Here is a 69,302-nt window from a genome sequence, read left to right on the forward strand (position 1 = left end):
CTCCAATCTCCGATCGATCGCACATGTATACACGAGTTCACGCCAGGCTGACCTCAAGTGCACACCTCGCCATGAAATCCATGCACATAGTAACCATAATGCTCGTTTTCTTCTCCTTTTTTCCTTTGAATCCATGGCATGCCTACTAGAAAAACAAGTTGAAGTCACTTAAATAACACAGCAACAACTCCTTCCAATATCACCTACCAATTTACAGGCTTCAAATCAATGGAATAGACCCGATCTACCAATATCACCTACCATAAAAATATTCATTCATACTAGAAGGTAACATTAATAGCAACATTAAAGCATTCACATGTACTAATGGATTGTTTCAACTATAGCAACAAGTGAAATGTATATAAAATCTCTTTTTCCAGCCAGTGGTTTTATGAGATAAGACATAAAATCTCTCATAAGTCAAATTAATGCATGAGACTGTAACTACAGCATACAGGCAGAGCACCAATATAAGTTTTCACAAGTTGACTAACTCCTATGATTCATTGAGCATTATAGATTTAGCCTATGACAGACTGGTGGCATAGCTTGAGCATTGTGTTATCTACAAATGCTAATGGACATAGGCAGGAAAGTTGACTAACTCCCAGGCTTCATTGAGCATTATAAATGTTAGGCCATGGAAGACTGGTGGCATAGCTTCAACACAGTCATCTACAAATGTAAACTGGCCATTGGCAGGAACTAATCTTTTTGAAGTTGTCGAAATCACATTGACGCCTTTATGAAAATACAGCATACGCGTATAATGAAGATAACTATTTCATCACCACTCTGGAAATGCTAAGGAGCTGACATGGGTAATTATGCCCTTATGTTCAGTTGATAAAATGATTTTCCCATACAGGGCAGTAAACCACTAACAATGCTTAATCAGTCCCTGCAACATCTCAAAAATTGGAGGGGGTGGGGATTTGAAACTAAAAAGGTACATTTAAAACTTCGAGAAGCAACACGAATGTATGCATTGTGGCTGGAAGAGGAGTGATCGATGTGATTTTGTCACTTGGCCTTCATGGCTAGAAAAACATTGTTGACATTAGAGGGTTCAATTTAGAAGCTGGAAGTACAAACCTTAATTTTAAAAGGTTCATGGAAAAATTCACAAGATTCAGCAGGCCCAAGACTTATCAAGCTTCCGACTTCAGTAGGTGATGACGGAGCAAAGAGATGTACAACAATGTTCTATGTCAGTTAAGCCCAATGTAGTATAGAGTTTTAGACTACATAGTATAGAGTTTTAGACTACATACTCCTATGTTGGTGTAAAAAACAAGTGCATGAAAAGGAACTTAAAGCAAAAAAAAAAAAAGCAACTGAAAATCAGATACATTTGGTCTTCACTGCAAGCTATGAGCCTATAACCAGAACTAGGAAAAAGGGAGCAAAAATGACCCTTCAATGATTAAACTGACAAAAGGACAAACCCTCCCTCCATGTTGAGGCCTATAATGAGAACTAGGCAAGACTTCTTAAGGAAAATAAGAGGGCACGATGGCAATAAAACTAGATCGTCCTCTGACTTTCTACCCTCAAAACATATTCAGTCCCTCCGAGAAAGGAACCAGGTAGTCAAACACAGTGGCAAAGGACATATGAGGAATACAACGTATATTACAAAGTATAAAACAGGGGGGAAGCTCTTGCCCTGTGGTCTCGGAAAAATAGTGTACACATATACTATTCTTAGTCTGACCATTTATAACTTATCTTCGTTGCAACTTTGACTTCCTTACATATGAAATCAAGATTGCAATCCATGCCAGAAACTAGCAGCCACATAATTTCTTTTAGAATTCTGTGGAAACAAAAACTTCAACATCTAAAAGAATAGACACTAGCATCCTGCATTCTGGCAAAGCAAATTCTAAAAGCAACCAAGAAAAGGAGGTGAATATTTATTTCTCTCTTTTGCGTATGCGAGGACCTAAATACACTTCATCGGTATATTTTTCAATATTTCAAGTTTCATATTTTGGTACTGGTGTGCTTTTTCTATTGTGTTCATACTGCCATTTATATTGATATAATATTATAGCAGAAAGTAATGTCGTAATGTTGCTACATAGGCTTCAAACAGCTAACAACCATTAACAATATCATAAATGGTTCCCAAAAAGAGTTAACGAAAAAAAAAAACAGTAGATTCTCAAGAAGAGTAGAAGACATCTCCTCTCTAGAAACTGCAAACCATTTCTTAAGCATAGAAAGAAAACAAGAGAAGAGCTATCAAGTGCAGCAAGCAATAAAGGAGACGAAGATACCAGGACTGCACCGACGAATTAAACATCTACTATAGTGGTATTTCCTAAAGGAATGATTAAAAAAATCATCAGGTCAATCAGGAAGACAAATGTTGTCTAGCGAGAAATGACCTAACTGAGAAGCCATCTTAATACTCTCTGCTGTTTCGAGGAACACACGTGCATTAATTTTACATAAAAGAAAGTTTGGTGGAAACTAAAAGGACAGAACAATATTCTCTAGAATACTGCACGTCAGCAGTACCATGTATATATATCCTCCAATTAGTAATTAAACACATAGGCAGTACATGTACATAATAGTTTATCGTGTCCCATGTCATCGCTTTTTGAAACATCAGTTTCACATTGCCTGTTGTGCCAGAGAAACATAAGGAAACTTGTGAATAACATCACGAGACTAAACTGACAAACAGCAAAATATCCACCATTAAATTTATTATTAGGAAACACAAACATTGGGAGGTGACGCCGCCCCAAAATGCATCTACCAAGAGCTATACAAGATACAATATGGCCGCAGTTTAAAAGATTAGGAAGAGGTGACCGCAGCAATATTTGAAGGCGAATTCAGTCCCACCCACCAAAACACACGTGCGGAGAAAGTAGAAAAAGATTGTGTGCACAGGGAGTTACGAATTGAAAGCATATCAACAACAGGAAAGGTGTAACAAAGAGAGATGCCTGCCCACAGTTTACATATCATTACGTACCAAGTAGATCCCATTTCTTTGGTCAACAATTGGAAGAAAGCACTCATACTTCAGTGAAGTGAAGGAGCAGCTACAATCTTGGAGTTGCACTCAACCCTTTCATCCAAATCAAGAACTGTTTCTAGAAACATCTTCATGGATGTGCTGCATAATCATGCATAAATTTTTTGGTTCCAGATTCTTCTTGACTGCATGAAGATTCGGCAATTCCTAAAATAGCTACATCGCATAAAAAGTTAATTTAGAATCCGCAAACCAACTGTAAGAAACCCAGGAGTGCGAAAAGGATTGGTGAAAGTAAACATAAACTGGTATAACTTAAAATGATAACAAAGAATAAGATGTGAGCAGGAAGTTTTTGGTTTTAGGTCTAAGATTCAACTGTTAGAATGATTAAACAATGAAAAAGCTAGTTGCATAAAAGACAGTTGGGTGGAAACTAAAAAGACAGAACAATATTCTCTAGAGCAACAGATGGTGTCAAAACAAACTGTGACGCAAATTCTTAATACTTGGGAAAGTACAAAATAAAAAAAAAACGATTTTTCTTCCATTAATCAGGGGAAGTGTGTCATATTGATCGGCTGAGCTTGCTTTATCAACAGCAGTTCATTTGCGGTGATAGCATCGCACAAATTTGAACTTTTGAATGAGTTAAAACAGCGCGTTTCTAGTTTACATAGCTTAATACTAATACAAAGAGGAAAAAAAAACAAATGGGGAATCTCTACAACCTGGAACCAATGTTGCAAGTGACTAACTATTATTTTGTAGGCATGCAGGGGACCAAATCTGCTTGCAAACTGAAGCAAACACGATGGTGAACTTATGCTATCTTACTTTAATTTTTGACAGGAGATACAAAAAATAAAATGGCTTCCATTAGGAGAGGTATATGAACAAACTGGCTTCCAGGTCCAGTGGATGGAGCTCTTTTCCATCATGAGAGGTATATGACCAAACTGGCTTCCAGGTCCAGCGGCAAACTATGAAAGCATTTATTTAAGACTCAAACAATCAAAGCATTTTTTGCCACGTACTCTTCAATTCGTTCCCTTGTCTATAACACGTCAACACAGCTGAAAGAAACGTGCATAGCAAAATTTCCGACAGGATCCTTAACCTATTTACTCGCATTTAGCAAGAAGACAATGCACAGAGAAATGGGCATGTGCAGCAAGAATATCATACCAAAGCACCAGGGGTGGACATTACATCTACTCCGCCGTACTTGATGGTGATACCGGACTGCTGGAGGAAGTCCTAGTCATCCAGGGCTTAGAACTAGCGGGACGGGTGGTGTGAGCAGCCACAGAAGAGCTTCCTGCTGGGGTGCCAAATCGGATACCATTTCAATAAGTACAAAGACAAAATGATTAGTGTAGCAGGGTTGGGAGAGGAAAAAGACAATACCTTTGAACGCCGATGTTGACGAGGTTCTAAACATCTGCTACCGCAGCGAGTCTGACCTTTTGCATGACGCCACCCAAAACATATTTGGACCCTACAAGGAAGGAACCATGAAGTCAACTCAATGGCAAAGGACATAAGAGGCATACAAGTATAAAATACAAAATACAAAACAAGGGAAACTCTCTAGCCCTGTCGTTCTCGGATATTTTCAAGCATGAGATATGGTCAAATTAGAGAAGAATTTTTAATATAATTGAGAATCATATGCCAAAAACTGTTCAAGCATGATCAAACTTTATATGACATAATTTTAGGAGGCTACAAATGTGTTCAAAAAGTACTGAACCATGAAAAATCGCAAGATCTAGGTGGCAACATATCAACTTTTCAGACAGAAGTTTTGGTTCTAGTAGCTACATCATTACAAGCTAGAAGATTCTAGACAACAAAACCATTTTCGAATTTCGAATCTGGACAACAACACTGCAATCCTACAACACATGTCACCTCTTGAAAAAAAATTATACTCAGGGAAGCGCCCTGCAAGACCGGGTAGAGAGAGAAGACAAGAAGTTCTCACCGGCTTCGTGGCGGCCTTGTTCCCGGCAAGCAAGTCCAAGGAGACGTCCTGGACGGAGCCGAGGAGCTCACGTACGGCATGGAGAAGGAGGGCGCCCCCTCACCCTCGTCCTGCAGCAGGATCAGGCACCCTTGGTCGTGTGGTTCATGGTAGTTCTGCAAATCTCACCCTCCGCGCATTACTTACTCCATCAGATTCAATTATTCGCAAGAGGTTATTTATAAAGCACTCATCTAACATGCAACATCTTTTTCAAGTAAAAATGTTTGGGAATGCAATTAAAGATTATTAGGTTAGGCAGAACAACAAACCTCTTCTCAGAAGGATCATCATTCAAGATTGAATCCAAGGGAGACCTGGAAAGCTACATTCATGTACCAATTTTTCATTGTATCCTTCTGCACTATAGAAGGCCTTCACATTCCCTGTGGCACAAAATGATAAGGGCAAGGATTCTGGTGTCAATTCCACAAGATCGAGACAAATAAACTGCAACAAGATGCCTATCGACATAAATCAATCAACCAACCAACACATCAATATGGATCCTAGTACTGTCAGTAATGAACTGAGCCTGACAGAGTATCACAAGTATACATAGAAAGTGATGGACTCTGACTAAACATGGTACTGATGATCGCCAACTTATAATACAAATAAGCTGCAACTAGATACCGGTCTACGTAAATCAATCAACCAACCAACGGAACAATATGGATCCTAGTACTGTCAGTAACGAACTGAACCTGACAGAGAAATACACATAGAAAGTGCTAGCAATGAAGAAAGTGCTAGCCTCCTACTATACATGGTACTAATGATCACCAACTTATAATAGAAATGCATTACAAACAGAAAATAAATTCTCGAAACTGTTGGGGAAGTTACATAGTACGATTCAGATCCATCCTTCGCATAGACACGGGAATAAGACAGGAAAGCGACTGGAAATAGACACATGATGACATGATTAGCAAGAAACCAAAGCCATACATTAATGACTAGCAAGGCGTTCGGAAAAAAAAAACCATGATCCCTTCGACGTCGACGTACATGGAGCCTTACATAACACAATAGAACATGGTAATCGAAAACTCACCAGCGGAATATCTCTATACCTAAAGAAGCAATTAAATTGAACCACTCCTAATCCTAATAAAGAGACTTGGCATATGGTTAGATAGCCAACAGTTAAGAGGCACTGTTATACCAACTTTAGGCATCTAGATGTTCTAGTTAGGTCTGATACAATGGATCAGCAAAACACACAATAACGCAACATGATTTTTCAGAGCATGGGTACTCCTGATCCCACATGAACAGTAAAATCGAAATAAATACTAAATAAAATCGAAAAAATACGAAGTAAACTTTTGCATGTAGAGGATGTATGCACGTATGTACGTTCTAATTTACAAACTTAAATTCGGAAGCATCTAACTTGGGCAAAAAAGATAAAAGTGCAGGGTGAACAGGATTTTACTATGCAAGTTATGTAGTTCTCTTTTCTGTGGAGGCCACATACATACATATTTTTTCCTGAAATTTGGCACGCATAAGTATCAAGATTATATGTACATGCATATTTAATCTACTTTTTTTTGAAACGGAAATACCGAGGCTACTCTTCCTGGCAGGATCAGCAGTCCCCCTCACCAGGCACGTATTTTCGAAAGGATGATCAGTACATGGGTTACGAAATGTTCATGTTTTTTTCGAGAAAACGCAAAAAGCCTTTGCGTTTCATTTCATTGAAAAGAAGGTGAAGAATGTTTAGCGGTTACAGCCCTCAAAAGAGGTAGCACACAGAAAGCAAAAGAAGAACAAATCAGTGAACATCCTCACAAATTAGCACGGCTCCTTTGATTCATAGGAATGTTTAATATCATGCTTGTACCTTCGAAACCAAAAATACAGAAAGAGATATGAGTCTTGTGGATTCGAACTAATTCCAAGGACTAATCAAAACAAAGTGTAATTCATTTCCAACTAGACAAGCCATCTAAATTCGACAGCAAGTACAAACAGAGAAATTCTTTTGTGCAGTAAAGAGCATTCAGGAAAACTAAAAAAAAAAAATAGGAAGATTGTGTAATGCAAGACCATATTTTTGAAGCAACTCCAGGACACTAGGGAGCGTTGGACTCTGACTTAACAAAAGTGAAAGCGTAGCTGCGCGGAGAGGGTGCTCAGGGATCTCAGTGGCTTTGCTTCTCAAACCACATGGCAAGTTGTGGTTGATGTACCAGAGTCGGCATAGTCAATGACCACAATATATGTTAATGCAAGACTTGTCCTTAGTCCTTACCCATGGCTGAATTGTTTTGCTGCAGGAACAAAGTAAATAAAGGAGTTACAAACAGATGGCCAGAATCCAAGCATCTAGAGTGTGAGCATTAAAATTCTCACAAGCAGTTGATAACAAATGGTAAAGAAAAGTAACTAATGGCTCCATACTATCATCAGTCGTGTAAAGATCAAGGTTCAGAAATTAGAAAGGAGCCCTTGGTATAGCTTTCGGTGTCTGAGAACTATCAAAAGTTGCCCGCCACAAGGAATATGTGAAGTCGACCAAAATAAACCTCGCTATTTCTACTATTTCTTGATATACTCAAGTCGATTAGTTTTGAACATTCGACAAAAATCAAACATGGACAACAAAATATATGCTACTAAGCTAGATGAAACGATGGACTAAGCATGTAGTAAATACCATGCTGCGATCAAGAAATATAACAAATATAATGAGCATCCCACGTAGTAGAGAGCAACCGACATCACACATAATAAGCATTCCTTCTAGTAAGCTGCAATGTAGATCAAGAATCAGGCATCACAACATAATACTGTACTGAGTCCCTTTTTTCCGTCTCATGTTCAGACGCTGTTTGGGTTGAGTCGTTCACTTTCACAACAACACAGTAGAGCCAACACGCTCAGAAAAAACCAATCTTGCTGATTTGGGTTTGAACTTTGAAGTACTTGGAGAGGAATGGAGGTCGGTGGCGGCAACTTACAGAGCAGCCGGCGACGAGCGAAGCGGATCACACCAGAGAGGTTCGGCTGCGGCGGCGGTGAAGCTCTCCGGCCGGAAGGCCTGGTGGCGGCGATTGACCCTCGAGCACCTCCGCCGTCGCTGGCGCCAACTCGTCCAGCACCCAGACCACTAGTGGGCAAGGCCGCGGCAATGGTCAGCCCCTGCCGCAACGGTGACGGTCACGGAACGGCGAGATACGGTCGTCCTCGATGCGGAGGCATGAATGTATGCCGAGCGGCTGCCTCTTGGGCGCCCTGCCGTCGCGTACGGCTCCCCCATGGCCGCCAGCCTGCGGAGCCGCGCGAGGACGGGCCGCTAAGGTTCGCGGAGGCATGGTGATGCGGCGGAGGAGAGTGGGTGGCCAGCGATCTCGTTGAAAAAGGGTTGATTGGCGGCGGCAGGCAGTGAGGACGCGAGGGGAAGTAGGGAATTGGGGTCTGGCCGGGGAGGACGAAAGGGGATCCAGAAAGAGGGCTACCAGAGAGTTTGGTAGCCGACTTGGCTGAAAATCAGTCCTCCCACCCGAGGTGTTGGGTCCAACGACGGAAGAATAAGAGGATCTCCACTCGTCTCCTTGACGATTTCCGAGCTACGATTTTCCCATCCAGACGGCGTAATTTGGTTCAGTTGCGCCTTCGGTTTCTCGATTTCGTTCGGATTTGGGCCTTAATCCATCCGGCGAGCCCACGCCATCCCCGGTCCCCCGAGGCGCTCGGGGACTCCGGACGAAAGAAATTTGGCGCGAAAGAGTCGTGTGGACCCTCGTAGTCGGCGACTGGACCGCCAAATCCTGTCGATTTCCCTCCAATTTGCTTGCATATCCTCATTCTCTCCCGCCGGATTTGTGTAGCCGTCTCCATTCTCCTCCTCCTCTTTCTCGTCCACCACCATGCCGCCGAAGCGGAGGAAGTCGCGGGCGAAGAAGGAGCGGCCGCCGGGTGTGTCCAACGCAGAGTGGGCGGCGGACGAGCTCCGGCGACAGGTCGAAACAAGCGGCAGGGTGGAGAGGGAGAAGAAACTCAACGCGAAGAGGGCGGCGTTGGCGGCGGAGGACGAACAAGCGAGGAAGGTCTCCATGGCCATGAGCATGGGCCATGCTCGCGGCGGCGGCGGCGCCATGTTCCCCGGCTAGTGGCCCAACCAAGGTACGAGCAGTTCCCCGTCGGCTTTCTCCCCTTCGAGCTTCTCCCCGTCGTCGCCTGCCATGTTCCAAGAGGCGACCTACGACCAACCGTCCAGGTTCACACCGTCGCCGCCCGATCTCGCCGGTGGCAACCTGAACGAGGGCTCCTCGCCGGCCCTGCGACGAGGGCCACTCCCGTTCAAAAAGTGTGACGGCGGCGCCGAACGACGAGGTGATGAACGAGATGATCGACTCCGGCTCCGCGGCCACCGCTGCGAGCCCGGGATTCTTCACGCAAGAGGAGGCGAGAGCGACGGCAGCTGTCGCGGAGCGCAACCGGTGGGTGGAGGATGTGGCCGACGGAAGCCAAGCCGTCGAAGAAGAAGAACAGGAAGAACTAACCCAAGTCCTGGTCGACGACGGCAACCCGCCGAAGGGAAAGAAGAAGAGGAAGAAGGACGCGCCGGCGGCCGAACCGCGCATCAAATGGACGCCGAGGGAGGAGGAGTGCCTCGCCGAAGCTTGGATGACCGTGTCCATGGACGGCATAACCGGGGCGAATCAGTCCTCCGACACGTATTGGCTTCGAGTGAAGGCGGCGTTCGACGAGCGCAAACTCGTCGATCCCTACTTCAACAGGACGATCATGAACCGGGGAGACAAGGCCATGGCCACCCATTGGGGGATCATACAGACGACGTGCAGCAAATGGCACGGCATACAGGAGGAGCTCAGAAAAACGCCGGTGAGCGGCGAAGACTTTGAAGCCAAGGTATGCATACGTCGTCCCTCCTCCTTCGACCCTGCATGTACTGATCGCCGTGAGCTGATCGCCGCCCTATTTTTCCCAGATGCGCCATGCTTTCGACATGTACAACGACGACACCGGCCTGACGTTCAAGTTTCTGAACGTCTACTCCCGCATCGAGAAGTGCGAGAAGTGGACGGAAATCCGCACGAACCTCTCGAAGAGCAAAACCGAACAGTACAACCCCGACGCTCCGGCACCAGGTTCGTCGGATGGCCGCCCGGAACTCGGCTAGAAAAAGCTCAAAGATCTCAAAAAGATGGGCCATCCCGCCGAGAGGATGCAGGCGGCGTTCGACAAGTGCTGGGCCGACGCGAAGACGCACGCCGCCGGGAGGGACGACAAGTTCGACGACAGGTGGGGGGAGATGCTCGCCAACCAAGGCGCTCGGATCGCCCTGCTGAAGACGACGGCCGCGGCGAAGAAGAGGAACACAGACTTGGCGTTCCTGATGGGCGGTGGCAACACGGAACTGATGGATGAGGAGACGAGGAATTGGTACGAGGGACATCACAGCGACATCCTCCGACCCGCTCCGGCCAGTTCTTCGTCTTCTCGGGCGCCTACCTCGTCGTCCTCACCATCTACGACGTCGACTGCCGTTCCTTCAATGTCGACTGCGGCCGCGGCGTCGGCCGCCACTTCGACCATGGCATCTGACACCGCCGTGCCAGACGGGACTGCCGACGCCCCTGTTTCAGTGTAATTTCCCTCCAATCGCCGATCTGTGGCTGATCCTTTTGCCGATCGAATTTGTAGCGGGACGACGACTTGTTTGAATTTCGACTTTGTCCGCCGAACTCCGGGTGGACGACTGGAAATATGGTTCTCCCCACGAATTAATTTCGTCCAATCCGGCGGTAGTTTCGTCCGGATTTCGGCGTGGGGAGGCCAAACGAGTGGAGATGCTCTAAGAGCATGGCCACGCCCGAAATCCGGACGAAACAACCGCCGGATTGGACGAAATAAAGTCGTGGGGAGAACCGTATTTCCAGTCGTCCACCCGGTTCGGCGGACATAGTTGAAATTCAAACAAATCGTCGTCCCGCTACAAATACGGCCAGTTGATCGGCAAAAGGACCAGCAAAAGGATCAGCCACAGATCGGCGATCGGAGGGAAATTACACGGAAACAAGGGCGTCGGCAGTCCCGCCTGGCACGGCGGTGTCCGACGGACCAGTTTCCTCACACGCCGTGGTCGAAGCGGCGGCAGTCGACGGCGTAGCCGGTGAGGAAGACGAGGTAGGAGCCGGAGGAGACGACGAAGAACTGGCCGGAGTGGGTCGGAGGATGTCGCTGCAGTGGCCCTCGTACCAAATCCTCGTCTCCTCGTCCATCAGATTCGTGTTGCCGCCCATCAGAAACGCCAAGTCTGTGTTCCTCTTCTTCGCCGCCGCTGTCGTCTTCAGCAGAGCGATCCGGGCGCCTTGGTTGGCGAGCATCTCCCTCCACCTGCCGTCGAACTTGTCGTCCCTCCCGGCGGCGTGCGTCCTCGCGTCGGCCCAGCACTTGTCGAACGACGCCTGCAGCCTGTCGGCGGGATTGCCCATCTTTTTGAGGTCTTTGAGCTTCTTCTGGCCGAGTTCCGGGCGCCCATCCGACGAGCCAGGCGCCGGAGCGTCGGGGTTGTACTGCTCGTTCTTGCTCTTGGCGAGGTTCTTGCGGGTTTCCGCCCACTTCTCGCACTTCTCGATGCGGGAGTAGACGTTCAGGAACTTGAACTGCAAGCCGGTGTCGTCCTGGTACATGTCGAAAGCACGACACATATGGGGAAAAAGAGTACGGTGAGACGGGTCAGCTCACGGTGGACAGCTAACCTCGGTGATGTAGGGTCGACGGAGCATACCTTGGCTTCAAAGTCGTGGCCGCTCATCGGCCGTTCTTTGATCTCCTCCTGTATGCCGTGTCATTTGCTGCACGCCGTCTCTATGATCCCCCAATGGGTGCCCATGGCCTTGTCTCCCCGGTTCATGGTCGTCTTGTTGAAGTAGGGATCGACGAGCTTCCGTTCGTCGAACGCCTGCTTCACCCGTAGCCAATATGTGTCATACGACTAATTGGCCCCGGTTATGCCGTTCATGGACACGGTCATCCAAGCTTCGGCGAGACACTCCTCTTCCTTCCCCGTCCATTTGATACGCGGTTCGGCAGGCGGCGAGTCCTTCTTCATCTTCTTCTTTCCCTTCGACAGGTTGTCGTCGGCGACCTCGGCTTGAGTTGGCTGTTCTTCTTCTTCTTCTTCTTCTTCGACGGCTTGGCTTCCGTCGGCCACATCCTCCACCCACTCGTTGCGCGCCGCGACAGCTGTCGTCGCCCTCGCCTCCTCTTGCGTGAAGAACCCCGGGCTCGCAGCGGTGGGCCATGAAGAACCCTGGGCTCGCAGCGGCGGCCATGGAGCCGGAGGTGATTATCTCGTGGATCTCCTCGTCGTTCGGCGCCGCCATCGCACCGAACGCGAGTGGCCCTCATCGCAGGGCCGGCGAGGTGCCCTCGTACTGGTTCTCGTTGCCGACGGCGAGCTCGGGCGGCGACGGCGTGAACCTGGACGGTTGGCCGTAGGTGGCCTCTTGGAACATGGCAGGCGACGACGGCGAGAAGCTCGAAGGGGAGAAAGTCGACGGGAACTGCTTGTACCTTGCGTCGGCCATTAGCCGGGGAACATGGCGGCGCCGCCGCCGCGAGCATGGCCCATGCTCATGGGCATGGAGATCTTCCTCGCTTGCTCGTCCTGGGCGAGCGCCGCCGCCCTCTTGGCGGCGAGTTTTTTCTCCCTCTCCGCCCTGCTGTTTGTTTCGAGTCGGCACCGCTCGACGTCCGCCGCCCACTCTGCGTTGGACAGACCCGGCGGCCGCTCCTTCGACGCCCGCGGCTTCCTCGCCTTCGGCGGCATGGTGGCGGACGAGAAGACGAGGACGGGGAGGAGAACGGTGGTGGACGAGAAGACGAGGACGGGAACTGGAAGACGAGGAGGAGAATGGACAAATTCGGCGGGAGAGATTGGGGATATGCAAGAAAATTGGAGAGAAATCGATAGGGTTTGGCTTTCCTGTCGCCGACTACGAGGGTCCACACGACGTTTCGCGCCAAATTCTTTCGTCCGGAGTCCCCGAGCGCGCCCCGGGGGACCGAGGATGGCGTGGGCTCGCCGGATGGATGAAGGGCCAAATCCGGACGAAAACGAGGAACCGGGGGCTCGACTGGGCCGAATTTCGCCGTCCGTATGGGAAAAACGTCGCTCGGGGGCCTCGTCGGGGAGACGAGTGGAGATGCTGAGAAAATGTAGGGGCTTTGGTGGGCTTCCACGGTCTGCCCGCCCCTGTCCGTAGTTGTTGAACGGGGCGTCCACTAGTGCTCGCTTAGGGTTTCTCCAAAGCGACGACCTAAATGGACGTGTTGGACCGTCTGTTTTGGGTCATTTGGGTGGCCGTGCGAACACGCGGATATTCATTTTGCCATTTGGTCTATTTCTTTAGGAAATAGGTCATTTGGCCACACAGATTTATAAATAATATCTAAAAAATATAGAATAATATCAAATAAAATGTTCCATGACTAAGAAACGAAATGTGTCATAGTCTGAACAAATATTAAAATTACAAATTGAGATTGTCAACTCAATTTGTGCGCTATAGGATCTCCTTCTGACTCTTCTAGAACCAATCTCTCTTCACCTCGTTCATGGTGGTCAAGTCGGCGGTCATGATCATGTGGTCATCGGCTTGCCGTTTCAGCTCAGCTTCCCTCTCCTTCAGCTCTACCTCTTTGGCCCTTGCCACTGCAATGAGCTCCAATTCTTTCTCTTTGAACTCAACTTCCCTAGCCTTTGTCTTGGCCTTGACCTCTTCAAGCTTAAGCTTCCTCTTTTGGACATCGAAGTAGGTCTTCATGTCCTCTTCCTTCTCCTGGCGCCTCCTCTCATCCCTCTTGTCCGTGGACACCTCTTTGTCAGCATACATCTCCTTCAAGGTGCCGACCAATTGCATGGCCGAAGCATCACGCTTCATGTCGGCCTTGGTTGCCTTGTGGCCTCGTGGACGGCTTGCAATAGAAGCGGAGCTACCACAAGGCTAGCCACCATCAAGGCCAATGACCATGGCATCTTTGGCAGTCTTGCTGCCAACCAAGCTCGCCATGTACCCCTCCTGGAACTTCGGGGTGCCCTCGAGTTCCTTCCAACAATGAGAGAAGCTAAAGATCCTTCCCATTCGCCGTTTTGAAGAAATCCAAAGCTTGCCACACCTAGAGCAAAGCGAGACAACAATGACAAACATATATGCAAACAACGAAAGAACGAGTTGAGGTTAAGAACTATACCAAGTCCATCATGCCGATGCCGCTAACAGGAATCCGCTTCACGTGATCATACGCCGTCTAGAACTTGTTGCATTCCGTTTGAATTGTTCCCCATCTCTTTTGGAGGAAGCACTCGTTGCGGTCGCTGTCAAATCGCTCCTCCCCGTACCGGCGATGCCCATGGAAGTAGTCATGGCAGTTTTGAGATCCAGATTGGTGTCTTGGGTTTGGCTCATTGCTATTTTCCATGTCTCTGTCCTGCATGAAACTTAGGATCAGGCAAATGATGACATGGCATTATACCAATATAAAGGATAAAGGCAGAGATCAAATTCATATGCAGGATCTAACACTTATTAGCTTATACATATGTATGATTTGTCCCTGATACAGTTATATGCATCTTATTCCAAGGTATTTTGGAAGTAAAGGATGGGAGCCTTCACATCGGATTAATACAAAATCGAAATATCTGCAGCTAAAATTCAGTTAGGGATCAAGCACCAATGCTGAATTAGAACTAACTGCTGCATAAAATACAAATTTGAATAATTGACTTTTTTTTCAAGTGGCAACTATACAAAAAAAATGCAATTTCTATGTAATGCTTTTCTTTATATAGAGAGAACAGCATAAATATATCATTACACATACTTTCTGAAAACAGTGATCATTGGCAGACTGTACAAGTTTAGAACAAAAGAAGCAACTTCATTTTACTTAAGAACTCAAAATCATAGATAGAGAATGCGAATATATAAGTGTAAACCAAAAAGGGTGAATCACACTTTAAGTACTTCCTTACATTTCTGACCTCCTACATTTATAATGTTAATATACAATAGTGAAACCTTTCAAATACAATAAATGCTCAATGTACCAGCACAGGGTCAAAGATAAGTCCTCCAGGATTCAACAATATCTCAAAGATATACCTATAAACGGACGGCCCACCAAATGCCCGCTTGTGGCCTTTTAAGCTGAATGGGACTCTGCAGCTAGCGCATTTACTCCCGCCAGGATTAGTGGCCGGCCCGTTGCCCGCCAGGCGCCAGCATATCGATCGATGTTGCCTCGTTGCTCGCTGCAGTTTGCGCTACTGTGCTAATCATTGATGCCTCGCTACTGTGTCTATTCAGAGCATCTCCGCTCGTGCCCCCGTCGAGGCCCCCGGCGAAGCGTTTTTTCCATCCGGACGGCGTAATTCGGCCCAGTCGCGCCCCCGGTTCCTCGTTTTCGTCCGGATTTGGCCCTTCATCCATCCGGCGAGCCCACGCCACCCCCGGCCCCCCGGGGAGCGCTCGGGGACTCCGGACGAAACGAAAGCGCGCGAAACGTTCCCGCGCGTCTGGTGGCCCCAACTTGTCGGCGAGAGACACCGATCGTCGTCCTCATCGCATCGTCTTCCGCGCGCTGTAAAAGCCTGCCGCCGGTCAGCATTCGCCGGACGCGTAGCTTCCACGCGACGAGTTAATGCCGTCGCCTCGGTTTCATGCGCGCCTACCGCTATTTATCGCCGAACTACCCCGGCTGCCCCGCATTCACCTCCTCGCTCGTCTTCCCCCAAATCATCCCCGAACTCGAAGGAACCAGCAATGGCGAACGACGGTGCGGCCAACAACGGCCGCCGCCGCTCTCTCCACCAATGGGAGGGCGACTCGCACGCGGCGGGCTACCTGCGCCGCCGGCCGTCCGCGCGCCGGGAGGCTGGAGGCTGAGCGCAGGCGGCGTGCCGATCCCGCCGCCGCCAACGGGTGGCGGCGCACTCGAAGCGGCGATCGAGGAGGTGCGCGTCACTCTCAGTGACGAGCAGCGCGCGGATCCGCGCTTCTTCCCCGACAACCACGAAGCGTGGATCGCGTTCTTCCGGCGAAGGTACGAACGCAAACTCGCCGCTTACGACGGCCCTCCTCCTCCTCCGGCAAGGAACAACGCCGTCGGCCGCCGCCGATGGTGGAGCGCGCCCAACCGCACCCTCGAGAATGTGCTCGCGCACATCGAGGACGGGAACTCCCCGTCTCCGGGGATGCCGCCGCCGGTGGCGGCTACCGTGTCGCGCCGGCACGGTAGTTCCTGGATACCGAGGAGGATGGCGCCGTCCTCTTCGTCGTCGGGCTCGAGATCGGCGTCTAGGTCCGGCGGGTCGACGCCGGCCACCGTCAAGAAGGAGTGGCCGTCTCCAGCTACCGTGAAGAAGGAGCCGACGTCTCCACCGCCGACCAGAGGGCGCAGCAGCGGCGCGCTCGTCATCCGCGACCAGCCCTCCTCGCCGCAACGCGGGCGGAAGAGGAAGACGGCGAAGAATGAGGCCGCCGCGGCCGCCGCCAACCAGCTCGCCGAGGAGGAGGCGAAGCGCGCGGAGGACGCCGCGGTGGCGGAGGCGATCGCCAGGTCGGCGAAGGACACGGTGCCCGCCGACAACGCCTCCCCATCGACGCCTTGGCCGGAGTGGTCCAGCGCGGCCCCAGGGAGCGCCAGAGGCGGAGCAGGCGGCGGATGTTGGATCGGCCGCCGCGCGACAACTCGCCGCCGCGCCGCCGCACGCGTCGTCCTCGCGGAACGCCGCGCCCGGGGAGGTGATCAAGCTCGAGGAGAGCAGCGACGACGACGACATCTACCGGCCGTCGCCTCCACGCACCGGCGACGCCGGCCAGTGGCACGAGCCGGCAGTACGAGGCGCCGCCGCCCAGACGACGCCGGCTCCAGCGACGACGACGACGGCGGCGACTACACGACCTTCTACCGCCATTTCGGCATGTAGGAGGCCGCTTTTAGTTTTAGTATTAGTTTGCCAATCGCCGAATTCAAATATATGTACGAATTCGGCCTATTTATGTACGAACTCGCCTCTATATGTTAAATATCATTAAATTTCGCTTATGTTTGAACGAATTCGCCTATTTTGTCTGAATTCATCGTATTACGTTGCATCCATCCTGGGCTCGCGGCTGGGAAAATGGGCCTCCCCACGCCAAATCTTCCTCCAATCCGGACGAAAATTTCGCCGGATTTGGGCGTGGGGAGCCCAAACGAGTGAGGATGCTCTCATGCGTTCAAGGCAATCCTTCCGCTACTCTCTGCTTTTCAACTGCTATTTACATCAGTTTTGCAATCAACATGACAGCACATATAATGCTTCAGTTTAAACTCTCATAAATCATAATCACTGTCAAGGCAGACAAGACCAAGCTAGACCAAGCTCTATTCTCCAGAAATTATCAATCACTCAAATAATACAAACAGAAAGAGAAATGTCAATAATCCTCTCACACAGAAAGACAATGAACAGCTGGAAAGAACAGAGTTTCATTTGTATAGAAATAAATCATGGAGTTCCAAAGTGGCTAAGCAGGTCTCTTCCTTGTGGAAAGTTTGTTGGACAAGACGCAAGGATTAACTACAGTTTTCTTCCTATTGTTTTGGATTTGTCCTTCAAATTGGGTCATGAGACAATCTGCATTTAGAACAAGATGACTATATTAGCAATCTCATGGTAGGTACTAGCAGAACAGAAATTCCATAATCTATAGTGAACTACATTAGCAATCTCAAGGTTAGCACTAGCAAGACCAAGAACTTACTTTTGTATCGATAGTTCTCGCAACCTTTACTGCTCTTGACTCTCAAGCAGTTACTATATAAATTATTTCGTTTATTCTTTTCTTGTGATATATATGATGTTATAGTTGCCTGAGATGGCAACGAAACCATCTTATGGTAGCAAAACAATATATTTCTTGATAGCTCATAACTATTAGGACATTATGTTCTAACTTTCTGTTGTCACAAGCAAAATAGTAATGTTAGCTGTGAGAAGACATTGTCAATGCATTCAAATTTTTAGTCTCCCAGCATGCGCATGTGTGTGATAATGAAAGCACGAGTGGTTTTTTACCTCAGACCTGAAGAGTTTTGTCGCCTTAATCAGGTGTTTGCCTCCTATTCCTATAAATACTTTCCTTTTGGCAATTCACTGAATTTGCTTTCCTGCTATGAGTGTCATTCACAGTTTTTCTTTGTACCTTGATCACCCTACAAAATGGAACTCGTTGCACAGCAGGCATATGACGTGGACACATGGATAATGTACTCGAACTAGATAATCAATGTTCTGATTGGTTTCTTACATTTTCATTTATTAAATCTGGTTTTAGCATCTGACTGGATGGTTATTAGAGTGTTCTTTCTTACTCGGCAGCTTAATTTTATGCTTCCCTAGATTTGATTCCTGTTGCATTTATAGTGTTTCCTCTAGATTGGTTATTCTTTTTTGGAGTATGGATTAATCCCCATTATCACTTAGCTAGCAGTAACATGTACAAGGGCTCTTAAGACCAAACGAAAGTGGCTCTCCTCTCCCTCTCCCCTTCCCCCTCCTCCCTCCCTACCTCTTGCTGGTGCTCTGAAACCATGGTGATTCGATCTGATCGGCCATGGACAGACTCCTTCATTGGGACTTCTCGCCCAGCCTAGCAGTCGCGGCCCAAGTGCGCCATCGTTTTGGATCCTCTGTCCACCTCTCCCCCTCGTCGCCTGCAAAGGAAGTTTTCTTGGTGGTCGCTTTCTCCTCGGCATCTTTAAAGCTCTCAGAAGAATATGTGGGTCTGCCCCTACCATGTTGTATTGGAGGTGATAGTCTTGGTTTCAAAGTTTTCAAATTAAGTGATCTCCGTTTCAGATTTTCTCTTGCCTCAAGCAAGGTTGGTCACTTCATATATGGTCTCAAAGATAGGGTTTGGCTGGATTATGCCAATGTATGAGTAAAATGGCAATCTAGCATAGATATAAATTGAAATCGTCACTAGATTTCTCCAGCCATGTATTTATATATATAGGTATATCTAATATTTAGCAATGTGGTACCATTTCTGTGAGTAGATCTGTAAGTGGTAACGGAAGCCAACGGCGCCGCCAGCCCAAGCACATTTACGTAGCTAAATAGACACCCGTTAAATATTTTTTTTTGTAGCGGCCTCTGACAGATCCCCCGCTACCGCCGCCAAGCCAGCCCGCTGCTCCTGCCCCCCTCCATGGCGACGGAGTCGGGCGCTGCCCAATCCCCCGCCCCTCAACTCTTCTTCTCCCAAGGAATAGCTCAACCGCTGCCGCCCATCCCTCTGCTCCTCCCCTGAACTCGTCTTCTCCGGCCGCCTCTATCCCGTCTGTTGAGCAGCCGGTGTCCGGTGAGATCCGTGGGGGACAGCATGAGCTCGTCCATGTCCGTGAGGAGGAGAAGGGCGACAGTCCGGTTCGGCAGAAGAAGAGCCGGTAGATCAAGCAAGTAGTGATTTATGCCTCATTCAGCTCTGTTTTTTTTTGTTTCTCATCTAATGATTTATGCTCATATCATTCTGTTCAATTACCCTGCGAAGATCAATCTATGAATTCTGTAGGAATCACTAGTTGCTGACCCTTGTCTAAGATGTGAACTAGTTGGCTATAATTCCAAGAGATCATGAACTACCTGACAACGAGTGCTTCCTAATGTTTTGCTGCTGTCTCCTTAACATCTGGATGCAGACTACTTACGTTGTTGGTTAACACTAGATCGTCTCTTGTAAAAAAAAAAAAAAAAAGAACAGGTCCTACTATCCACTATCAGGCAAATAATTTTATACCTAATTGTTTACCATCACGTGTTCCTTTTCCATTTGGTTTCCCTTGTTTACACACATCATCCCAAGATTGATTAAGATATCACGTATACAGCATCATCGAATGTCCTGTGACCCATCGACTCTACAAAGACTCCACAACAATCAGCCCACCAGAATGTTCATTAAGCACAACTGTCATTGTTTTTGAGTACCAACTGTGAACTACGACAGTCCAGGAAAAATAAAGCATGATATGCTGATATGCATGTAGTTCCGTTCTCAGATAATTGTTGGGATTTTCGCATACATAGATGTATGGTTTCATTATGACCTATTTGATAAATCTTTCTTTTTTATTATGTGTTTATATGCATCCTCTCTGTGATGGATTGTGTAGGCGCCCATATCCAAATCTTGTGTACCTATATGATCTGAAAGATATAGGTTTCTTTTGAAAACTAGGTTTCTTTTGTACATAGATTGTAGTGCTTGTCGAATATCTAGTGTTGACCATGGTGCTTCAGTCATTTGAGTACAAACCTGTTATCTGTGATGAGTTATGGGTTAGCTTGGTCCTTGTACTGTTATACTATCTAGTCGCTGATGATACAGTTGATGTCGGCCGCTGCAAATCGTCTTGTTGATCAATGATTGAACAAGAGATAACCGGTATACTGACATGAAGTTGCATTTTATTTGTTGCTGTATTGGACTCTGATACAGAGACAGGAACTGCCAATCCTCTTTTATAAAATTAGTCTGTTTCATTCTGTGTTTTTACTGTGATGAATAGTGTAGGAGCCCATTTCCGAATGTTGTGCACCTATATGATCGCAAAGATATAGGTTTCTTTTGGTAGGTCTGGGGCATGTTCTTGGTTAACACATTCAAAATCTGTTGACACATCTTTTTGGTTGAAATTTTGCCCTTATGAATCTATCCATTATGTGTTTTGTGGTTACATTAATTTGACCCTCAGTGTCTTTAAATGCATTCTTAACTGACTTATGTGGGGGAACTGCAGGAGCCCGGTGAGCCCTGTTGGGAGCCGCAGGGGTCCAGAGATGTCCGTGGGGGCAAAAGGTCACTATCTCGTGCAAGTGAAAGCTCAAGAGCAGTAAAGGTTGCGAGACCTATCGATACAAAAGTAAGTACTTGATCTTGCTGGTACTAACCTTGAGATTGCTAATGTAGTTCACTATAGATTATGGAATTTCTGTTCTGCTAGTACCTACCATGAGATTGCTAATATAGTCATCTTGTTCTAAATGCAGATTGTCTCTAAGTTCCACACTACAGCTTAATTTTTCTTGGTCAGGTTACTAAATATTACAACCAATGTATTGAACAACGCATATCATTCACGGTTTCTAAATTTCTATAGAAACCGTCAAAACTATTCAAATCCATACATTCAAAACTCATGAAAGATGTCTCAGTTAAATGTCATCCAGAGAAAACTACTCAATCGTAGATTTTCTATATTTCAAATTATACAATCCAGCCTGCCATATTTTGAGAATATATAGCGCTGTTCTCAAAGATAATAATTGTAGGAATTTATACAAACCTTTGAGCTGCAGCAGCACATCGTATATATTCAAGTCGGAGGCATCATAATCTCAGGTGAGACGTCATCTAGCAGGTCTTGACCGGGATTCCGCATAGTAGTGCTTTCACCCATGTTGTAAACATACAATGCCTTGTCACCAAGCCTCGAGAAATAAATGCAGTTTCCCTTTAGACCAAGTTTTTGTGCACTTAGTGATGCCCCGAAATAAGTAGGATTGACAAAGAAAACTCTATCACCAAGCGAATTCACTTCCAGCCAAACCCTTTCTGCCATATCCAGCCTATGAACACGAATAGCCGTAACTTCGTTACTCGAATCTTTGCAAAAATCAACCCTGAACAACTCCCCGCAAGATTCTACAAAGAATCTATCAACATAGCGGTACATAAGACCTGATTTATCACCAACTGCAAATTTGGTGAAAGTAGGAACCGGCATGAATTTCAATACCACAAGATGACCACTAAAATATGTAAAGAATTCGCCCCCAATGGCTGTCAGAATCTGCATTCCTCCAATGACAGCACCACGTCTATCGGAAAGCAAACCTGATTCATAGGTGTGCTTAAACCAACGATTGCCTTCAGGACGGCAATACCACAACACCGTGTCTCTGCAATTTACCACTAGCACAATGCAGTTGGGATCACTGGGCTTATGCGATAGTAAACATCTGGTTGTGTTTTCTATTAGGAACTCCTCCTCGTCCGCAGGCAGATTAATTTTCTGGCGTGTGAATGGATTCCAAAGAGAGGTCGCACCTGAGTCACGGTGTAAAATGAGAAACCATCCTTGTGGCGTTATCCAGTAAAAGTGGCCTTCCAAATCATCTAGTCTTCTGCTTTGCAAATTTCTTTTGGTTATGCTGTAAAAGATTGCATCGTTTGGCTCGCCAATGTCATCGTCATCCCCATCATAATCACTTTTGTCAGCACCATAGCTCTCTTGGCTTCCACTGCCATCTAGTTCATCCTCCTCAGGCTCATTGTAGTGGCAAAGAAACAGCAATAATGGGGCAGTTTTGCTATCCAGCAGATTTGTGTCTTGGATTTGGCTCATTGCTATTTTCAAGTCTGCTTCCTGCATGAAACTTAGGATCAGGCAAATGATGATAAAGGATAAAGGCAGAGATCAAATTCATATGTCAGCGACAGCCTAAGGATTTGACACTTTCTGAAAACAACTATTGACAGACTGTACAGGTTTAGAACAAAAGGAGCAGCTTCATTTTACTTAACTCAAAATCATAGATACAGAAAATGGGACCAGCGCTCAAACATGAATATGCAAGTGTAAACCAAAAAGGGTGAATCACACTTTAAGTACTTCCTTACATTCAGACCTCCAACATATAATGTTATTAATATACAACAGTGCAGGTCCTCGGGGATTCAACAATATATCACAGAAACGGTACCACATTGTTATCAATATACAACAGTGCAAGTCCTCTGCAATGGAGTATTTAGACATGCCTATATCTAAATATATTGCTGGAGAAATCTAGTGCTGATCTCAATTTATATCTATGCTAGATTGCCATTTTACTGATCCATTGGTGTAGAACAAATCTAATCCTCACATATAACTTACTGGTATTTTCAAACAAAATAAATTTAGCATGAGTAGTGTAATAATTTGTACAGATCAAGCAACCATTGCAGTTCAATCCATTGATGGAGCTCTGGCCATTGATATAACAAAATTGATAGTGCTGAATTAGACTCGTGCTCACCTGCCGATCAACAGTCTTCTTAACCTCCTCTTGCTCCTCGACTCCGTTGTGGCAGCTCTCCTTGGACGCTGCATCCACCGGCGGTGCCGAAGGATGGGACCTCTCAAGCAGGAGCACAGCCTGCCTGATCCCGCCAAGCCTCACGTCGTCGGGCGTCTCGTCCATCACCGCGAAGAGCCCCCTACTCTCGCCACTGATCGTGAACCCCACCGCCTCGAGGAGCTCCAGCCCGCCCTCCTTGATCCTAGGGTTCCCGAGCCTAACCTTCCTGTACTTGTCGTTCCCGGGCTCCTTGAGCAGGTTCCCGAGCAGCTTCTTCGCCTCTTCGACGGCGGCCGCGGGCGGGTTGCCTGCGAGGTACGCGGCCGCGGCCGCGCGCGCGCGCGCGCGGGCGGCGGCAGCCGCCGCAAGGCAGCCGTCGAGGTGCTCGTTGACCGCGTGCTCGGAGGAGAAGGCGCCGCCACTTGCATCTTGGCGGTGACAGGAGGAAACGAGCGGAGTGAAATCGGAGGGGCCTGCTGGGCGCGGGGGCTGCTGCTTGGGGGGCGGTCTGGGATTGGGGTTAGGGTTGGAGGAGGCGGAAGGGGAAGGGGAAGGGGAAGGGGAGGAGTCCTTCAAGGATGGGGCAGAGGAGGAGGTGACCTCCTTCATGAGATCTTTCATTTTGTCCTTCGCCATGGCGCTGGCGGCGGCCGGCGGCGAGGTGCAGTCGACGGCGGAGGAGGACGGGGGAGGATTGGAGTCTGTGTCACGCCTTAGGCATGCGCAACGACACCTAGGGAGCCAAAGGAGAAATAAAGGGTGTGTGTTAAGTTAAAGAGTAGGTCCAGGCTGTCAGTGTGTAGGCGTGCGTTGTGTGCCTGGCTGCAGGTTATATATATAAGAGCATCTCCAGCCGCGCCCCCAAAAGCTATCTGGGGCGCGCCGGACAGAAAAACGCTTCCCCTAAACCCGTTTTTTGTCCGGCGCGCCCCGATACGGTGTCCGGCGCCCCGAGGCCATCCCCGTCCCCTGGGACGCACTGGGCACGCCGGACACAACGAAAAGCGAGGCGAAGCGACGCGGGCTCCCACATGTTGGCGAGTATTTGCATAAACCGTTGATTCGCGCCTTTTTTTCTCATCGCTCCTTCTTTCCCGCGCCTCCCACCCCTCCGCCGCCGCTGGATTTGCCGGCCGTTTGGACGTCTGATCTCTTCTGAGAGTCGGCACCGTCGCCGCGGCTGGCGCTCCCGCCGGTCGTTCCACCGCCGCCGCTTCGCCATCGCGTCCCAGAACATGCATTTTGTCCTTCGTCATGGCGGCGGCCGGTGGCGAGGTGCAGTCGACGGCGGAGGAGGACGGTGGAGGATTGGAGTCTGTGTCACGCCTTAGGCATGCGCAACGACACCTAGGGAGGCGAAGGAGAAATAAAGGTGGCGCAGGGGGTAGTGTGTTAAGTTAAAGAGTAGGTCCAGGCTGTCAGTGTGTAGGCGTGCGTTGTGTGCCTGGCTGCAGGTTATAACTACTATATTATAGGGCAACACACATCTTTTTTGTAAGAATTTTGGGGAGGGCTGGGAATTTACTGTGTGCTGACACGTTAGCATTTAATCTGTTGGTGTGCAGTTATTTTGGTGCCTCTTAAGATTTTTGGAGGAGAACAGATTCATCTTGTGCTGACACGCTTGTAGTTTGGGTGATCTCTATATTAATGCATCGGCCTGGGTTGCTTTGGTGTTTGGGCCGTGTGCCTTTAGCTGCAAAGGCGTTCAAATTATTGTGCTGGTCTGGCCTAGCGTGTCGACCCAATTTTCACGTGTTTTTGGATAGGCCAAAGCGGTGCTACATACTGTACTAGATACCACGCGTCCACAGCCAATCAGTTCCACCGCACCAAACAACAAAAGCAGACGAACTGACCAACCTAGCCTCTCTCTCTCATCTTTCTTCATACACATCCCACCGCTCCGTTCGTTCCTAGCCCAATCCTCCACCAACCGAAACCCGGATTCAGTCGATGCGAGAAGCGAGCGGAGGTAGTGCACGACATTCCTCCGCGGCGAGGTTAAATGGAGGAGCATGGTTATTGAGGCGGACGGTTGGGCCAAGCTCGCAGACTCCGGCTGTGCGAGGCCCGTTGATTCGGCGGGCTCGGGGCACGCCGCCGTTCATGGCGTTCAAGGAGGCGCGCGGGCAGGACCAGGACGACCCCATCGAGTTTTGATTTCACGGCCCGCCATCCGGCGAGAAGGTTCCTCGCGTCCGCGGCGGGGGCGCCCCTCCGCCGGCTTCTATCCCTCCTCTTGACCCAATGGGTCCAGGCCAGGTTGAAGTTGTCTCTCGCTCTCTCTCTCGTGTTAAATCTTGGAAAAGAAAGTTCTAGGATATGCGTTGTGTATTAGTGTTCTCCACATGCTTGGTGATTTGCTCCACCATGCTCATGTATTGATGCTCACCACTGTGTCGGTCGTCTCCACTTTCGGCCGTTCTCAGGCACTCCCACCACCCCAACTGATCTAGCTCCCATGGACCCTGGCTATGCGAGGACCTTGGATTTGACGGAAAGAAAAATCATCTGGAGAAACACATCATAACCGAGTTAATCCTCACATACCAAGTGGTCCAGCGATGTATTCCCCCACTGCGTTCAGCCAGACGACCGCCGCTGCGCCTACAACAGTTATTGCATCTCTGCCATGCGCTAGACAGGCCGCTGGTGGTGGTTGCCAGAATGAGTTAGGGCAGGGGCATGAGACTCCTTAACCCGGCAACTTGGCTATACCGTTTGGTGTTCATCACTCTGTCCAGGATGCTATCGCCACCATGGATTCATGCACAGGTGCAGAGCGGCCTTGCAGCGGTGGGAAACGCCCCTCCTTTGTATCACCACCTAAGAAGGTGAGCTGATTAAATTGATTTCCTCCATAGGATGAAGATACCCTATTTTGCATTGTTTACTTGTTTGTGGTTTGTGCATACTGCTCTTCAGCTCTAAATTGTTGTTTGATAGAGCTCTGAAATTGTTTAGGCGTAGAATTTTGGGCGCTTTTTTCTGTTGGTTGAGTTCTTGAAATGAATGGGGATGCCAGTTTAGAGTTGCAGCCCTTCATGTTTTCTGTCAGTGGGAGCACCTGGGATTATATAAGCGAACATATGATGTTTGCATTTTCGTTCAGCTATGTAATCACCAGTTGATATGATTAATTGGTACTACGACAACCAATGAAAATTAAGGAAGTTTGAGATATGAAATATGGGTGTTGAATTTGAGAATAATCTTACTGGTCCATTCCTGTGCCACTACCTTTGTTCAGTTATGTGGTCATGAAATTATTATGAGCTGCCATTTAAGAAAAAAGATATATTGTCGCCACTTAATAGTTTCTATTGAAGAATTCTAAAAACTTCTTTCTGGTCAACGCAGTGAACGGAATGATGTGCTTTCACTCTCACATTTTCTATTTAAATTTGTGCCAATTAACCCTTTAAATTATTGTTGTTTCAATAGTTTGGAGGAATAAGAGTTCTCTAGGCATCTCACCCATTGGTAAAATTATTAATCCATGACTGCACTTACTCGGTGAACTTGCAGGGCCATAGTTTGGAGGAATAAGAGTTCTCTAGACATCTCACCCATTGGTAAAATTATTAATCCATGACTGCACTTACTCGGTAAACTTGCAGGGCCATAGTTTGGAGGAATAAGAGTTCTCTAGACATCTCACCCATTGGTAAAATTATTAATCCATGACTGCAGTTGCTTGGTAAACTTGCAGAGCCAAAGTTTCGACTCTTCAAACCGTACTTGTTTATCCCTCACTGGAAAATTTCATGGCTTAATATATATGCTTTTAGTAGCTGTTCTCCTTCTCCCTCACTCAATTTTTAGTTTGTTTTTTCCATTAACCTCCCATAGCTACTATTTCTTAAATGCTGCCATTCTATAAATATGGCACTACATTCATGTATCTATGACAGATAAAGATTCTAAATTTATAGTGCTCTGCATTACAGGAAATCCAAATATAGCATAAACTACTATTAACTAGCTACAAAATCATTAGAACATACTTAGTTTTTTGTGTTGGACTGTTGGTATCAGTGAGCACGCTAATTCTCTTCGTTTGGTCTTATTGTCTTACCTGCATCACCATCTATTGCTTTCTAGATGTAGAGTGGAGCTTCTGTAATGCTTATTTTAAACATGCATTTCATTGTGTTGTCGCTCTGTAACAGTTCAGGTATTAAGCATTGCTAATATTTTTTTATTTATTCATTAACATGGTTCAGACTCCAGATATGGAAGAGTGATGCCGGTCTGCTATGATTCTGACTCTTTTGATTGGCTGGTTCCATTATAATTGGGTCCATAGGTTTCTTTACTTTTGGAGGCATACCGATACATGTAGAATGATGCTGGTTGTCTATGGATTTGATTATTCTCATTGGCTGGTTTTATCTGACTGGATCCATATGCACCGACATACGAAGTGCAGCTACGGTCCTCGGAGTGGTAAGGAGTACTAGATTTAGAGTTTTATTTGTTATTAGGAATTTGTTCTTATAATAAAGAAATGGAGTTGGATGTGTCTCCAAAGTGTGTATCCATTAGTGATTTATGCAAACATGATTATATACTTGCTTCGGACTGCAGTTATGGTGAAAAGTTTAGAGAGGCCTTCTACTGAACACTAGAGCATTTTTATTTTAAATCAGGTCATTCTTTACCTTGAATGGAAGTCTTCTTATTTAGTTTCGTGATATAACATACTATCTTTTGCCATATGCAGTCATTCTGATTATAATTTCCCCCTCTAAAGCATACAAATATGTATCTTTTCATTATGCAACCATTTGTTGTGTGTGTTCCATAATACAAAATTCAATCAATATGTGCTGTGATGATTCAATAAGAAAGTGAGCTGAATTTGCGTTTTAAGGTATTCCCCCATTATTGTGTTCTTACTACTGTTTCCTTTAATCAAGTGCTTGCAAAGGAATTGATACTTTTCTCCGACTCCTACTTTCTAGGTACCTACAACGAATCTTGCGAGTAAATACTAAACGCATCATATTCTTTTTATATTATTTTAGAACCATATATTTCTTTGGGAAATTAATATGGAAATGAAAAGTAAGTTGGACTTATTTAGCTGTGTTCGACCATGCTGAAACTCTTCTACTTTCTAGGTTTTCTGTGGGTTACCTCTTAGGTAGAAACTGCCGATGTAAGACACTAGATCATTCGGATAGGTATTGTAGATATAGATTTAATTTTGTAATAACATAATTAATCTTCTATTTGCGCACTAAGAGTTTGATTTGTCCAGGAAGATTAAAAATGGACATGGGCAATCTCTCAAGTATTTTAGTATGATAGAAAATATAGGGAGTAAGTAATGTGTTCTCAAATGAATCATCTTCCTGCTCAAGTCCACGTGCCAGGAATATATATAGCTTGGAGTTTTGTAGCTAATGACAAGAGGATGACACATAGTCTCAGTACTGAAATACACCATTCACTTACATGGGCTACACTGGAAAATATTTTGAAATGGGTTAGCAGTTATTATGCGCAACCTAGGCATGGTTAGAATCTCTTCATCATTTGATTTTCTATTTAAAATGTTGATATGTGATTTGATTCAAAAGGAACCTTCTGGTTTATATTGTTTCACTATCTACCTTAGTTTTTGTCTGAAAGAGCTTCGTTTCTGAGTTTCAGTCAAGTTGATCAGTACTCGGCTTGAGAGATGAGCTACGTCAAATTCGTTCGCACCTCCCTGTACCAAGCGAGCTGATGAGAAGGGTGCCAACAGACGCGAGCGAAAATCCTTATTCTTTGTTCTCTACTCCTTATTATACACATAGCATTTATGATTTATAAGGTTTGTCAATGTTTAGAGTTGCTTTGTCCTCACTTGCTTATTCATCTCTGCACTGAAATTACCAAGCAGAAATTGTATTATCACTTTTCTAGAGACGGAGGCCACCAAAATTGTTAAGAAGGTTCCTCTTTTTGTCAAACAGTTCAACTAGAGGAAACTTGGGAAAATAGTTAGTGTCTCACAACTGCTAGGTTGTTGTGTGCTGACAGTCCTGAATCACTTAATGTAATACGTTTTACTGAATATGTGTAGTACCTCGCAGGTGCTAGGCTATTGTACTGAATATTTGTAGCACCTGACAAGTGCTGGGCTGTTGTCTATTGAAAGTTCTGAATCTCTTGATGCAATATGGTTTACTGACTATTTGTTACTACAAACAAATCGGCAAAGCGCAAGTAAGTTGTAATACTAGCATACCTCCCATTTGAAAAGCATGATTTTTGGTACTACTAGAATTCATACAATCTTTTTAAGCCCATGAATGTAACAATCACCAATATCTTTGAGAAAAATGAATCAATGCACTACTTAAACTTTGTTTAATGATTTTTGGCCAAAAGTGGTTGACACAGTTTACTTTACTCAAAATACCCTTCCAAGTTAGATATGCCATATGTTCTCCTAGGCCCTTCATCCACACAATTGACTTTGGATGTTGACAAGCAAATTTTTTTTTGATATTCCCATGTTGCTGCTGCAACAACATTTGCCAATGGGTGGACGAGAGAAGTGAAGAAGAAAACACATGAGAAAAACCGAAGCATTTCCCCTCCATTAACAACTGCTTTTGTGGGCACGATGGTGCAAAGAACTATTCATGGTCCAAGAGTCTGATACTAATTTGCTGATGAAGCAGTAGGCACCACGAAGGTCTTCATTGAGAGATTAACACGGGAAAGATTGCTTCCCAGTTTTATGTTGAGGTAGGCGTGCAAAAACTGAGGGAGAATTGAGGGAGAAGTGGGGCATGGGTGGGCAGAGCGGAAGTGGCCAACTTTTATGTATGAGATGAGATGTGGGTGGCACTCTCATTTAATAGCAAAGATACACTATGTTCATTGATAAACCTGAGTACTTGCATGGCACAACTAGAAGGAATGAATACGACGGTGCCCCATATATATCTACAAATCATATAGTTTTTCCTGTTCATAGTTATGTTTTATCCAAGCGATACCGTTGCCGTTGAGAAGTACTCCGCTTCAGCAAATTTTCTTGCTGAATTGAGACTTATTTTGTATCTCCTTTAGAACTATGTCAGACACGTGCATGTATCTTCAGAAACATGCACATAAGCGTATATGTGTCAAACTACTACAAACCAGGGCCTTCCTACCTTACTTTGGTCAAACCAACTATTCGCCTCGCTACATACACTGCTACCAATTTACTTCAGGAAATGGACAGGTATAGAGTTGGCTGCTCACAGATCAAGGTACTTCCAACACACTTGATAGATTTAACTCAGGTTTCAGTGGAGAGTGAATGCAAGTGCCCCTTGCTCCAAGACTTCGTTTTAGCATATGTCATCTTTGATATTTAATGATTGTGTAGTCATTGCCTTATGTGTATATTTCTTGTTCAAGTTAATTATGTTCTCATGTGTATGTTTAACTTGCACGGTGTAATATATGTATGTTTTTCTTATTGTACTATTTTCTTCTGCTCAGTGTCAGGTTTGGCTCATGGTATCGTGCAATCTTTTGTAACAATAAAATGATCAGTTCTGTTCTTTAGGTTTTCTATCCAGGCTCCAAGAAGGACAATAGTGCATGAACAATAGTGTGTTCACTTCTAGATGTTTTCGTTCTTTGCTTAATCTCTGTTTTTCTATCACACTCATGTTATTGTTGTACTTTAACATTGAAGCATCCTTTGTTCTTCAACTCTTGGCTACCTCGATGGCGCGGCGTGCCGCCGCGCCTTTGTTTGCTAGTATATATAAGAGCATCTCCAGTCGCGTCCCCCAAAGCTATCTGGGGCGCGCCGGACAGAAAAACACTTCCAGTCGCGTCCCCCAAACCCGTTTTTTTGTCCGGCGCGCCCCGATACAGTGTCCGGCGCCCCGAGGCCGTCCCGTCCCCTGGGACGCACTGGGCACGCCGGACACAACGAAAAGCGAGGCGAAGCGACGCAGGCTCCCACATGTTGGCGAGTATTTGCATAAACTGTTGATTCACGCCTTTTTTTCTCGTCGCTCCTTCCTTCCCGCACCTCCCACCCCTCCTCCGCCGCTGGATTTGCCGGCCGTTTGGACGTCTGATCTCTTCTGAGAGTCGGCACCGTCGCCGCGGCTGGCGCTCTCGCCGGTCGTTCCGCCGCCGCCGCTTCGCCATCGCGTCCCAGAACATGCATTTTGTCCTTCGTCATGGCGGCGGCCGGTGGCGAGGTGCAGTCGACGGCGGAGGAGGACGGGGGAGGATTGGAGTCTGTGTCACGCCTTAGGCATGCGCAACGACACCTAGGGAGCCAAAGGAGAAATAAAGGTGGCGCAGGGGTGTCTGTGTTAAGTTAAAGAGTGCGAGTGCATACCACACCTTCCTCGGAACCCCGACGGTCCGGGCCAAAAAATCAGCCCTCTGGATCTTGAACGCCACGCTTCCGGCCGTGCCACAATACGTCAAGTGGTTGGGAATATGGAGACTCCTCACAGGATGTTTTTAGATTATTCTAGAGAGGGAGTCTCCCACCGTCAAGAAACGGTGAAGAGACGTCCAAACTCGAAAACGCAAAAGAAGATGCATGCGGATTCCGTTTTCGATGAACTTGGGGTTGTTGTGAAGCTAGCAACAAGCTCAAGAACCTCACATAGAGAAACACCAAGAAGAATAGGGATATGCAAAGTATGCAAAGGGTTGTGCTCCCTAAGGATGACTACGAGGAGAGAAGGCAATGACGCATTCATCAGCCAGGGATGGACGGCCTTCGCCGTCGCCCATCAGCTCAAGGTAGGCCAGTTCGTCACCTTCAGGAAGGTGTCCTCCTTGGAGTATAGTGTGGTCATCTTTGACCACACCTGCACTAAGGTGGTGAGCAGGTGCTCGTACCATGGCGATGGCACCAGGTCCGTCGTCTCCGAGCATCATGTCTGAAGCTAACCTGCTACCATGTCGTGTCTAGTTGCTGGTCGTGTCTAGTGTGTTGAACTATGATCCTGTCTGCCGTGTCCAGAACTATGATCGTGTCTGCAAAATGTTGTGTCGTGAACTTGTGTCGTCTATGATCACTGATAAGTTCTCTGTCGTCTATGATTGTGTTCTTACTTGTGTTGTTGATCGCTGGTAACCTCACGGGATGAGGTTACCAAAACCGGATTATGGGTTGCAACCAAACAGCAGGGGCGCCGTTCTGGGCTGCTACAAGGCCTGAAAACCGATCTACCAAACGTCCACAGCTCAAATCTCCACGGGGCTGCAAAATCTCCGTGCAGGCCACCAAACAAGGTCGCTTTTATGGCCCATGGCCCGTCTTGGACGCGCACGGGCTCCTTCCCGCTGCGCCAGTGATGCAGAAAATCGGCCCAGGCAACCAAACGCGTCCTATGTGTACGTGAGGCTGGACAGAGCATAGCCAGCGTGTTAATCTGGTAAATGTTTGTATTCTTAATACTACGAAGTACATCTTAGTGCCACCGGCAGGGACAAGTACCGGAACAGGGGCACCTACAAGAGACCCGCCACAACAAGCGACTTACAGTCATGTATTCAGAAGAAGAATGAAACGTCTCGAGCTTTTCTTACTCGGTGGTTAGCAACAAGAAACGAGTGCGAGAATGTGGACAACCTGTAAGGGTATTTTACCCTTATCCATTATTTTGGTAACAATGACACCGTGATAGAGTATTTGGCCTAATACATGTTTGTAAGGATAATCTCAGGTATTAGCCAAAGAGGCACAAATGGTGTATCAAAGGAACAATAAGGCTAAAGGAGACCCCCCACTTCGACAACAATCAAAAAGGGGTCTTGACATCCGCCGATCGAGGCCCGGCCAGACCGGCCTCGCGCCGCGATCCGCTCTGCCGCCCGGCCGATCGGCCAAGCTGGCCGGCGCCCGGCGCCAACCGGCCCATGCGCTGATGCCATCCGGAGAGCTACTGGAAGACATAGGAGCTGCCCCGGTCAAGGCCCGGTTAGCGGTCCGGTTTGGACCGGACGTATCCGGTCAGCCGCCCGGTCGGACCGGGTACAAGACCGGGCGCCCCGGCGCCAACTGGGTCCTGCGCTGACGCCTTCCGGGAGGACTACTGCGCGTCACTGGATCAGTTCGGTCTCTGTCCGGTCTGCCGCCCGGTTTGGACCAGCCGGTCCGGTCCCTAGCCCGGTCGGACCAGGCCCTGCGGCGGACTGTCCGGTCTCTGGTCCAGTTGACTGGGAATCTTGAGGAGAAAGCTGAGGTGGCAAGTCACAACGGCCATATTTCAAGTGACACTATATATACCCCTTCTTCTACCTCTGAAGGGGTAGGCACTACACTACAAGCTGTTCTTGAGCTCTCTCTCACATACTCCATTGCTAGAAACACCAAAAGCCTCAGATCTCCCTCCTCCTCCACCCAAACTCAAATCCCTCCGGGGAAACGATAGAGGAGGACCCGATCTACTGTTCTACCAAGCCAAATCTCATTTCCCCTTGTATTCATCAAGAAGCTTGCTCTCTAGGGTTCCTTGGAAACCCTAGGTGGGCAAGAGTGGTCCGGAAGCATCCGGGCTGTGGATTTGCTCCTGACAAGATTGTGAAGGTTTGGAGGCTACCTCAAAGTCACCACAAGGGAGTGAGCTATTCCTTCGTGGGATAGGCTCCGGAGAATAGGGTGAGCCTTCGTGGCGCGGGGAATCCTTCGTGGGACCTCCACTCCTCCAAACGTGACGTACCTTCTTGCAAAGGAAGGGAACACGGGAATACACCCTCGTATCCGCGTGCTATCGGTTATCTCTAACCGAACTCTTTACTTGTGATTTAACTGCATGTGAGAGCCTTCGTGCTCGAGTTAGTTGTATCCTCATATAGGTTGTTTCACCTAGTTTGCATTAGGCTCACCTTTATATTCCGCAAAGCCTAATATTGCAAAGAAAGAATTAAAATCTGTAGAAACCTATTCACCCCCCCCTCTAGGTTTACCATCTCTAAACTTTCACAACCGCACAACAATGCTAGCTTTCATTGGTGGCTTGCAAAGAGGGGGGCTGCTCCGACATGAGCTAACTTGCCTTATCAATGAGAATAAAATGACGTTGGATGACATGATCAACATCGCTAGTACTCACACCGCCGCTGATGACGTCGCAGGTGGAGAACTCTCGGCCATAGCCATACCCCTGCATCAGCAAAAGAAAAACTGTGATGGCAGCAGCAACAACAAGCGGAAGAATCCCTCTGACGACCAAAAGAGTTGCGGATCCGAATGGGTATCCATGACGTTCCAACGTGGAGGTCAAGGAGGTGGAAGAGGTCGCGGTCGTGGTGGCGGAGCCGACAGGGGCCAGCAGCGCGCTGACGAGGTCACTGTCGCTGGGTTCCGCGCTCCCCAAACCTACGAAGAATACAGAGACATGCCATGCCTGGCCCATATTGATCCGGCTACTGGCAAATCCTCTCACACCAATCGCAACTGCAAGTGGGCCAACGACCTCAAGACTGACCCGGAAGCAGGATACAAGCGCGATCGGAAGCACCACCCACGCGGCAAAGGAGGCAAAGATAAGAACAAGGAGAAGGACGAGGACAGTTCCGAGGCGATGGACGAGGATGAAGCTTCACCGGATCCCAAAGAGGGTTCCACAGCTAACAAGTCCAATCCTTTCGTCAAAAAGAGTGCGGGTGCATACCACACCTTCCTCGGAACCTCGACGGTCCGGGCCAAAAAATCAGCCCTCCGGATCTTGAACGCCACGCTTCCGGCCGTGCCACAATACGTCAAGTGGTTGGGAATATAGAGACTACTCACATGATATTTTAGATTATTCTAGAGAGGGAGTCTCCCACCGTCAAGAAACCGTGAAGACGTCCAAACTCGAAAACGCAAAAGAAGGTGCATGCGGATTCTGTTTTCAATGAACTTGGCACTACAAGGGAAAGGCCTACCGCCGGCGCACCAAATAGGCCTATTGCCGGCGCACCAAAGCCCGCCGGTGCGAACGGGCCGGTGATAACTGGCCACTGCCGGCGCACCAGGCAGTGCACCGGCGATAGGTCAGCTACTGCCGGCGCACCATCCAAGCTTCGTCGGCAAAGGCCAAGTTCCACCGGCGCACGTACCGCTGCGCCGGCAGTAGGGCTTCCAGCACTGGCGCATGCCACGTGCGCCGGCAGTAGGGCATTTAGGTGCGCCGGCAATACTATTTGAAAATTCATTTTTACAGCTTTTTTCCAGCATATTACAATACATATTTGACAGCAGTATATATTTACAACGCAGTTCATATTTATACAGCAGCACATGCAATATGAGAAGCACATAGAGTGCCAAGTCTCATTTCGGTATCAATACACAAATACGCAAGTCTCGTTCCGGAATGTTGATTCATACAACACATGTGCATATGCAACACCGAACGACGAAGTTTCACAAAGTTAGAAGTCTCGGTACATAGTCGTCACAAGTGTCGGCATACACCTCACAATGTAGCTACTAACCTAAACTACAATCACATAGAACATGACCAACATCGTCACGATGACCATCATCACGAAGGCCATGGTCTTCATCCGGTTCCTCCTCATGTCCCTCATCTCTCCCGCTAGATAACGGGTGTATCTTCCTTCCGCCTCCACCCTAGTGGGGTATCCCTTGTAGCTGTTTCCGTTGAAGCGGTGCACCTGTCTCCGACAGTCCTCCCAGTCGTCGTAGACTCCAGGAACCCTCCCCTTGTACACGACATATGTCGTCGGCATCTCCATGCACAAGACAAATAAAACTTTAGTACCAATGCAATTAACAAGTGCCAACTCAAATAAGAGACAAGTAGTATGAACTAAATAGCATGTGCCTCATACTTTGTCGGTCGAAACAAATATTAACATTCAGGGATGGGGTAAGTGAAGCCAAGTAGGATGCACAACAGATTGATATTTGTGCCATCACACTAGGTTCACTCACCCCACCCCACAGTGTACAAGTGACCAAACATTCTAATCATCGGCCAACGCAATTAAGAAGTGCCAACTCAAATAAAAGACAATTAGTACGAAGTAAATAGCACGTGCCTCATACTTTGTCGGTCCAAACAAATATTAACATCCAGAGATAGAGTCAGTGAGGCTAGGTAGGATGCACAATAGATTGATATTTGTGGCCATCACACCAAGCCTCATTGGCTCCACCCCCGAGTGTACGAGTGACCGAACATTCTAATCATCGGCGAAATCCAAATACGAGGCAAGTAAGGGTCGAGTAAATGCAAATAATGATTAAGGTACACACGCCATAATCTTGAAATATATAGCAATGTAAATGAAACTATAGACACAGGTTCACATGCACATCCATACAAACTAAATAAAGGCGACAAGTCGATTCTATCGGAATATATAGCAATTATTACAGTACGGAAGTTCAGGGACATATCGTTCAAGCTTTAGCAATAGAGTTCCCGTCGTAGGATCAGGTTGTACGCCTAGGGGGGAATGGACGGCAGCCCTCATACGAGTTGAACGACCTCTCATCACGCGACATCTCCAAGTGGAGTTCTATCTCGTCATTAGGTGGTAGACCGTAGCCGTAGAAGAACTCGCCAGACCTATTGTTGACATCCTGCAGGATTATCGTGCAAATGAACTGCTGGATGCGACCCCAGTTCTTTCTCAGCTCTCTATCAGGGACATCCGCCATGTTTGCAAACCTGTTTCTGAGAGACTCTGGAAGCAACATGTCATATGCGTACTTTATGTACTCCTGCATCTGAAGGATGGCGTACCACGCGTCCATCCCATTGTCTTCCTTCGACTGCCTGAGGCAGGCGAAGTTGGTTGTGTGGGTTAAGACCAAGCCTCCTCGGGATTTCCTCTCTACTTTGAGGGGGCCTGCCTTGTTGGCGAAGCCGGTGAAAGCATCATTGAGAAGGGCCCTGATGTGGGTGTAGTCTTTCTTGTGGTCCCTACCCGAGTCGAGATAGACTGCATGCGAGTGTTGCGGGTGCACGACGATGAGGGTGCAAAACTTGTCTCTGCGGAAAACACACGGATTAACCTTTGGAAATGCAAATGGAGATATAGGATAGAATGGTGATGGGGACTAGTGAGTGATTACTTACTCGGGGAAGTAAGGGATGAGAATGGCGCCCTTCTTAATGTTCGCCAGCATGAAATCCTCGACCTGCCGGGTGGCAATCGCCCGATCCCCAGCGTTGCAGATGATGCTCTCCCGCATATAGAAGGGGTCAATTATCGCGATGGTCGGCGTCCCCTCCTTAACGATCTGGGAAGACAAGCTAAGAGCAACTAGGCGAACCACACTAAAGTGGAGCATTTGCATGCGAAAGATGTTGAAGATGTCATTGAACCGGAGGAAGCACTGTTGGGGGGATGACCCCCGGTATGTCAAAGGCATGCCAAACCGGATGGTTTGAGCCATCAAGATACCGGTTTAAAGTTCATTCCGGACAACAAAGATAAGCCTTTAGGCTAAGTAAATCTTACCGGTATCCCAAAGAGGGGCGTACCGGTATGAGCTAAGAAGACACCGGACTGCCGGTAAGAAGTGCACTGTAGCACGTCGGCAGGACTGGTCAAAGATTCTCTCAGAAGCTAGAGGACAAAGATGATCTAAGCAAAGTAGCTTTAAACGAAGCCCTGACGCCAAAGAGGAAGCTGACGCCAAAAGCAACCGGAGGACGTCAGCCTCCCTGATTAAAGAAGATACCGACGTCACCTATGATTAAAGTAGCTTTGTAAAGTAGTTTGTCTGTTCAAAGATGCCATTAGGGTTTCTTCCCCTGTAAGCCACCCTCTCCCCTATATAAGGGGAGGGGGCACACCCCCATTGCGGGTACGATGAGATGTATGTATAAACCTATGTTCTGTTGAGATCAATAAACAGAGAGATCTAGAGCAGAGTTCTTCCTTGTGTCTCTCTTCTTCTACCTCTGGCTTAGGCCAAGTTCTTGAGGAAAGCACCCGGAAGTTCATCCAATCTAACCCAAAAACCCTCCCCCGAATCCTCTAGCGTCCAACTCGGCCCCAACTTAAGCCATCCTATGGCATCTGTCTGTTCACCACGACGACAAGCACAAGTCCGCGGGGTACTTCTCGACGAAGTTCATACCAGTTGGCACCTTCGCCACGAAGAGAGGGTAATTAGGATCTTTTGATTTGAGAAGCTGCTTCTCCAAATAGAGGACTTGGTTATGCAAGCTCGCCATATCCGCGGTGAGTTTCTTGACGACATGCTCCGGCAGCATCGGTTCACCCAAGTGATGTAGAGGTCGCCAATTGTTTGGCAACTTGTCAAGGAGTGGGACCTTGTCCTTGGATTTGGCCGCCGCCTTGTCTTTGGCCGCCGCCTTGTCTTTGGCGTCCTTCTTATTTGGCCTCTTCCTCTTCTTGGGTTGTAGTACTGGACCATCCATCGCCGTATTGGCCGTAGCACGGAGTGTGTTTGGGCTCAACATTTTTTTGACGGCGGCGGTGGCGACCTCCTCAGGATTTTCCTCCTCAGCCGTTTCATGAGAATCGAACAGCTTCTTGGAGCACACATATTTCGAGGCCGACGCATCCTCATGGACAACTTGTGAAGACGTAGGAATATCCCATTGGAAGTCCTCACGTTCGTATGCCTCGGCCTCTGGCGCCGCTGGCTGTTGTGGTGGGGCGCTGACCACCGGCGCAGCTGGCCGTTGTGGTGGGGCGCTGACCTCTGGTGCAGCTGGCCGTTGTGGTGGGGCGATGACCACCGGCGCCGCTGGCTGTCGTGGAGGGACGCTGACCTGTGGCGCCGCAAGGTGCTTGTCTTTGCTTGTCGTCGACCCCGACTAGGTGTTGATCCTAATTAGGGTCTTCGGCCATAGCAGTACCCAACCCTTCAGTGAGGCCAGATTCAACGGGCTATCGTCATCGGCACCATGCGGTTGATTAGGAGGAAACAAATCCTCATAGCCCGGTAACGCCCGATCCACTTCAACTCGGTAAACGTCATCCTCCATATCTCGTGTGTGCCACTTCTTATCCAGGGGCCGAAGGATGGACCCCCTCGTGACGTCTTTGAGTTCGCCGTTTACTCTCATCAGGAAGGTGCATGGTGTTGAGAGCGCCTAAGAGAACATGTGTATGGCGTTAGAGAGAGGGCAAGGATGACGAAACTAATATATTAACTTGATGTACACATTAGTTAATTACCGTGAGGGCGTTGAGCTCGGCTAATGTCGATGGGCCAGCACATGCGGCGGCGGGCGTGCAAGTGACGGAGGGGCTGCTACCCGGCATGGACGGTGAATCCCTAGCACCTGCGACATTGTCGGTGGCCGGAGGAGTCTCAATTATAACATCAGCATTGTCGGCGGCCGGCGGCGCCATCGAGTTCCTGCCGCCGAAGCTAACCACATGCATTTGCGGGGGGGGGGGGGGGCGGGGGCTTGTTTGCCACCCTCATATCACGCGACGACGGCGTTGAAATTAGCTTGGACTGAAGCGGCGACTTCAGCTGTGATATCAGGTACGAGTGAAGCTTTGAGTTGCGGTACCAGTTGCGGTACCAAACCAGCTTGGACTTGGGCTAGGATCGAGTCCCTCATTTCCTCCGCCTCCCGCTGCTTCCTCTCATTGCGCACATTTTTATCGGCCGCAGACGACAAGCCGTAGTGACCATGCTTGTAGCCTGTACCGGCGCCAGCCACACGGCCTCTATGTGGCCTTCTCGTAGGTGAATGCTCATTAACGATGTTTAGTGCCCGTACGAGAGGCTTGTCCCAGGCTACCCTGCCCGTCGACGCCTGGGACGAGGAGCCTTCGTCACATTGAGAAAGTTTTTGTCTTTCTTCTTCCCGCGGTAGAAACGTGAACCATTTAGAAATGTTGCTACTATTATATGAATGATACTTGATCTAATTAAACCGGCAAATTGCTTACCAGTTTTTTCTCCAATGATAGGACCTTCTTGTCGTTCGTGAACCAAATTATCTCGGTTATGACCTTGGGGTCCGTGACAAGTTCCCCAGTTAGTTTCTTCTTATGGTACCGGGACCTGATGAATCTTCTTTCAAGCGGGTCCTTGTACTTGAGCCAGGGGTTCTCAATGTCGGCATTTACATACACCTCGTCCTCCTTCGCCCAATAGGGCTCCTTTCCCTCGTACCCACGGCTCCCAAGGTTGTGGTTGCCGATGTTAAGCTCCCGCATTTCCTTCCCCCACAACTTGTGATTCTTGGTCGCTTGTAGCTCTTCAGTGGCCACAAAAGCATCAAAGTCCGCCTGGGAGACATGCGGAAAGGCAGAGTGGACCTCTTCGAAACCTTTGCCGTCAGCAATCAGCTTTCGCACCATGTACTTATAGCTGCTGAGGTGTTTGGTGAACTTCAGTAGGGCTTGTGAGTTCACAATGTTCTTGGTTTCATGAGTGGAGGCGTAGTCGCCTAGGAACTTGTATCATGAGTGCAACCTCGCAATGAGCTGGGCTCGCAAATGCGCTTTGTTCTCAGCTCGGAGGTCCGTCTCGTTGAGATTGACCACCTCTCGGAGGATACATGCCAGTTGGTTGTCGTACCCCTTGGCAACATCCTTAGGCTCCACCGGCAAACCACTGGCGGGGTCCACCTCTTTGATTGTGTCTCTGCCGGTGGCGATCGTGTTTTGGCGCCTTGCCTTCCGCGGCCTCTTGGAACCACTTGTCCCGGTGCCACTACTCCCGGCGGCGCCGCTAGGATCGTCGCCGCTTGTCTCGCCGCCACCCCCGGTGGCGCCGGTTGCCTCGTCGGCACTACCCCCAGCGGCATCCTCCATCTCATGGTCCTCGTCGCCGCCAACACCAGCGGCCTCGGCATCCTCCTCCGTCCTAAAGAAGTGCCTATTGTAGTGCTCCTCTAATTGTTCTTGAGACGCCATGGTGGCTTGCACTAATAGAAGATGAAAAAGAGTTAGAATTCACGAAAAAATTTGGCATGACATTTGCTAAAAATTGGTCATGCGGAGTGCTAGAATTGCCGGAACGGAAATGAATCAACATTCCGGTACTCAATAGCAACTCAATCCCTGCAAACATATATACACAATTCAACCATATATAGCATTTCCAACAACACATCTACATCCACTTGTCCTGCAAACATATATATACATCTCAACACCACGTACATCAGGAGCTACTCTCTGGCTACATAAAACAGTATTTACTCTCTGTAAAAACCATCAGCATTTAAAAACCATAAACATTTAAATCAGCTTGTAAAAACCTTCAGCATTTACATCAGGAGCTACTCTCTGACTACATCAGGAGCTACTCTATGGCAGAGAGCATACAACATACAAAGCTTGTAAAAACCATTTTTAGCATCTTTAGCATTTAAAAAACCAGCATACTGCCAACTAAATCAGCTACTGCATCAACCCATCTTTAGCATCTTTAGCATTTAAAAAATGAAAACCTAGACAGCCAGCCAACACACAAAAATAAGAAGCAAATATCTTGCCTCTGTCGATAGTAGCAAATATAATACAGAAAAAACTAAAAAAAAGTAGATGAACTAGCATAAAATAAGAAGCAAATATCTTGCCTCTGTAGATGAACTAGGTGCATTAGAAATACAGGTTATTCATACAGGTTCAAACAATGCAGTAGCATTCTTTCCCTTACTGTCAACTGCTAATACAGGTTATTCATACAGGTTCAAACAATGCAGTAACAATGCAGTAGCATTCTTTCCCTTATTCATACAGGTTCAAACAATGCAGTAGCAAATATAATACTGTCAATGCATTTCATTTTCTTTTTTCAAACCAGGGAACAAATTCATTTTCATTAGGTATTTCATTTTCATTTAATGAAATGAAGAACTAACATACTGCCTAGTGCCTAGTTCTTCTCAAACAAGCATTTCATTTTCTTTTTTCACCATGTATTCTAGTCTGTACAAAAATGAGCATGCAAAAATGAACTAGAGAATGCAAAATCTCAACTTGAGATACCAAGCATTTTGATTAACCAACTAAATCAACCAGTAGGAGTAGCATGACCATTTTTTCATCATTTTTTTAAATGAACCAGAGAATCAATCCTCAGCATTTACAATTTTTAGGGAAGCATCAAATGAATCTAAACCAGGGAGGGTATTCATGCATTTTCCTTGTACTGCTACTGCTACTGCAGAGAGGGGAATTCAGCATTTTTGCATGACCATGAGCATGCAACACCTACACTGCCAGCAATTCATTTTATATATCAACCAATGAATTTATATATCAAATTCTCTAGGTACTGCAAGCATAAAAAAAACCTACTGCCTAGCTACCTAGGTACTGCAAGCATTTTTATTTTCATTTTCTTTTTTGGCAGTGAGCATGAGCATGAGCAGTAGCATTTCAAAACCATTTCAAAATCTTTATTTGCAACCAGTGAGCATCAGCATGAGCATTCAACCATGGTGAACTACACCAGAGCACATCAAATTTTAACCATTAAGAAATCAACCATTTAAATCATTCATACTGCAAGAAATCGGAGGCAGAGAGGGAGATGGCAGGGGAGGGAAGAATTCGCCCTAATTAGCAGGAACCCTAAAGCATTTCAATTTGCAAACAGAGACTATGAACTCCAATGAACCCTAACTAGCAGGAACCCTAGCCGGGAGGGGGGAAGGTGGAGGGAAGGGGAGAGGGGAGGGAAGAGGGGAGGGGGGAAGGTGGAGGGAAGGAGAGAGGGAAGCTCACCGATGGTGACGGTAGCGACGACGGTGGCCTCTCCTCTTCCTCCTCGAGGTGCAGCGGCCTCCTCCTCCTCGATGTGTGGTGGCCTCCTTCTCGGGTCCTCCACGGCGGCGTACAGGGAAGGTAGTGGGGGCTGGTGGAGGGGATGGTGGAGGACGGTGGCGGGGCAGAATGGCGGCGCTCGAGAGGGGGGAGTTGGGGAGGCGCGCGACTCCTTCTTCTCCAACGACGGCGGCGCTCGATCTAGGCAGAGGGGTATTTGGCTGGGGAGAGGAAGAGAGAAAACAGTTAAGTCATTGTTACATCTATGCCACGCTTATTGCCGGCGCACCAGGTCCCTTGTTCGCTGGGGACACGTATACCCCCGGTGAACAAAGGACGTGGTGCGCCGGCAATAAGCGTGGCACAGCTGTAACCTGGGACATGTGTAGCAGTATACATGCTATACAAAATCCTATACTATTTTTATTTATTTATTTCTTTTCTCTTTATTGTATGTTTATTTTCTTTTACCCAAAATGCTATACTATTTTATTTTTCTTATCTTTTCAAGATAATAACAAAGAAATATGCATGAGTTATGTAAAAAAACATGAAGAGTGTTTCACAAAATATATACATACACAAAATATTGACCAACACAATATTAATTAGTTATACATAAAATATTGGTCATGACCATATGAGTAGTTATGAATTACACAAAATATGAGTTATACATTGCAAATAAAGTTTTACATCATCGATCGAGAAGAGTGTTTCACTTTCTTCTTGCTTTTCTTGCTCGTCGTTGAATAATTTAGCCCCGTGTTGTGACTTCTTCTTTTGAAGGGTCGACCTGACCTCGGTAGTGTGGTCCTGCTTCTTCTTGTGGTGTATGTTGTGTCTTCGTCCTCAGATTCTTCCATCATTGGGTCTCCGACCTGTCCTTCGAAGTCTTCCTCGTTGGCGACTCTATCCATTCCGACGATGGTCCTCTTGCCTCTCCTCACGATAACACGGCTAGGCCTGGATGGGTCGGTTATGAAGAAGCATTGGTGCACGTGTTCTGCCAGTACCCATGGCTCATTCTGCGCGGTGGCGTTCGTGGACTTTGATTTGTTGGCTTCGGGTAGAAACATGGTGGTGAAATACCGGTCTTCTTTTGTGATGCTCTTAGCCCATCTGATACGGAACATCGGCACTTTCTCCCCAGCGTAGCTAAGCTCCCAGATTTCCTCGATCCTTCCGTAGTATCTAGTCTTTACGTCACTGATACGTCTCCGACGTATCGATAATTTCTTATGTTCCATGCCACATTATTGATGTTATCTACATGTTTTATGCACACTTTATGTCATATTCGTGCATTTTCTGGAACTAACCTATTAACAAGATGCCGAAGTGCCGATTCTTGTTTTCTGGTGTTTTTGGTTTCAGAAATCCTAGTAAGGAAATATTCTCGGAATTGGACGAAATCAACGCCCAGGGGCCTATTTTGCCACGAAGCTTCCAGAAGTCCGAAGACGAAACGAAGAGGGGCCACGAGGCAGCCAGAGCATAGGGCGGCGTGGCCCCCTGCTCGGCCGCGCGGCCCTATGGTCCTGGCCCTCGCGCCGCCTCTTGACCTACCCTTCCGCCTACTTAAAGCCTCCGTGACGAAACCCCCGCATCGAGAGCCACGATACGGAAAACCTTCCAGAGACGCCGCCAACACCGATCCCATCTCGGGGGATCCAGGAGATCGCCTCCGGCACCCTGCCGGAGAGGGGAATCATCTCCCGGAGGACTCTACGCCGCCATGGTCGCCTCCGGTGTGATGTGTGAGTAGTCTACCCCTGGACTATGGGTCCATAGCAGTAGCTAGATGGTTGTCTTCTCCCCATTGTGCTATCATTGTCGGATCTTGTGAGCTGCCTAACATGATCAAGATCATCTATCTGTAATTCTATATGTTGCGTTTGTTGGGATCCGATGAATAGAGAATACTTGTTATGTTGATTATCAAAGCTATGTCTATGTGTTGTTTATGATCTTGCATGCTCTCCGTTATTAGTAGATGCTCTGGCCAAGTTGATGCTAGTAACTCCAAGAGGGAGTATTTATGCTCGATAGTGGGTTCATGTCTCCGTGAATCTGGAGGGGTGACAAGAACCTCTAAGGTTATGGATGTCTTTGTTGCCACTAGGGATAAAACATTGGTGCTATGTTCAAGGATGTAGTCACTAGTTACATTACGCGCAATACTTAATGCAATTGTCTGTTGTTAGCAACTTAATACTGGAGGGGGTTCGGATGATAACCTGAAGGTGGACTTTTTAGGCATAGATGCATGCTGGATGGCGGTCTATGTACTTTGTCGTAATGCCCAATTAAATCTCACTATACTCATCATAATATGTATGTGCATGGTCATGCCCTCTTTATTTGTCAATTGCCCAACTGTAATTTGTTCACCCAACATGCTGTTTATCTTATGGGAGAGACACCTCTAGTGAACTGTGGACCCCGGTCCAATTCTCTATACTGAAATACAATCTACTGCAATACTTGTTCTACTGTTTTCTGCAAACAATCATCTTCCACACAATACGGTTAATCCTTTGTTACAGCAAGCCGGTGAGATTGACAACCTCACTGTTTCGTTGGGACAAAGTACTTTGGTTGTGTTGTGCAGGTTCCACGTTGGCGCCGGAATCCCCGGTGTTGCGCCGCACTACATCCCGCCGCCATCAACCTTCAACGTGCTTCTTGGCTCCTCCTGGTTCGATAAACCTTGGTTTCTTTTTGAGGGAAAACTTGCTGCTGTGCTCATCATACCTTCCTCTTGGGGTTCCCAACGAACGTGTGAGTTACACGCCATCAAGCTAAATTTCTGGCGCCGTTGCCGGGGAGATCAAGACACGCTGCAAGGGGAGTCTCCACTTCTCAATCTCTTTACTTTGTTTTTGTCTTGCTTAGTTTTATTTACTACTTTGTTTGCTGCACTAAATCAAAATACAAAAAAAATTAGTTGCTAGTTCTACTTTATTTGCTATCTTGTTTGCTATATCAAAAACACAAAAAAATTAGTTACTTGCATTTTCTTTATCTAGTTTGCTTTATTTACTGTTGCTAAAATGGCCAACCCTGAAAATACTAAGTTGTGTGACTTCACAACCACAAATAATAATGATTTCTTATGCACACCTATTGCTCCACCTGCTACTACAGCAGAATTCTTTGAAATTAAACCTGCTTTACTGAATCTTGTTATGCGAGAGCAATTTTCTGGTGTTAGTTCTGATGATGCTGATGCCCATCTTAATAATTTTGTTGAATTATGTGAAATGCAAAAATATAAAGATGTAGATGGTGATATTATTAAACTAAAATTGTTCCCTTTCTCATTAAGAGGAAGAGCTAAAGATTGGTTGCTATCTCTGCCTAAGAATAGTATTGATTCATGGACTAAATGCAAGGATGCTTTTATTGGTAGATATTATCCCCCTGCTAAAATTATATCTTTGAGGAGTAGCATAATGAATTTTAAACAATTAGATACTGAACATGTTGCTCAAGCTTGGGAAAGAATGAAATCTCTGGTTAAAAATTGCCCAACCCATGGACTGACTACTTGGATGATCATCCAAACCTTCTATGCAGGACTAAATTTTTCTTCACGGAATTTATTGGATTCAGCTGCTGGAGGTACCTTTATGTCCATCACTCTTGGTGAAGCAACAAAGCTTCTTGATAATATGATGATCAACTACTCTGAATGGCACACGGAAAGAGCTCCACAAGGTAAGAAGGTAAATTCTGTCGAAGAAACCTCTTCCTTGAGTGATAAGATTGATGCTATTATGTCTATGCTTGTGAATGATAGGACTAATATTGATCCTAATAATGTTCTGTTAGCTTCATTGGTTGCACAAGAAGAACATGTTGATGTAAACTTCATTAAAAATAATAATTTCAACAACAATGCTTACCGGAACAATTCTAGTAACAACTATAGGCCATATCCTTATAATAATGGCAACGGCTATGCTAATTCTTATGGGAATTCTTACAACAATAATAGGAGTTCACCCCCTGGACTTGAAGCCATGCTTAAAGAATTTATTAGTACACAAACTGCTTTTAACAAATCTGTTGAAGAAAAGCTTGGGAAAATTGATATACTTGCTTCTAAAGTCGATAGTCTTGCTGCTGATGTTGATCTTTTGAAATCAAAAGTTTTGCCTAATGAAAATCATCATAATAAAATTGTTACTATAGCAAATGCCATTCAAGTTAGAATTAATGAGAATATAAGATTAATGGCTGAACTGCGTGCTAGGTGGGATAGAGAAGAAAATGAAAAACTAGCTAAAGAGAAGAATGTAGCTAAAGTTTGGACTATTACCACCACTAGTAATGCTAATGCTACACATGTTGCTGCACCTCCTACTAATACTAATAAAAGAATTGGTGTTAGCAATGTTTCTACTTCTAATGCAAAGCGCGAAAAACTGCCTAAAATTGCTAAAACTGCTGAAACTGCCTGCGATAAAGCTGCTGAAATTTTTTCCAACATTGGGGATGATGATCCCATTGCTTTAGATTATAATGGTTTGAATTTTGATGATTGCCACATCTCTGAAGTTATAAAGTTCTTGCAAAAACTTGCTAAAAGTCCTAATGCTAGTACTATAAATTTGGCTTTCACGCATCATATTACAAATGCTCTCATAAAAGCTAGAGAAGAGAAACTAGAGCGTGAAACCTCTATTCCTAAAAAGCTAGAGGATGGCTGGGAGCCCATCATTAAGATGAAGGTTAAAGATTTTGATTGTAATGCTTTATGTGATCTTGGTGCAAGTATTTCTGTTATGCCTAAGAAAATTTATAATATGCTTGACTTGCCACCGCTGAAAAATTGTTATTTGGATGTTAATCTTGCTGATCATTCTACAAAGAAACCTTTGGGGAAAGTTGATAATGTTCGCATTACCGTTAACAATAACCTTGTCCCCGTTGATTTTGTTGTCTTCGATATTGAATGCAATGCATCTTGTCCCATTATATTGGGAAGACCTTTTCTTCGAACTGTTGGTGCTATCATTGATATGAAGGAAGGTAATATAAAATATCAATTTCCTCTCAAGAAAGGTATGGAACACTTCCCTAGAAAGAGAATGAAGGTACCTTTTGATTCTATTATGAGAACAAATTATGATGTTGACACTTCGTTTCTCGATAATACTTGATACACACTTTCTGCGCCTAGCTGAAAGGCGTTAAAGAAAAGCGCTTATGGGAGACAACCCATGTTTTTACCTACAATACTTTGTTTTTATTTTGTGTCTTGGAAGTTGTTTACTACTGTAGCAACCTCTCCTTATCTTAGTTTTGTGTTTTGTTGTGCCAAGTAAAGCCGTTGATAGAAAAGTAAGTACTAGATTTGGATTACTGCGCAGTTCCAGATTTCTTTGCTGTCACGAATCTGGGTCCACCTCCCTGTAGGTAGCTCAGAAAATTAAGCCAATTTACATGCATGATCCTCAGATATGTACGCAACTTTCATTCAATTTGAGCATTTTCATTTGAGCAAGTCTGGTGCCATTTTAAAATTCGTCAATACGAACTATTCTGTTTTGACAGATTCTGCCTTTTATTTCGCATTGCCTCTTTTGCTATGTTGGATGAATTTCTTTGATCCACTAATGTCCAGTAGCATTATGCAATGTCCAGAAGTGTTAAGAATGATTGTGTCACCTCTGAATATGTTAATTTTTATTGTGCACTAACCCTCTAATGAGTTGTTTCGAGTTTGGTGTGGAGGAAGTTTTCAAGGATCAAGAGAGGAGTATGATGCAACATGATCAAGGAGAGTGAAAGCTCTAAGCTTGGGGATGCCCCGGTGGTTCACCCCTGCATATATCAAGAAGACTCAAGCGTCTAAGCTTGGGGATGCCCAAGGCATCCCCTTCTTCATCGACAACATTATCAGGTTCCTCCCCTGAAACTATATTTTTATTCCATCACATCTTATGTGCTTTTTCTTGGAGCGTCGGTTTGTTTTTGTTTTTTGTTTTGTTTGAATAAAATGGATCCTAGCATTCACTTTATGGGAGAGAGATACGCTCCGCTGTAGCATATGGACAAGTATGTCCTTGGTTTCTACTCATAGTATTCATGGCGAAGTTTCTTCTTCGTTAAATTGTTATATGGTTGGAATTGGAAAATGATACATGTAGTAATTGCTATTAATGTCTTGGGTAATGTGATACTTGGCCATTGTTGTGCTCATAATTAAGCTCTTGCATCATATGCTTTGCACCCATTAATGAAGAAATACATAGAGCATGCTAAAATTTGGTTTGCATATTTGGTTTCTCTAAGGTCTAGATAATTTCTAGTATTGAGTTTGAACAACAAGGAAGACGGTGTAGAGTCTTATAATGTTTTCAATATGTATTTTATGTGAGTTTTGCTGCACCGGTTCATCCTTGTGTTTGTTTCAAATAAGCCTTGCTAGCCTAAACCTTGTATCGAGAGGGATTACTTCTCATGCATCCAAAATACTTGAGCCAACCTCTATGCCATTTGTGTCCACCATACCTACCTACTACATGGTATTTTCCGCCATTCCAAAGTAAATTGCTTGAGTGCTACCTTTAAAATTCCATCATTCACCTTTGCAATATATAGCTCATGGGACAAATAGCTTAAAAACTATTGTGGTATTGAATATGTAATTATGCACTTTATCTCTTATTAAGTTGCTTGTTGTGCGATAACCATGTTCACTGGGGACGCCATCAACTATTCATTGTTGAATTTCATGTGAGTTGCTATGCATGTTCGTCTTGTCTGAAGTAAGAGCGATCTACCACCTTATGGTTAAGCATGCATATTGTTAGAGAAGAACATTGGGTCGCTAACTAAAGCCATGATCCATGGTGGAAGTTTCAGTTTTGGACATATATCCTCAATCTCAAATGAGAAAATTATTAATTGTTGCTACATGCTTATGCATAAAAGAGGAGTCCATTATCTGTTGTCTATGTTGTCCCGGTATGGATGTCTAAGTTGAAGAATAATCAATAGCGAGAAATCCAATGCGAGCTTTCTCCTTAGACCTTTGTACAGGCGGCATAGAGGTACCCCTTTGTGACACTTGGTTAAAACATGTGCATTGTGATGATCCGGTAGTCCAAGCTAATTAGGACAAGGTGCGGGCACTATTAGTACACTATGCATGAGGCTTGCAACTTATAAGATATAATTTACATGATACATATGCTTTATTACTACCGTTGACAAAATTGTTTCATGTTTTCAAAATCAAAGCTCTAGCACAAATATAGCAATCGATGCTTTTCCTCTATGGAGGACAATTCTTTTACTTTCAATGTTGAGTCAGTTCACCTATTTCTCTCCACCTCAAGAAGCAAACACTTGTGTGAACTGTGCATTGATTCCTACATATTTGCTTATTGCACTTATTATATTACTCTATGTTGACAATATCCATGAGATATACATGTTACAAGTTGAAAGCAACCGCTGAAACTTAATCTTCTTTTGTGTTGCTTCAATGCTTTTACTGTGAATTATTGCTTTATAAGTTAACTCTTATGCAAGACTTATTGATGCTTGTCTTGAAGTGCTATTCATGAAAAGTCTTTACTATATGATTCACTTGTTTACTCATGTCATATACATTGTTTTGATCGCTGCATTCACTACATATGCTTTACAAATAGTATGATCAAGATTATGATGGCATGTCACTCCAGAAATTATCTGTGTTATCGTTTTACCGCTCGGGACAAGCGTAACTAAGCTTGGGGATGCTGATACGTCTCCGACGTATCGATAATTTCTTATGTTCCATGCCACATTATTGATGTTATCTACATGTTTTATGCACACTTTATGTCATATTCGTGCATTTTCTCCGGAACTAACCTATTAACAAGATGCCGAAGTGCCGATTCTTTGTCTGCTGTTTTTGGTTTCAGAAATCCTAGTAAGGAAATATTCTCGGAATTGGACGAAATCAACGCCCAGGGGCCTATTTTGCCACGAAGCTTCCAGAAGTCCGAAGACGAAACGAAGAGGGGCCACGAGGCAGCCAGAGCATAGGGCAGCGCGGCCCCTGCCCTGGCCACGCGGCCCTATGGTCTGGGCCCCTCGCGCCGCCTCTTGACCTACCCTTCCGCCTACTTAAAGCCTCCGTGACGAAACCCCCAGTACCGAGAGCCACGATACGGAAAACCTTCCAGAGACGCCGCCAACGCCGATCCCATCTCGGGGATCCAGAGATCGCCTCCGCACCCCGCCGAGAGAGGGGAATCATCTCCCGGAGGACTCTACGCCGCCATGGTCGCCTCCGGTGTGATGTGTGAGTAGTCTACCCCTGGACTATGGGTCCATAGCAGTAGCTAGATGGTTGTCTTCTCCCCATTGTGCTATCATTGTCGGATCTTGTGAGCTGCCTAACATGATCAAGATCATCTATCTGTAATTCTATATGTTGCGTTTGTTGGGATCCGATGAATAGAGAATACTTGTTATGTTGATTATCAAAGCTATGTCTATGTGTTGTTTATGATCTTGCATGCTCTCCGTTATTAGTAGATGCTCTGGCCAAGTTGATGCTAGTAACTCCAAGAGGGAGTATTTATGCTCGATAGTGGGTTCATGTCTCCGTGAATCTGGAGGGGTGACAAGAACCTCTAAGGTTATGGATGTGCTGTTGCCACTAGGGATAAAACATTGGTGCTATGTTCAAGGATGTAGTCACTAGTTACATTACGCGCAATACTTAATGCAATTGTCTGTTGTTAGCAACTTAATACTGGAGGGGGTTCGGATGATAACCTGAAGGTGGACTTTTTAGGCATAGATGCATGCTGGATGGCGGTCTATGTACTTTGTCGTAATGCCCAATTAAATCTCACTATACTCATCATAATATGTATGTGCATGGTCATGCCCTCTTTATTTGTCAATTGCCCAACTGTAATTTGTTCACCCAACATGTTGTTTATCTTATGGGAGAGACACCTCTAGTGAACTGTGGACCCCGGTCCAATTCTCTATACTGAAATACAATCATCGCAATACTTGTTCTACTGTTTTCTGCAAACAATCATCTTCCACACAATACGGTTAATCCTTTGTTACAGCAAGCCGGTGAGATTGACAACCTCACTGTTTCGTTGGGACAAAGTACTTTGGTTGTGTTGTGCAGGTTCCACGTTGGCGCCGGAATCCCTGGTGTTGCGCCGCACTACATCCCGCCGCCATCAACCTTCAACGTGCTTCTTGGCTCCTCCTGGTTCGATAAACCTTGGTTTCTTTCTGAGGGAAAACTTGCTGCTGTGCTCATCATACCTTCCTCTTGGGGTTCCCAACGAATGTGTGAGTTACACGCCATCAGTCACCCGTCAAGGAATCCATCGTTACCCCTGAGTTCTGGTAAACACTGTTCTTGTCTTTTCTTCCGTGTAGAATGTGTACCCGTTGATATCGTACGCTTGGTAAGTCATGATGTTGGGCGCGGGGCCATGTGACAAGGCCAATACTAGTTTATCCTTGTAAGAATCCATTGGTGGGGGATTAGCATCAATGTGGTCTTTGAACCAGCGCGCGAAAGAGGAGTTGTGCTCTCTGAATATTTCTGCTTCCGTCATCATCGGCTTGCCACTGTTCTCTATCATGGTTTTGTGCTCTTTAAACCAAGGATCGATCAAGACAATGTGTTGTAGCGCTACTAAGTTGCCCCTGTCAAAGTCGGAAGTCCGACCAGACATGTGCACGTGCAGTTCCTTCCTTCCATTTTTGTGGCCTACTCCCTCGAACCTGCGGAGGTGCTTGTTTTGTGGTAAACCAACAGGGTCCTCGATGTCTAGATAATTCGTGCAGAAAGAGATGCACTCTTCGGTGAGCCAGCCCTGGACGATGCTTCCATCCGGATGTGACCGGTTACGAACGTATCCTTTAATGACCCCATTCATTCTTTCAAACGGCATCATGTTGTGTAGTAATGCCGGCCCTAGATTGATGATATCATCCATGATATGGACCAACAGATGGACCATCACGTCAAAGAATGCAGGCGGGAAGTACATCTCAAGCTCACATAGGATCACTGAAAGAACATCTCTCACATTATGTTTTGTGTGTTTGATGTCAATATATATGATACACTAATGTTTGTTTAAGTGGTACAGGGATTACATAGTTTCATATTTGTGTGTGTTGGATTTGGTCGGTCTGTCAAAAGTTAACAGGAAAAATGTGGCCAGGCCGGATAATCCGGGCCGGATATTGTTGAAATATCCGGCCCCCTGATTTTGGCTAAGTCGTCGAGGAAATGCAGCGCAGTATGGGGGCCGGACATTTGCCCGGATAATGTCCCGGTATTGTACCAGGGCCGGATTATCCGGGCCGGATATTTTGGAAATATCCGGCCCCCTCGTTTTTGGCTAAGGACTGGAAGAAATGTGAATCAGTACAAGGGCCGGACATTTGGCCGGACAATGTCACTGTTTTGTCCCGAAGGCCGGATTATCCGGGGGGGGGGGGGGCGGATTATCCGGCCCTTACTTAGGGCGGAATATCCGCCCCCCCGGAAGCAGCAACGGCTCAATTTTGAGGGGAGGTATAAATACCCCCCTTCTTCTACCTTGGTTGCTTGCTCAATCATTATACAAGAAATCTGCCAAGCCACCTCCATTAGAGCCACCTCAAGAAAGTCAAGATTTGCAAGATCTCCTTCCTCCCCCAACCAAAGCTCTTGATCTTTGGAGATTCGAAGGAGAAGACACCGATCTACATCCTCACCGAAGCGTTCTTCATTTCCCCCTCTCTTGTTTGAGGGATCTCATGCTAGTGTTTCTATTTGGTTCCCTAGTTGATTTGTGTTGATGTATTGTTGTTGATTGTTGTGTTGTAACAGATTTGGGAGCCTCCAATTTGGTTGTGGATGTGTGCCCCAAGAACCTTGTAAAGGCCCGGTTTCCGCCTCGAGGAAATCCCTTAGTGGAAGTGGGCTAGGCCTTCGTGGCGTTGCTCACCAGAGATCTGAGTGAAGCCTTCGTGGCTGTTTGTTTGGCTTTCTAGCAACCACACTCCTCCAAACGTAGACGTACCTTCTTGCAAAGGAAGGGAACTATGGGAATCATCTCCGTGTCATCGCGTGCTCCACTCTCGGTTACCTCTATCCCACTCTATCTCTTATATATTGCGTAGCTATATCTTGCCTAGTTGATAACCTTGTCATATAGGTAAATTCACTTAGTTGCATATCTAGAGAATTTACCTTTTGTGTCAAGCCTAAATTGAAAAAGAACTAAAAATTGGTTAGCACGTATTCACCCCCCCTCTAGGTGCGGCATACGATCCTTTCAATTGATATCAGAGCCTCGGCTCTTATTTCGGGCTTAACCGCCTAAGAGTATGCCGGACGAGGAGTCCTCGGAAGGGGCCGCCAAGACGGTCTCCGTGGAAGACTTCAATTCATTGAAGTCCTCCATGGAAGCCCAAATGGAAAGCATGAAAAAGATGATTGCCGAGCTTTTGGCTCTGGCCCTTCCCAAGGCTCCTAGTGTAGAGGTAAAAGACACGGGTGCGTTAGATGAGGGAGAGGCTTCGGACTTACCCTCATCTACCAAACCCGTGGAAGGTGATAACTTAAACACTATCAAATCTCCCATTGCATCTCCTAAGGGAACTAGTGGGAGTGAGAGCTACAATCGAGTACCTCCACCTTTCCAATCACCCGATATACCGGTTCCCCATCCCCATTTGAACATTCGGGGCGACCCACCTAAGTTTTCTATTGATAATTTCGATACTTGGCAATTTGAGTTCCGCTCTCATGTTTGTAGTGCCTCCAATGAATTATGGAGAATCATCTTGGAGGGCTTCAAGCCATACAACCCCGACAAGTTGACTAGAAGAGAAGCGATTGATAGTCAACTCAACAACACCGCCTTGCACATGATTCAAACTAGTGTGGGGACAAAGGAATTGCATCGTGTCCGGAACTACACCACCGCCAAGGAAGCTTGGGATGGCTTGACCGCTAGTTGCATTGGAAGTGAGAGCACAAGGAGGAACAAGTATAATGCTCTTAAGAATAAAGCCGAAGGGTTCATGAGGCTACCGGATGAAGATCATGAAGACATGTATGGAAGACTTCTCACCGTTGCCGATGCCTTCCTAAGCTTATTGGTGCCACCCACATCAATGACTCTTGGATCAAGGAGAAGTACATTGAATGCATGATGCCATTTGTACCCATTGATGTCAAGACTCTTGTGGGGAGGGAATGCTATTCCTCTCTCACCTCTCAACAAGTCGTGCACGAGATGCAAGCTCTCAAGGTACTTGAGGAAACCTCTCATGATTCTCGCAATCGTGCTCTTGGGATGGCAAAAGGTTCCAACCTTGCCTTGGTGGTCAACTCCGTTGAAGAAGTGATTCCTCAAGAATCTTATAGGGCATCTTGGAGCATGACCTATCCGGAAGATTTGCAATGCCACTACCATGACCACATGGCCTTCCATGCAAAGTCGTTTTGGATTGATCCGTCCAAGGCCAAGGAAGACAACATCAAGAGAAACAACAAAAGTGGGTTCACTAGCTTTGGTCCAAAGACAAGATCATGCTACAATTGTGATGACAAGCGCCACTTCATTGCCGAATGCCCCTATGAGAATAGAGAGCTTCATAATGGGAGGCTCATTCCCAAGGACAAGAGCAAAGACACAAAGGGCAAATATTCAAAAGCCCCCAACAAGAAATTCTACAACAACAAGACCAAGAAGGGCAAGAGGCCCTCAAGAATTGTGCTAGTAACAAAGGAAGAATATTCTTCTGATGAAGTGGGAAGCTCTAGTAGTGAGGAAGATGAAGAAAGCTCAAAGGAGTTGGCCGCCATCGTCACCACCAACATTCCCTCTTCATCTCTCTTTGACTCTCCCAATGAGAATCCTCATATCAAGAATGCACATTGCTTCATGGCAAGGTCCTCCTTGGACACATCTATTGTGCTATCAACTCAAGAAGAGTATACCTCCAGAGATGATGATGTTGATGATGAAGAAGATGCAACCTCTAATGGATTGGTCGCTCTTGCCTCCCTCTCCACCAACTCTTCATCACCAAGTGAATCCCCCAATGAGGTCATTCATGTGGAGGAAGAAAGTTGCCTCATGGCTAAATCCTCCGAGGTATCATCCCCTAACCCCTCTATGCCTAACTTATCTAGTGATCTAGGGGTTGATGATGCTAGTCTAAAAGTGAAACAAGAAATGCTAGAGTTTGATGATTTCATTCTAAACCTACAAGGTAACACTAAAAAGCATGTTTCAAGCCTCATGGTTCGTATAGCTCAACAAAGTGATATGCTTGAGAAAAAGGGTCAAATAGAGAGAGAAGACTCTCTTGAAATCCATGCCCTTAAAAATGCTCTTGAGGAAAGTCAAGAAACTATAGCTTCTCTTGAGGAGAGGCTAGAAACACTTGAAGAGCCTCAAGATAAAATTAACAAGCTCACTAAAGCTAGAGATCTTGCTAGAGCTAAGACTAAAGTGCTTATAAAGGAAAAGGCCAAATTTGGTGTTGATCATGAGAAACTTGTGAAGGATCTAGATGAACTAGACAAGGCTCACAAAACCTTGAAGAGTGAATACTCTCTCCTCTCCGAGTCTTATGAGCAACTTCAAATTAGGCTTGCTTCATATGACATACCTAGTACCTCTACTCCTTCATGTGATCATGCAAATATAATTGAGGAAAATGCTAGGTTGAAAGATGAACTTGCTAGGACCTCCTCTCCCCAAAGTAAACTTTCCTTGGATGATCTTTTGAGTAAGCAAAGGTCAAACAATGGGAAGGAGGGACTTGGTTTTAATACCAAGGCTAAAAAGGCAAACAAGAAAAAGACCAAGCCCGCACATGAGAAAGCTAATGGTGAACCCCGAAAGGGCAACACCATTAATGATGATGGTGCGGGAATAGATAACCCTCACTATGTTCTCTTTAAAGATTATTATGGTGATGTCTATGCTAAATATGTTGATCCTTATGATGCTTATGTTGCTTGGTCTATTTGGGTTCCAAAGACCCTTGTTGCTAACAAAAGAGGACCCATTGAAAAATGGGTACCTAAATCCAAGAATTGATCTCATGTAGGACTATGTCGCCGGAGGGTCAAAATGGGTACTTGATAGTGGATGTACAAGTCATATGACCGGCGGCAAGAACCTCGTCAAGGAGTTGAGGCCCAATACAAATAATATCACCGTCTCCTTTGGCGATAATTCTACATCCGAGGTAATCGGTTTTGGCAAGGTTGTGGTTGCACACAACATTACTCTTGTGGATGTCATGCTTGTCAAAACCCTTGGTTACAATTTGCTTTCCGTTTCCGCCCTTGGCAAGATGGGTTTCGCCGTCTTTATTGATAATGATATTGTGGTCCTCTTGTGGAGCAAGACTCTAAAAGTCGCTTTCGTTGGGTATCGCGAACATAACTTGTATGTGGTGGACTTCTCGGGGACCACCACGTCAAGTGTGATGTGCCTATTCGGAAAGGCGGACGTGGGTTGGTTGTGGCATCGCCGCCTAGCCCATGTCAACATGCAGGGCCGGCCCTAACATGTCAGGGCCCTGGTGCAAGACAAAAAAAAGGCCCCCCATACACAAGCAATAGAGATGATTTCTGATGTTTTATTTCATAGAAATTTAATCATTGAATACAATTTTGGCCGCTACTCACATCTTATTGCATTTCAGCTCAAATTCTAGCTCGTGCTCCTGCTCACGCTTGCTCTTGCACTCCAGGTCTCCTGCCAACACTCCAGCTTGTACTCTGATCTTGTATTGACTTGCAAAATAGACAAGAATTATGTAAACCATTTTTTTCTAAAATTTGTTGAGGCATTCAATCTCTCTTGTGACATATACTTTCTCAATGACATGTTGGCACTACACAAAATGAATTAGGACATACAATTAAAAGTTGAAACGAATGCACCTGGAGGCTGCAGCCAAGATGATGCCGTGCTGGCCCTTGCTGCTGGCCGCCGGGCGTTGTTGCCGCTGCGCCGGCCGCCTTCATGTCCCTGCCCAACTGCGTGTTGTTGCCGATTCGGCGATTCCCCTGCTGATTTCCCACTTTCTTCAATCTTTTGCCTTGCTCAAGCACATGAGGATTGGGGAATAAGGAAGGAGAAGTGGTGGAGATCGGCAGGAATGACCAAGAACAAACTAATCTTGAAGAATATATAGAAGGGGATTGTACTTACCGTTGCAAATTGGGGAGAGATTTCTTGGGAATCAATGAATCATGATCTCCTCCTCCATTAATTCCTCCAAAACGGCTAGAAATCTCGACGAACCAGAGCCGCCCCATCGTCGATGCCATGGCGGTGATTGGGGAACGGAAAAGTTAAGGAGGAGCCGAGAAGGTCAGGGGAGAAGACGATGCGTAAGGCAATTTCCACGCAACCGGCCGGACAAGTCAATGCCTTTCCTTTCGTTATCTATGTGTGCGTACAGCGGTACAGGCAGGTGAGCTGATTTTGATTCGTTTTTTTTTTCTTTCCAATTTTCCAAACGTGAGCTGCACCTCCACTTGTACGTACTAGTATACGTACTAGTATTCGATCGGGGGCCCTAAGCGATTGGAGGCCCAGTGCGGTGGCACCGGTTGCACCGCCTCGGCGCCGGGCCTGTCAACATGAGAACTTTGCAAAGTCTTCACAAGGGGAACCATATTGTGGGACTAATGGAAAATGTGTATTTTGCCAAAGATCGTGTTTGTAGGGCTTGTGTTGAAGGCAAAATGCATGACTCTCCGCATCCAAGCAAGACTATCATCTCTTCCAAGAGGATCTTGGAGCTCCTTCATGTGGATCTCTTTGGTCCCGTTACTCATGCAAGTCTTGGTGCGAAGAAACATTGCTTGGTGATAGTTGATAATTACTCAAGATACACTTGGGTCTACTTTCTCAAGACGAAAGATGAGACTCAACAAATATTCATTGACTTTGCTACCGAGGTGCAACGCCAACACAACCTCCTCATTATGGCAATAAGAAGTGACAATGGCTCCGAGTTCAAGAACTATACACTCAATGATTTTCTTAGTGATGAGGGGATTCGACATCAATATTCCGCTGCTTACACCCCTCAACAAAATGGTGTTGCGGAGAGGAAGAACCGGACTCTTATGGATATGGCAAGATCTATGATGGCGGAGTATAAATCCCGCTATAACTTTTGGGCGGAAGCCATCTCCACCGCTTGCCACTCCTCTAACCGGCTCTACCTCCGCAAGGGCTTGAACAAGACTCCATATGAAATACTCACCGGGAACAAGCCTAATATCTCATACTTCAAGGTGTTCGGGTGTAAGTGTTTCTACAAAATCAAAGGGGTTCGTTTGTCTAAATTTGCTCCTAAAGCTTTGGAGGGTATATTTGTTGGTTACGGTGCCGAATCTCACACTTATAGAATCTTTGATGTATCCTCCGGGATTATCATTGAATCTTGTAGTGTGAAGTTCGAAGAAAATGATGGCTCCCAAGTGGGGCAAGTTGATGTTTGTGCAGGTGATGAAATACCTCAAGATGCCATAGTAAGAATGGGTGTGGGATTTTTCCGCCCCATTGAGGGACACGGTGTGGCGTCTCGGGAAGAACTATGCTCTACCACGGTGGAGCCCTCATCTTCTCAACATCAACAAACCTTACCTAGTGAAGCAAATGATGCACCAACCCAAGAACAAGAACAAGACCCTCCCTCTTATGTGCAAGATCAAGGACAATATCAAGGTCAAGATCAACCAATCATTCATAATGGCTCCAATGAGGATCCAATCAACTCTTGCCCTTCTCCGAACATTGTTCAAGATCAAGCACATGAGATTGAGCAACCCCAAGCAATTGAGGAAGCTCAAGTTCAAGGTCAAGACGGGGACCCAAATGATCAAGTTGATCAAGTGACACCTCCAAGGCCAAGAAGAACCAAGGAGGAGATCGAGGCCCGTCGTTTAGCAAGAAGAGAAAGGACCCTTGAAATTCGTGGACACACTCATGATAAGGTCCTTGGTGATGTTCAAGCAAAAGTCTCCACAAGAAGGCAATTGGCTAACTTTAGCAATCATCATGCTTATATCTCCGTAGTGGAACCCAAGAAAGTTTTTGAAGCCCTTGAAGATTCGGATTGGGTGGAAGCCATGCATGAGGAACTCAACAACTTCAAGCGCAACAAAGTGTGGACCTTAGTAAAGAAGCCAAAGGAGTGCCGCAATGTTATAGGCACTAAATGGATATTCAAGAACAAGCAAGATGAGTTTGGAAATATTGTGAGGAACAAGGCAAGATTGGTGGCTCAAGGTTTCTCTCAAGTTGAAGGGATTGACTTTGGAGAGACCTATGCTCCCGTGGCTCGCCTTGAGTCCATCCGTATCCTTCTTGCTTATGCATCGCATCATAACTTTAAGTTACAACAAATGGATGTGAAAAGTGCTTTTCTTAATGGTCCTTTGCATGAAGAGGTGTATGTTAAGCAACCCTCGGGGTTCGAGGATCTCAACTTTCCTAACCATGTCTACAAGCTTGATAAAGCACTTTATGGACTCAAACAAGCTCCTAGAGCTTGGTACGAGCACCTTAAGGAATTGTTGGTAGACCGTGGGTTTGATGTTGGGCTAATCGACCCCACTCTTTTTACTAAGAGGGTCAATGGGGAGCTTTTCGTTTGCCAATTATATGTTGATGATATTATATTTGGCTCTACTAACAAAGCTTTCAATGATGAATTCTCAAAGCTTATGACCGATAGGTTTGAGATGTCTATGATGGGAGAGATGAAGTTTTTCCTTGGTTTTAAGATCAAGCAATTGAGAGAAGGAACCTTCATCAATCAAGCAAAATATCTCCAAGACATGCTCAAGAGGTTCAAGATGACCGAGATAAAAGGTGTTGCTACTCCTATGGTTACCAAATGTCATCTTGCACTTGATCCCAATGGTAAAGAGGTGGATCAAAAGGTATATCGTTCCATGATTGGATCCTTGCTTTACCTTTGTGCATCTAGACCGGACATAGTGTTGAGTGTTGGTGTGTGTGCAAGGTATCAAGCTTCTCCTAAGGAGAGCCACATGATAGCTCTCAAGAGAATATTTCGATATTTGGTTGATACCCCAAGATATGGTATTTGGTACCCCAAAGGCTCAAGTTTTATTCTCAATGGGTACACTGATGTGGATTGGGCGGGTGACAAGGATGATAGGAAATCAACTTCCGGGGCTTGCCAATTCCTTGGTAGGTCCTTGGTGTGTTGGTCTTCTAAGAAGCAAAATTGCATATCTCTCTCCACCGCCGAAGCCGAATATGTTGCCGCCGCAAGTGGATGCACTCAATTGTTATGGATGAGGCAAACTTTAAAGGAATACGGTGTCATTTGTGACAAAGTGCCTCTATTATGTGACAATGAAAGTGCCATCAAGATTGCCTATAATCCGGTGCAACATTCAAGAACGAAGCATATTGAGATCCGGAATCATTTCATTAGGGATCATGTTGCCCGTGGTGATATTGAGCTTATCTATGTTCCTACCAAAGATCAACTTGCCGATATATTCACGAAGCCTCTTGATGAAGCAAGGTTCACTTATTTGAGGAATGAGCTAAATATCATCGATTCAAGGAGTATAGCTTGACCATCTTGCAAACACACCTTTGTCTCAAAACTTTATTTGGTTTAGATGTGGGCATGGAAATAGGGGGAGTGCGGTTTAAATTATTGAGCTATCCCTCCCCCCATAATGCCAACATTAAAGATTTCATTCTCGTTATATCATATGTTGATATGTGAGCTTAAATGATGAGTATTGGTTTGGACCCAAGATATATCTTCGCGGTGCCATACCATAACACTCATATATGGTGGCCTAGGCCACCACACTCTTCTTCGTGAAGAGTTGGAGTTGTTTGGTTGTTCATTGGATTTTATTGACATCTCTATGTTCTTATGGGAAATCACTCTAGTTTGGCCTTATTTGCTCATATCTTGCAAACTTGAGTGACCATGTACCATTAACAGTTTGTATCTTCTAATACCTAAGCCTACTCTCTCCTATAAGCCATTTCCATCTTGCTCATTTGTCATGTTTGGTAAAAAACTTGGAGTTTGAGGTTTTTCGGTCGGATGATCTAGGTTGCTCCATCTTATTGGTAAATTTGCACCTTATATGTGACGTGATACATTATTGCATCGCATATGGGTCATGCAAATAACCAACGAAAGATGGGCCGGATTCACGGCGATTCTGGAATTTTCCAGAACCCCGGATAATCCGGCCCCAGGCGACCCCGGAAAATCCGGCCCGGCCGGATTATCCGCCCTAAGCTAGGGCCGGATTATCCGGCCTGGGCAGATCTTGAAAGGGTTGAGGTCGAGGCCGCGGGGGGCCAAACGGTTCACACCTCCCCCCCACGCGCCTCTCTCCTCTTTCTCCTCTCAAGACCGCCGGATCTCCTCCTCCTCGCCGGAGACGCTCCGTCCGCCCCCTCTCGGAGTTCTTGGGTGGATCGGGTGCATCTCCTCCCTAGCTACCTTCTCCTCCAAGCGGTTTCCACAATGGATGTGGGTATGATTCACAATCTCTAACCCTAGATGTTGTGTTTTATATGTGCTATTTTCTTGGTGGAATTGGTGTCTAGTTGTTCCAAATCACGTGTAGTGTACTCCTCTTGCATGCTATGAGGCCGATCTAGTCTTAGACAAGTTTTTGATTGAAAATCTGCACATCTCGCAGGGCCGGATTATCCGCCCCCCGAGCAGGCCGGATTATCCGGCCAGGCCGGATTATCCGCCCCCAGGGGACACCGGATTATCCGGCCTGGAGCTTCATCGCCGCTGCAGTTTTTGCTTCAATCTATCATGTCTAGATTTGTACCGACTTATAGCATGTTTCTCGAGTATATTACTATATCTTACATGACTTATGAGCATTACCTTCTCTTTGCTACCCGCCTTTGCTTCTCACAGGTGGTGCTTCTCGGGGTGGTCGGAGACGCACAAGGCATGATCGATCTAGTGACGAGTTTGCACCCAATGCACCTCGCAAGTCCGTCGCTTCAAGGCGGAAGAACAAGGAAGTGAGGGAGAACTACAAGGCCATGGATCCAGTCTCTTATTCCGCTATCCGCTTGAAGAACTGGTATGAAGATGTTCCAAGGGATGAAGAGATAGAGGGCAGGAGATTCTGGTGCATGGAGCAAGTGTTCATCTACAAGGACGTCTATGAGCCCATGAAGAATCTGAGACCCATGCAAGCTATCGATGTGGACATTCTGGCTGCAAACGATCACTTTGAAGATGCAATCTGGGTAGCTGGAAGAATGGGCTTGAAAGACATCATGAAGATTCAATGTGACTATAGCCCAGATTTGGTGAAGCAATTCTTTGCCACTTTGGCAATCAAGAAAGATGAGGAACGCACTATGGAATGGTTGACTGGCTCCACTCACTGCAGTGCCACTCTGCGCCGTTTTGCTGGTATTCTTGGAGTTCCGGTTGATGAGGGTCGTCGTCTTCATGGACCACAACAGACAGATAAGAATGCTCTTGTGGATCTCTATACCTCTGCGGGAAGGATTGGTTATACTAAGGGGCTGCTCCTCATATACAGTCAGTTGCTCCGGTTCTTTCGGGCAACCATTTGCCCAAGTGGTGGTAACAATGATGCTCTCCGGGGAGCCCTTGTGGACCTTATGCACCTCAGCTTTAAGTGTGCTCGTGATGGTAATGAGGAGCGGGACTACACTCTTGATATCATGGACTTTATCTTCCATGAGATCCGTGATGCCATGGTCTCCCGGACCACCATACCATATGCACCCTACATCCAGCTTCTCATCAACAACTCTGTGGCTGTGAATAGTGAAGATTTGAGTGGGTATCCTTTGGTGAAGCACCATGTCAAGAAGGCCTACAAGCTTAAGCCAGTCTCTTCACTGCACTGCACCTGACACTTTCATGGGTGATGCTCGTTCTAGTGGTGTTGCTCCTGCTCGTCATCCTGATGTCCCGGCTATGAGGAAGCAAGTGACCCGGCTTAGTTGGTTTCAGCGTCACATCCTTTGCATGAACATTGAGATCCATAAGGAGAACTATGCAGCTAGCCGAGAGCGTTCTGAGATTAAGCATACTCAGGCGGTTATTCTACACAAGCTCAGTGGTGATCAAGGTCCCCCGCCTCAGCCTCCAGCTCACCAGGGTTACAGTGGTTGGCACTCTGCACAGGTTCCATGGAGTGATCTTGATGATTGCCTTCAAAGGTCCAACACCTCTCGTCGTTCTCCGGATGCACCTGACACTGATGAAGAGGAAGAAGAAGAAGAAGAAGAGGCGCAAGAGTCCGATGATGATTATGCCTCCGAGTGATCCCCATGGGGCGAGTAGCATCGCGCTTGTCCCCTTTTTGGCGTCTCGATGCCAAAGGGGGAGAAGCGTTCTATTAGGAACTCTCTCGGGGATTTGCATGGTGTGGGCACAAGCATATGCGTTTATCATTCCGTTATTGCTTGTGTTCCCTCTTATTTGAACTATTCGCTTTGGTTGTGTTCCGTTTCCGTTTAAAACTATGTGCTATGTGGTGTGAGACATTGTTATGGTTTTCGGATTTCTATTTGTTGAGATCAAGGATATTACATTATGTGTGATGCTATATCTCCGTATTATATATCTACACATGGGTATGCTTTCTTACATCCTATCTCAACTTCATATGTGTCAATGTCTAGTGTTAGAGCTCATGTTGGATATCTCTTGTGATGAGGCACCATACTCCTATGTGTTGTGTATTTGTATTCAAATGCAAATTACTTAGATGCACACATGTAGGGGGAGTGCCTCTATGGTTTGCCATCATGCTTGTTTCTTTAGTGATTCTCTTGCAAATTCGTATATTGTCATCAAACACCAAAAAGGGGGAGATTGAAAGAACATCTCTCACATTATGTTTTGTGTGTTTGATGTCAATATATATGATACACTAATGTTTGTTTAAGTGGTACAGGGATTACATAGTTTCATATTTGTGTGTGTTGGATTTGGTCGGTCTGTCAAAAGTTAACAGGAAAAATGTGGCCAGGCCGGATAATCCGGGCCGGATATTGTTGAAATATCCGGCCCCCTGATTTTGGCTAAGTCGTCGAGGAAATGCAGCGCAGTATGGGGGCCGGACATTTGCCCGGATAATGTCCCGGTATTGTACCAGGGCCGGATTATCCGGGCCGGATATTTTGGAAATATCCGGCCCCCTCGTTTTTGGCTAAGGACTGGAAGAAATGTGAATCAGTACAAGGGCCGGACATTTGGCCGGACAATGTCACTGTTTTGTCCCGAAGGCCGGATTATCCGGGGGGGGGGGGGGGCGGATTATCCGGCCCTTACTTAGGGCGGAATATCCGCCCCCCGAAAGCAGCAACGGCTCAATTTTGAGGGGAGGTATAAATACCCCGCTTCTTCTACCTTGGTTGCTTGCTCAATCATTATACAAGAAATCTGCCAAGCCACCTCCATTAGAGCCACCTCAAGAAAGTCAAGATTTGCAAGATCTCCTTCCTCCCCCAACCAAAGCTCTTGATCTTTGGAGATTCGAAGGAGAAGACACCGATCTACATCCTCACCGAAGCGTTCTTCATTTCCCCCTCTCTTGTTTGAGGGATCTCATGCTAGTGTTCCTATTTGGTTCCCTAGTTGATTTGTGTTGATGTATTGTTGTTGATTGTTGTGTTGTAACAGATTTGGGAGCCTCCAATTTGGTTGTGGATGTGTGCCCCAAGAACCTTGTAAAGGCCCGGTTTCCGCCTCGAGGAAATCCCTTAGTGGAAGTGGGCTAGGCCTTCGTGGCGTTGCTCACCGGAGATCTGAGTGAAGCCTTCGTGGCTGTTGGTTTGGCTTTCGTAGCAACCACCCTCCTCCAAACGTAGACGTACCTTCTTGCAAAGGAAGGGAACTACGGGAATCATCTCCGTGTCATCGCGTGCTCCACTCTCGGTTACCTCTATCCCACTCTATCTCTTATATATTGCGTAGCTATATCTTGCCTAGTTGATAACCTTGTCATATAGGTAAATTCACTTAGTTGCATATCTAGAGAATTTACCTTTTGTGTCAAGCCTAAATTGAAAAAGAACTAAAAATTGGTTAGCACCTATTCACCCCCCCCTCTAGGTGCGGCATACGATCCTTTCAATCACCACGATCTCTTCCTGGAGCCTTGCGAGTTTCTTCACGCTTATCGACTTCCGAGTTATGATGTTGAAGAAGTTACAGAGCCCAATCAGCGTTGCACGGACATGGTCATCCATTATACCTCGGATTGCAACCGGAAGAATCTACGTCATCATCACGTGACAGTCATGAGACTTCATGCCGTTGAAGTTTCGTTTCTTGGGGTCCATGTATCTGCTTATTAGCCCGGAGTAACCGAAGGGCACTCTGACTCCTAGAAGGCAATTGAAAAATTGATCGACCTAAGCCGGACTAAAAGTGAAGCAAGAGGGGGGCAGTAATAGTCTGGCTGCTTAATCCTTTTGCGCTTCTAACCGCCGTCCGTATCCTCCTCCGACTATCCGTCTTCGGTCGACGGGATCTGAAGCTCTTCCCTGATGCCCAAAACTTTCAGGTCATGTCTTGCTTTCGGCCCATCTTTGCTCCGGTCCGGCATGTTGAAAAGAGTGCCAAGCAAGCTCTCGCACACGTTATTTGTAATATGCATGACATCAAGGCAGTGAGGTGTATCGAGAATTTTCCAGTACGGCAAGTCCCAAAACACGGACCTCCTTTTCCATACACCAATGAGCGGCGTCGTTTCCTTTTTCTTCTTCTCTCCAGGCTTTTGACGAATCTTTCCCGGCGCGGGGCACTCCTTCCAACCTTTCAGTAATGTATCGATCTCTTCGCCGCTCTTCTTACGTGGAGGTCCTCGGGGTTCATTTGTACCATCGAACAAATCTCCACGCTTTCTCCACGGGTCAGTCTTGTGTAGCCACCTTCGATGCCCCATGTAAACTGTTTTCGAAGAGCCGGGATCCTTACCAAGCTGCAAAACCATCGTCTCTTCCATGCACCTGACACATGCCTTGTGTCCATGGCACACCTGGCACGAAATATAACCGTATCCGAGGTAGTCCTGCACCGTCGTGATCAACGCGGCTCTCAAAGGGAAATATTCTTCCGCGACGGTGTCCCATGTATCTACCCCTTCCTCCGCCCACAACGTTTCAAGCTCCTCCTTTAATAGTTCTAGATACATATTGATATCGTTTCCTGGCTGTGTCGGCCCTTGAATTAGCATACTCATCTGTATGTACTTCCTCTTCATGCACAGCCAGGGCGGGAGGTTGTAGATCCATACAAACACGGGCCATGTGCTATGTGTGCTGCTCTGGTTTCCGAACGGATTGAATCCGTCCGTGCTCGCACCCAACCTAATGTTTCTGGGATCTGCCCCAAAACTTCCGAATTCATTGTCTAATCCTTTCCACTGGCTTGCATCCGAAGGGTGCGTCAGCACTGGGTGCTCAATCCGCTCTTCATCATTCAACACTGCCTCCTTTCTTTCAGCGTGCCAGCGCAAGAGCTTTGCTTCCTTGCGCTCCGCGTAGAACCGTTGAAGCTGGGGGGGGGGGGGGGGCGAGCGGGAAGTACCACACAACTTTCCGAGGAGCTTTCTTCTTCCCTTTCTTGTACCGTCCAGCGTCACACACAGGACATTTGGTCTTGTCCACGTGCTCCTTGCGATACATGATACAGTCGTTGATGCAGGCGTGATACTTTTCGTGGGGTAAGTCGAGAGGGCACGTGATTCTCTTGGCCTCGGCTAGACTACCAGGACACGTGTTCCCGGCAGGAAGGAGATCTTTCACGTATTCCAGAATGCCGTCGACGCTTGTGTCCATCCATCCGTGTTTCGCCTTCATCTGCAGCACATCGAGCGCTATTCTCAAGCGGGACTCCCCCAACCCGCGACCTGAGTCGTACAACGGAGTATTCGAGTCTATCTCCAGTTGCTCAAGCTTTGATTTCCGCTTGGCGCCTTTCGTCTTTTCAAGAAGCAGATCTTGAAGATGAGGGTCCCGCACGACTGAAGCTAGCGGCACCTCTTCGTCGTCGTCAAGGTTATTGTCGTCGTCAAGGTTATCGTCCTGTGCGACAAACTCTTCATCGTCATCAATATCATGATGCCCTCCTTCTTGCCGGCCATTACCACCTGCTGTCGTCGCCCCATTGACCTCCGCGCCATCATCACTCATCCATTGAGTGTGTCCATGCATGAAACCATTAGTGAGCAGGTGCCCCTGTGATAACCCACAAGTATAGGGGATCGCAACAGTCTTCGAGGGAAGTAAAACCCAAATTTATTGATTCGACACAAGGGGAGGTAAAGAATACTTATAAGCCTTAACAACTGAGTTGTCAATTCAGCTGCACCTGGAAAAGCACTAGTAACAGGGGTGATGTGAAAGCAGCAGTAATATGAGAGCAAAGAGTAACAAGAATACAAAGAAGAAGGAAGTAATATGAGAGCAATGGCACCAGAAAATAGTTGATACTACTTCCAATGTCATGTAGAAACAAGTATATGATGATGAGAGATGGACCGGGGTTCCCAGCTATCTACACTAGTCGTAACTCTCCAATAACAAGTGTTGGGTGAACAAATTACAGTTGGGCAATTGATAGGATTGAAATAGCATTAAGACAGAACATCAAGATCATTAATCATGTAGGCATGTTTCCCATATATAGTCATACGTGCTCGCAATGAGAAACTTGTACAACATCTTTTGTCCTACCAGTAGGTGGCAAATGCCTCTAGGGAATCTACTGGAAATTAAGGTACTCCTTTTAATAGAGCACCGGAGCAAAGCATTAACACTCTGTTAAAACATATGATCCTCATATCTAAGCCTTCCCCTCCAGTTGTCCCAATTTCTGTCACTTTGGGGCCTTTGGTTCCGGACATAGACATGTGCATACAACTTGTAGATACAATCTAAGCAATAAGTATAGAGCTTAAATCTAAGATCATGCCACTCGGGCCCTAGTGACAAGCATTAAGCATAACAAGATTGCAGCAACAATAACTTCATAAACTTTGTAGATAGACAATCATAATGTAACAATCCATCGGATCCCGACAAACACAACACCGATTACATCAGATGAATCTCAATCATGTAAGGCAGCTCATGAGATCATTGTATTGAAGTACATGGGGGAGAGAATACCAACTAGCTACAGCTAGAACCCGTAGTCCATGGGGGAACTACTCACGGAGCATGATGGAGGCGGTGGCGTCGATGGAGATGGCTTCCGGGGGCACTTCCCCGTCCCGGCAGGGTGCCGGAACAGAGACTTCTGTCCCCCGA

General features: G+C 46.4%; 1 protein-coding gene and 3 long non-coding RNA genes across 4 annotated transcripts in view; 1 reads left to right on the top strand and 3 right to left on the bottom strand.

The window, feature by feature from the left end:
* LOC127301248 (uncharacterized) overlaps positions 1 to 5,540 on the bottom strand; it is a 7,264-nt gene extending 1,724 nt beyond the window's left edge. The window contains exons 1-6 of the long non-coding RNA XR_007851944.2: positions 5,306 to 5,540; positions 4,995 to 5,149; positions 4,415 to 4,505; positions 4,193 to 4,328; positions 3,002 to 3,220; positions 1 to 145 (exon numbers count right to left, since the gene is read on the bottom strand). The exon at positions 1 to 145 is cut by the window's left edge and continues 11 nt beyond it. This is a non-coding gene — a long non-coding RNA (uncharacterized lncRNA). The remainder of the gene's footprint in view (positions 146 to 3,001; positions 3,221 to 4,192; positions 4,329 to 4,414; positions 4,506 to 4,994; positions 5,150 to 5,305) is intronic.
* Positions 5,541 to 17,545: 12,005 nt separating this feature from the next.
* LOC127301247 (uncharacterized) lies at positions 17,546 to 24,030 on the bottom strand. Its single transcript, XM_051331467.2, has 3 exons — positions 23,161 to 24,030; positions 21,423 to 22,505; positions 17,546 to 17,709 (listed from the first exon to the last, which is right to left on the bottom strand). Exons 1-2 carry the CDS (start codon positions 23,836 to 23,838, stop codon positions 21,453 to 21,455), a joined length of 1,731 nt encoding a protein of 576 aa, XP_051187427.1. The 5' UTR covers positions 23,839 to 24,030; the 3' UTR covers positions 17,546 to 17,709; positions 21,423 to 21,452.
* A 1,043-nt stretch (positions 24,031 to 25,073) lies between these two features.
* LOC127301249 (uncharacterized) lies at positions 25,074 to 29,410 on the top strand. Its single transcript, XR_011745341.1, has 2 exons — positions 25,074 to 27,654; positions 28,867 to 29,410. It is a non-coding gene; the product is annotated as an uncharacterized lncRNA (long non-coding RNA).
* Positions 29,411 to 57,556: 28,146 nt separating this feature from the next.
* Positions 57,557 to 58,369, bottom strand: LOC127298106 (uncharacterized). The gene is made up of 2 exons (XR_007849609.2): positions 58,155 to 58,369; positions 57,557 to 58,041 (listed from the first exon to the last, which is right to left on the bottom strand). It is a non-coding gene; the product is annotated as an uncharacterized lncRNA (long non-coding RNA).
* Between the last annotated feature and the right edge of the window lie 10,933 nt (positions 58,370 to 69,302).

Source organism: Lolium perenne, chromosome 5 (genome assembly GCF_019359855.2).
Source record: "Lolium perenne isolate Kyuss_39 chromosome 5, Kyuss_2.0, whole genome shotgun sequence".
Lineage (NCBI taxonomy): Eukaryota > Viridiplantae > Streptophyta > Magnoliopsida > Poales > Poaceae > Lolium > Lolium perenne.

Excerpts from the sequence above, each read along its gene's own strand:
- LOC127301247 (XM_051331467.2), bottom strand. The coding sequence starts at position 23,838 with ATGGCGAAGGACAAAATGAAAGATCTCATGAAGGAGGTCACCTCCTCC. Across the intron at positions 22,506-23,160 it reads AGAAGACTGTTGATCGGCAG|GAAGCAGACTTGAAAATAGC; the intron begins GTGAGCACGAGT and ends AGTTTCATGCAG.